We start from the raw sequence: 71496 nt of genomic DNA, 5'->3' as shown, positions 1-71496 counted from the left end.
CGTTGGCTCCCGATAAGACTAAGGGTCCGGCCACAGAGATGCGTTTTTTGGGGATAGTGATTGATACCGTGAGGATGGAGTGCCGTTTGCCTTTGGACAAACTGGAGGGTCTGCAGTTGGAGGTTGCTGGGGCGGTGAGGGTGAAGAAAATGGAGCTGCGGGATTTGCAATCACTTCTCGGGAAGTTGAATTTTGCTTGCCGCATCATGCCAATGGGGCGTGTTTTTTGCAGGCACTTGGCGGCGGCCACGGCCGGTGTTAAGGCGCCGCATCATTTTGTTCGGTTGGGGCGGGAGCATAGGGCAGATTTGAGGGTGTGGGACTCCTTCCTTGCGACTTATAATGGCCGCTCTCTCTGGTTGGGGCAGGTGGTGTCGAATTTTGATATGGAATTGTTCACCGATGCGGCCGGTTCGTGCGGCTTTGGGGCTTTTTATCAGGGTCGGTGGAGTACGGGTGAGTGGCCGGAGGCTTGGAGGTGGACGGTTTGACTCGCAACTTGGCGGTGTTGGAATTGTTTCCCATCGTGCTGGCGGTTGAGCTGTGGGGCGAGGAGTTCCGGGACCGCCGCGTGCGTTTTCATTGTGACAATATGGGGGTGGTGCAGGCCATCAATAATAACACGGCCTCTTCCCCTCCGGTGGTGCGCTTGTTGCGACACTTGGTTCTAAGGTGTTTATGCATTAATTGTTTTGTGACTGCTGTGCATGTTCCAGGGGTTGATAGTTCAGTGGCTGATGCGTTGTCTCGTTTCCAGTGGGACAGATTTCGTCAACTGGCTCCGGAGGTGGAGGTGAGCGGGATTCCTTGCCCGGATTGGTTATGGGACATCGTGTTGCCACAGCCCAGATGTTGATTCGCAGATCGGTTTCCGAGGCTACTTGGAGAGCGTACAGCAAGGTTTGGCTGGAATGGGGTGCCCTGATGCGGGAAGTGGGGGATTGTGCTCTAGATGAGGACAGGGTTCATGTGCTGCTATATTTTGTGGGTAGGAATTTCGAAAGTGGGGTGTCGGCATCCCATATGTCCAAAAAATTGGCCGCTTTGGCCTTCATGTTCCAGTTGGCGGGTCAGCGGGATGCTACTAAGGCGTTCATGGTCCGGCGCGCCATGCGTGGCTATCGCTCGGGTCGCACGGCAGCTGACAGGAGGCGCCCGGTTTCTTTTCGGATTTTAGGGGATGTGGTGGCGCAGTTGGGGGTCGTTTGTTTTTCGCAGTTTGAGAGGATTTTGTTTCAGGCCGTCTTTGTACTGGCCTTTTTCGGGGCCTTTGGGGTGGGCGAGCTGGTAAGTAGGAGCAAGAAGGGGGAAGGTGGTCTGGATGCGGGGGACGTGTTGGTGCGTGACGATACGCTGAGGGTGTTCTTGAGGAGGTCAAAGACCGATCAATTAGGCAAGGGGGCCTGGGTGGAGCTGAGGTCGATTCCGGGTTCTCCCTTGTGTCCTGTGGCGGCTGTGGGGGAATTTTGTCGGCTCAGGCCTCCGGTAGGGGGGGTTTTCTTCCAGCACGGGGATGGCTCCGCCGTGTCCCACTTTCAGTTTTAAGCGGTGTTCAAGAAATGCTTGGTGGCTGCGGGCTTGCCGGCCGCGAATTACTCTTCTCATTCGTTCCGTATCGGGGCGGCTACAGAGGCGGTTCGGTGGGATCTGGATGACAGGGTGGTTCAGAGAATCGGTCGCTGGGAGTCAGCGCAGTTTAAACTATATGTACGCCCCCATTTGTTGTGAAATCTTACGTACAGTCGGGCACGGGGGTAGGAGGTTCTTACCAGTTGTGCATTTTCACCTGTTTTTCCTTCTTTTGTCTCTTCCTTTCCTGTTTCTGTTGTAGCGGGGTGGGAGCTGCCGCGTGACCCCCCCCCCCCCCCCCCATCCTATTTCTGTGTTTCTTTTTTCTTGCAGATTCAGACTCCTGCCTGGTTTGGATCATGGGACACTCTTACGTCTATTGGGGTGCCAGGAGGGCAGATGTCAGAAGAGATGGCAGGCTGTTGGGTTTGTCCAGGGAGGAGGGCACGGTGCGCTGGTTGGGAGTCCCGGGTATGTTGTGGTCCAAGGTGGTGCCCGAAATGCACCGGTACGCCCGGTTGGACCATCCCCCCTGATGTGGTCCTTTTGCATGTTGGGGGTAATGATCTGGGTTTGCGCTGCGCGCGGGAGTTGGTGCGGGACATCAAATTTGATCTCTTACGGCTACAATCTTCTTTTCCAGACACTATTTTTATATGGTCTGACATTGCGGCCAGGACAGCTTGGCGCTTGGCTCGCTCTGTTGCGGGCCTGAACAGAGCTAGGGTTAAGGTGAACAAAGCGGTGGCCAAGTTCTTTGTGCGGAACTGGGGTTTGGCGGTTCGTCACTGGGATTTGGAGGAGGAGACTTGGCGTTTTTTGCGTACAGATGGTGTACACCTGAATGCCATCGGGATTGATCTTTGGCAGCTGGGTTTGCAGGATGGCATTCAGCAGGCGTTTAGGATGTGGAGGGCGACACGCACGTAAGGTTTCACGTGCGCGTGCTGTGGCATTAGGTCTATGGGGTCTTTGAAGGTGGTGCTAAAAAATAATGGAGGTCTAGGGGAGTTGGGCTCATATGGAGATATGGGTTTCCATTCCCTTAAATGGTAAAGATGGTGCAGAAGGTTGTATCTGGAAGGAAGTTGATGTTTTTTTGTCCCCGAGCTTTCGTAATACGCGGCGGGGGGCCTGTTCATGGGTGTACCGATACAACTAGTTGGTTGGAAATTATAATTTACCTTCAAAGACCTCTAGATCAAAAAATGTGTAATACTGAGTTATTTATATATTTGGTTTATAATGTTTTTGTTGTAAAATGTATTTATATGCATTAAGTTATGTTTTTCTATAAGATTTTTGTATTTTCATATGTTGATAATAATAAAAAGAAGGCTGCTATGGCCATTCGACTCCAAAGAAGAGAATGTGTCGTCTGGTCAATTTATAAGCTATTTACGATAAGAGGGGGTATTGTGTTGTTTTGGGGAGCCTCACGAAATAGGTCTCTCCCTTAGTCAAGGAACGACCCGGACACAGGCACTAGGGGGAGGGCCCGGCATGACGAGGGGAGGCGGACGTGAGGCGGCGGAAGCAAGTTGAGTAGGCAGTGACGCGGCGACGTGTGTCGAGGTGGGCGGAGCTTGCGCGCACGCCCGAGCAGTCTGCGCCATCTTAGTGGATGAGAAGGAGCTTGGATTTCCCACCCTCCCTCCCCTTATTGCGGTTATGGGTACTGGTGGATTTGGTCTTGGGGCATTTTTTGTTTCCATTGGGAGGTCTTTTTCCTGACGGTGGTGGGCATGTTAAATGGTTGCTTTATTTTGTCGTAGCAGCATTAGGTCTATGGGGTCTTTGAAGGTGGTGCTAAAAAATTAATGGAGGTCTAGGGGAGTTGGGCTCATATGGAGATATGGGTGTCCATTCCCTTAAATGGTAAAGATGGTGCAGAAGGTTGTATCTGGAAGGAAGTTGATGGTTTTTTGTCCCTGAGCTTTCGCAATACGCGGCGGGGGGCCTGTTCATGGGTGTACCGATACAACTAGTTGGTTGGAAATGATAATTTACCTTCAAAGACCTCTAGATCAAAAAATGTGTAATACTGAGTTATTTATATATTTGGTTTATAATGTTTTTGTTGTAAAATGTATTTATATGCATTAAGTTATGTTTTTCTATAAGATTTTAGTATTTTCATATGTTGATAATAATAAAAAGAAGGCTGCTATGGCCATTCGACTCCAAAGAAGAGAATGTGTCGTCTGGTCAATTTATAAGCTATTTACGATAAGAGGGGGTATTGTGTTGTTTTGCGGAGCCATACGAAATAGGCATCTCCTGCTTGTGAGTCTAAAGTGTGACCTGGAGATTGGTTCCAATTTGGTAGTGTATGTAAATCTGCTAGTACATCTAATACCCCCTCCCCTCAGACCAACAATGCTTCTGTCCTAAGATGTGCCCCCTGTGCTCCTTCATCCAGAGTGGGGGCAATCTAGTACAGGAGGTGTATTACTGGCCAGATTACCAAGGGGAAAAGCCTTCGGTCCCTTTCACACGGGCGGACCACTCAGGTCCTCCTGTCAGTTTTTTAGGGGGACCTGAACAGAGGATCCATACAGGTCTATGGAGGGTCGGATGGCAGCGGTGACATGTCCACCGACATCCGACCCGCTAAAGTCAGACGGATGGAAACCCTATTTTCCATCCGTCTGGCGGATCAGATGAAGACGAACTCTACAGTCTATCTTCATCCCATCCCCCATAGGGAAGAGCGGAGCTCTGATAGGTCTGTCCTGCACAGTGTACAGAGATGGAGCTGTCATCCACCTGCTGAGCGGGGATCAACGGAGCGATCCCTACTGAGCAAAGCAGAGTCCGTACATGGACACGTCTATGTGAAAGAGCCCTTAAAAAAGAAAACGAATACAGCCACCACATCTACTGATCGTTAAGCTGCAATAGATGACATCCAATCAAGTGGCTGGCTGAACGTGTCGCCATACTTCTGTTTTTAGCGGATCGGACAGCAGGCGGGTGTTGGGGGACACATCTCTGCTGACATCCGTCTCCCCATAGGAGTCAATGGGGGGCCCGCTCAGATCCACCTGAAAAATGCCCAGATCAGAGCGCGCTGATCGTGTGGGAGGGGCCTAAATGTTTGTGTGCTTCCCGAGTTCCTTTATTTACTCTTCAGGTACATTTCATGTTATATTCCAATGGAGAAGACGATTGAAGTGGGAAATAACGGTGACATATGTAAGGAGATGTCAGGAACACTTAGGGCTGCTTCACTCCGCAAAAACGCCTTCCGCATGTGTTTTGCATGAATGTGTTTAATGCGTTTTTGGTGCGTTCCGGTGTGTGTTTGATGCACTTCCAGATGCTTTTTTCTTCTTTTTTTTCAGTTTTTCACTGTACTGGGGTCCGGTGCATTTTTGATGCATTCCAGTGCAGTTTTCTATGCGTTTTATTGCCTTCCAGTGTAGCAAAAATTCAGTTTTTTTTTCTGGAACTAGAAAGCCCCGGGGCACTGAACTGGGGGGACCTATGTCATTGGAAATCATATAACCTACTTTCCAATGCGTTTGGGGGAAAAATGCACTGGACTGAATGTGGTGTGAGTTACGGTTTTTTTAATATATATATTTCGGACATTAACCACTTCAGGTCCGGAAGATTTACCCCACCCCCCCTTAATGACCGAGCCATTTCTTGCGATATGGCACTGCGTTATTTTAACTAACAATTGCACGGTCGTGCGACTCTGTACCCAAATAAAATGTCCTTTCCCCCCCCCCCCCACAAATACAGCTTTCTTTTGGTGGTATTTGATCACCTCTGCTTTTTGTTTTTTTGCTCTAGAAACAAGATAGATAGAAAAAAAAAATACAATTTTGGAACAAATAAATATTTTTTGCTTTGTGCTATAAGGGCCGATTCACACTGGTTCGCTGTGTGAGATCGCATGTGATTTGCACCGCACTGCAGTGCAATTCACATGCAATGTCCATGCGATGCGATTTCAGCCATACAGATAGTCGCATTCGGACCAAACTCGCACAGGAAACTATTTTTGGTCTGCTGGTCTGCACAAGAATTGAATCGCAGGGGTGTTCACACCTATGCGATCCGATTCATGGCCGAACTGACAGTTCGCAGTGCGGTATGCGAGCTGAAATGGGGGCGTCATTAACATTATATTGACACTCAGAGTGGTTCGTATATGGCAATGTGAAGTGCTGTGCGAGTCGGGTGCGATGCGGGAACTCACAGGGTTTCTGCATCGCACTGGTGTGAACCCAGCCTTAAACACATCCGATAAAAAATGTAAAAAAAAAAATCACATTTCATTATCAGTTTAGGCCAATATGTATTCTGCTACATATTTTTGGTACAAAATCCCAATAAGCGAATATTGATTGGTTTGCAAAAAAGTTATTGTGTTTACAGACTATGGGATATATTTATGGAATTTTTTTTATTTCTTTTTTTTTTACTAGTAATGGCGGTGATCAGGGACTCATATCGGGACTGGGAGATTGCAGCTTTAAAACTGGACACCTTACAAGCACATTTTTGTGAACCAGTGACACCAATACAGTGATCAGTGCTAAAAATATCCACTGTCACTGTACTAATGACACTGGCAGGGAAGGGTTTACCATCTTGGGCGATCAAAGGGTTAAACGTGTGATGAACATGTGGTACTGTGTGTGCTCTGTGCTGTTTTCTACTTCCTGCTTTGCAGGGAGAAACAAACCGCACATTGCTGCTGTCAGAAGAGATTACATGGGGCTCTCTCTCAGTACATATTGTTAGCACTGATCGCTGTATTAGTGTCACTGGTTCCCACAAAGTGTCACTAATGCCGCGTACACACGAGTGGAATGTCCGACAGAAAAAGTCAGACGGAATCTTTTCATCGGATATTCCCATCGAGTGTGGGCCTCATCTGACTTTTTTTTTTTTTTTCGAAAATTCTGACGGACCTAGAAATAGAAAATAGTTTTAAATATTTCCGGCGGAACCAATTCCTATCGGGAAAACCCTCGTCTGTATGCTGTTCCAAAAACGACGCATGCTCTGAAGCAAGTACGAGACGGCAGCTATTGGCTGCTGGCTATTGAACTTCCCTTTTCTAGTCCCGTCGTACGTGATGCACGTCACCGCGTTCTAGGCGGTCGGACTTTGGTGAGATTGTGTAGGCAAGACACACGATTTTCCGTCAGAAAAATATTCGGAGTTTATTCTGACGGGAAAACCAGTCGTGTGTAAGTGGCATTAGTGTACGATTTGTCCACCGCAATATCGCAGTCCCGCTATGAGTCACTGATTGCTGCCATTATTAGTAAAAAATAAATAAATAAATATGTTCCCGTTATTATGGCGTCCTTCACCCGTATTTCATTTTAAAAATCTGGTCGCCTTTTTTTAGGGTGAAATATGTAACCTGTTTCCAGTGCTGTAGCTGCCCTACAAAGTCCACACCTCATCAGTGCCACCTATCGGTGCCCATCAGTACTGCATATTAGTGTCACTGTCACATGACATAAAAAAAAAAGTATCAGCAATCGGTATCAGCAAGAATTTTATAAAAAAATGATCAGTATTTGTACTCCGTCTTAAAGTGGTATTGGGGCAACCCTATTTAAAAATGGAAGTATAGGTAAAACGTTTTATTTTTGGATAGAGCAAGAGAGGGTTATAACCCCTGCCAGATTTTTTTTTATTATTATTAGTAGTATTTGTTTTCACCATCTGTGTCCCATTTTGGAGATTTTCCCTCACTTCCTGTCTCATAGCCAAACAGGATGTGAGAGGAAGCATACAGTGCCAGACCGTCAGAGCCCATGCCAAAAATGGCGGCTCCTATGCTCATGGGCGGGAGTGACATCATAGCGCCCCAGGCCACTCATGTACCCGGAGGCCCTGAACCCGGGAGGCCGGATGAAGATGGAAGTCCTGTCAGCAGTGAAAGTGCGCCATTGCATGGCTTTGTTTTAAGGTAAGTCTTGTTAATGTGCTAGTATGCGATACATACTAGCACATTATGACATTGCCTTACAGGGGGAAGTTTTTTTGTTTTGTTTTTACTGCAGTTTACTATCGCTTTAAGGGAATCCCTTGGGGAACCCCAAGTGACCAGAACTGGTGTCCCCATTGGAAGATTTCCTCTCAATTACTTTTCTGGGGACACCCCAAAATGTGGGATTTTCTTTACGTTCAATGATAATGGTAATATATATACCTTATATACATATATATTTTGTTATAAAATGTTGACAACTGGAAATTTTTCTCCTTCATTGATGTACAAATGATAAAACTGCTTTGATGAGAACTGATAAGGTGGCACTGAAGGGCATTGATAGGTGGCACTGGTGGGCATTGAGAAGGGGTACTAATAGGTGGCACTGATGTGTGGTAGTGATGGGCACTGGTAGGTGGCACTGATTGGCATCACTAGTGGGCATTGATAGATGGCACTGATTTGTGATTCGTGCCACTGTGGGCACTGGCAGGTGGCACAGATGAGATGGCTGTGCATCTTCCTCTCTGGGACTGATGTCCTTTGCACAGCAGCCAGTGATTGGCTATTTTTTCTCCTCGCGCTCCTCTCATTGACTCGGTGATCACAGTGCAGGGGGGGGGGGGACGTCTATTGATGGCCTCCTGGCAATGTAGGTCCACACTGTAGCCGTCATTCGGCTATAATGCGGATCTGAAGGGGTTAATATTACAAAGTACTTTAATTCTGTATTTTGCTTGGGGATCTATTCAGGTTAAATATCTGGGGCAGCACTAAAGCCATATTATTTCTAGATTTTGTATATTCTTTATTACATCAGGAGATTCATTTTTTATTTTTTTTCAATGAAAACAAATGGACGTCCAGATGTATTTCTAGCCCCCCCCCCCCTTGCTTTTTTTAATAGTTTTTTTTAAAGGACTAACGTTTATATTGCAACTCTTGGTTCAAACACCCCCCCCCCCCCCCCATGACCCCAGTAGTATTTTCAACTTTTATTAATCTTTATTTTCTTGCTCTTAATTTTTTTCCCCCACTGCTTGTGTGTGAAAAATTACATTTTTTTCCCATTTATTTACAGTATTTATCTCAATTTGCTGATATTGACTCCATTATAATATATTTGTTTTAAAAAAAATAAAACATTAAAACACAATTATGGTTTTGTTAATGTGTATTTTTTAAATGTATTTTTAATTCAGTCCAGCAGACATTGTGTGTGGTATTTGCAAGGCTGTTTAAATGGTCTTTTTCATGCATCCTCTGCAGCATTAAAAGGGTATACTGCAGGCCACATATTAACGAGGTGCATTGGCTCCATCAGATTCAGGGTGAAAGTGTATTCCGCTAACGCCAAGCCAGGGTGTGGTATGAGCAGGGAAAAGTGTACCAGAGGTATGTGGCCTGAGCGGTGTGTGTGCGAAGAGATCCACTCAGAGTATGGGGTAAGGTCAGGCACGTCTTTAAGGTGGGGCAAAAGGGGAAGCTGCCCCGGGCCCAGTTATTTTTGTGGGGACCAAAGCAGCTGCCCCTGGAGCCCAGGGGTTGCTCATAGCTACAGGGGCCCATGCTGCCTCCCTATTATATCAGTCTAACTGAGTGCTCTCCCCTCACACCGCTGTACAGGCATTACAGGTCTCGGGTCTGCTGTGCTATCACAGGGAAAAGGCGCAGCTGCAGGTTGTCTGTGTGCTTGCAACCTCCTGCCCCCCCGTCAGCAGCCAGCTCTGTCTAATCACTGCTTGCTTGCTCTTCCCCCTCCCCCCAGCTAAGAAGAATGAGCTGCCAATCAGAAGAGACTTGAGGGGCATGAATGGGACATGTAGTCTCAAGGAATGGCCTATTCACCAAAGTCCATGGGGCCTGAACTCAACCCTGCTTTTTGTAAAGGAAGCAAGATTTGCCCAGGCAAAAATTCACCAGGATGGCACAGTGTTATGGGAGAGTTGCTGAGCGGTACAGCAGTACAGTTACAGTCCCCCCCGTGAGAGACTGAGCTGCTGAAAAAACACCAAGCGAATACTATGTGGGGGAGACTGGAAGAGTGAGAAGACGTGTTGCTGAGCCACTGCCAGGATATAGACCTTGCTGCAGTGCCTACTGGAGATGTCACAGGCAACCAAGCAGTGAGCTTTAATGATGTGCTGTTATCTCTAGCAACCATTAAGTGGTAATGATGCACAGTAACCAATAGCAGGGGTCTTCAAACTACGGCCCTCCAGTTGTTCAGAAACTACAATTCCCATCATGCCTAGTCATGTCTGTGAAAGTCAGAGTTTTACAATGCCTCATGGGATGCATAGCTCCAACAGCTGGAGGGCCGTAGTTTGAGGATCCCTGACCTATAGCAACCGATCAGTGAGCCGTAATGTGCAGTAACTATTAGCAACAAAGCAGCCATAATGTGTGCTGTTTGCTCTAGCAACCAGTTATTGAGTGGTAATGATGTGCTGTATTTTCTGGCAACCAATCTCAATTGCTGCCTCATCTGCTGTAGTAAGCTGATTTTGAGTCTAGCTGCTCTCCTAGCAGTTGGAGAGCAAAATTGCATGGCACCAGCGGCGGTGTGTTCATAAAGGGCACAGGAGCTACGCCGACCCCCCCCCCCCCCCCCCCGTCTCCTGGCACCGCTCTAATCCCCACCGTCGGCTCTAATAGGCGCCCAAAAACTCAGCTGAATGTTAGCAAAACAAAGGGATTCATTTTGCTAACATTGAACCCCCTATCAGCCAATCAGGTGTGCAGGGTTTGTGTTACCTGTCACCTGATTTCTTGAAACGACAGGCTCTGTGATTGGATATGTGATAGGTGTCCAATCATAGCAGAGGAGGAGCAGGCTGGAGAAGACATCAGGGTCAGGGAAGAAATGGGGGACACCGGACATCACCGTCACCCGCTGCCCACCCGAGACAAGGCAAGTGCTGGGGAGATGGGCGGCACAGTGGCAGCTTTTTCAGGCTTGTCGGTGATTACACACCAAGGATCGAAGAACCTCAATGGATATAGGCGTGGAAACAGTTTATTTAAAACATTTTGCTTGTCTTGCAAAATGCTCTCAAACCAAGGTTTTACTGTATATGTAAAGTGCTGTGTAAATTGATGGCGCTATAACAGTATCTCATGGACAGAGGACAGAGTAGGGGGTTGTAGTCAGTGGGGGGGGTTGTAGTCAGTGACGCCTCCTTCGCTGGCCCCGGCTACCTGGAGACGCGCTCAAAATGAGCGGACTTTTCTCCGGGCGGGAAAAGTCCGTTCATTTCAAAAGTACGGCGGACTGGCACACGCACGGTCGGATTGTCCGCCGAAATGCGAGTCCGACGGAAAGATTGGAGTGCAAAACTACTTTCTAAGCCCGCCGTACTTTTGGGTAAAAAAAAGTTCGCCTGAGGCTACACACGGGGGGATTGTTTGATCGTGTGTACGCGGCATAAGAGTACCTGAACTTCCTTTCCAACCCTCTGATCTGTCGTCAGTCTCTCAAGTTACTGGGCCATCTACCACGGGACACCCCGTGGCCCAATCTAACCAGCAGCTCCTTCGGGGGTTAGTGATACATTTGTATATACAGTTAGGGCCATAAATATTTGGACAGTGACACAATTTTCGCAAGTTGGGCTCTGCATGCCACCGCATTGGATTTGAAATGAAACCTCTACAACAGAATTCAAGTGCAGATTGTAACATTTAATTTGAAGGGTTGAACAAAAATACCTGATAGAAAATGTAGGAATTGTACACATTTCTTTACAAACACTCCACATTTTAGGAGCTCAAAAGTAATTGGACAAATAAACATAACCCAAACAAAATATTTATTTATTCAATATTTTGTTGCAAATCCATTGGAGGCAATCACTGCCTTAAGTCTGGAACCCATGGACATCACCAAACGCTGGGTTTCCTCCTTCTTAATGCTTTGCCAGGCCTTTCCAGCCGCAGCCTTCAGGTCTTGCTTGTTTGTGGGTCTTTCCGTCTTAAGTCTGGATTTGAGCAAGTGAAATGCATGCTCAATTGGGTTAAGATCTGGTGATTGACTTGGCCATTGCAGAATGTTCCACTTTTTTGCACTCATGAACTCCTGGGTAGCTTTGGCTGTATGCTTGAGGTCATTGTCCATCTGTACTATGAAGCGCCGTCCGATCAACTTTGCACCATTTGGCTGAATCTGGGCTGAAAGTATATCCCGGTACACTTCAGAATTCATCCGGCTACTCTTGTCTGCTGTTATGTCATCAATAAACACAAGTGACCCAGTGCCATTGAAAGCCATGCATGCCCATGCCATCACGTTGCCTCCACCATGTTTTACAGAGGATGTGGTGTGCCTTGGATCATGTGCCATTCCCTTTCTTCTCCAAACTTTTTTCTTCCCATCATTCTGGTACAGGTTGATCTTTGTCTCATCTGTCCATAGAATACTTTTCCAGAACTGAGCTGGCTTCTTGAGGTGTTTTTGGGCAAATTTAACTCTGGCCTGTCTATTTTTGGAATTGATGAATGGTTTGCATCTACATGTGAACCCTTTGTATTTACTTTTATGGAGTCTTCTCTTTACTGTTGACTTAGAGACAGATACACCTACTTCCCTGAGAGTGTTCTGGACTTCAGTTGATGTTGTGAACGGGTTCTTCTTCACCAAAGAAAGTATGCGGCGATCATCCACCACTGTTGTCTTCCGTGGACGCCCAGCCCTTTTTGAGTTCCCAAGCTCACCAGTCAATTCCTTTTTTCTCAGAATGTACCCGACTGTTGATTTTGCTACTCCAAGCATGTCTGCTATCTCTCTGATGGATTTTTTCTTTTTTTTCAGCCTCAGGATGTTCTGCTTCACCTCAATTGAGAGTTCCTTTGACCGCATGTTGTCTGGTCACAGCAACAGCTTCCAAATGCAAAACCACACACCTGGAATCAACCCCAGACCTTTTAACTACTTCATTGATTACAGGTTAACGAGGGAGACGCCTTCAGAGTTAATTGCAGCCCTTAGAGTCCATTGTCCAATTACTTTTGGTCCCTTGAAAAAGAGGAGGCTATGCATTACAGAGCTATGATTCCTAAACCCTTTCTCCGATTTGGATGTGGAAACTCTCATATTGCAGCTGGGAGTGTGCACTTTCAGCCCATATTATATATATATATAATTGTATTTCTGAACATGTTTTTGTAAACAGCTAAAATAACAAAACTTGTGTCACTGTCCAAATATTTATGGCCCTAACTGTATCTCTTTGGGATGTGGTGCCCTTGATCCCCTGACACCTGGCAGGTTCAATACAACTTATTTTGGTGGTATTTCATGACAACTTTGTTTTTTTTAATATATAAAAGTCCCGACCCCAACCCGATAGAACACCTTGGGGATGATTTAGAGCAGAGACTGTGAGCCAGGACTTCTCGTCCACATCAGTGCCTGACCTCACCAATGTTCTTCTGCAAGAATGGTCAAACATTCCCATAGACACACTCCAAAACCTTGTGGACAACCTCCCCAGAAGAGTTGAAGCTGTTATAGCTGCAAAGGGTGGACCAACTCAATATTGAACCCTACGGACTAAGACTGGTATGCCATTAAATTTCATGTAAAGGCAGGTGTAATATAGTGTGTGTATACACAGACGTTTAGAAATAAATGTAAACAAACATATTAAAACATGAAATCATGGATGGTGTCAATAGGGCAGTGGCCAGTGTCAGTAAAACAGGGGAATATGTGCCGCACCTGGTGATTAGGATGTGTCCAGGCTCACCCTGTGGGCATACCATTGGGAATGCCACAACCCTGGTATCCTCTTCAACAGCGGGCGGTCCTCTTTCAGATAAAAGTGGTCTCTGCGGTGGATTTGTCGCAAGATCACTTTTATCGTCGGAGGGAGAAGGGCCCCCTCCCCCCGCCGTGCAGCGGTCATCTCCACCGCTTACCAGAGCCGTCTGTAGTGGCAGAGACGATCGCGCCCTCTTCCCTGTGAGGCTGGATGCCACGTGAGGGAAAGATGCCCCCACTCTGCTCCATAGCATTGGATGGCGGAAGAGACTTCAAAGGTCACTTCCCCCTAATGGTCTTAAAAGGGGATATTTTTTTTGTAAATAAAAAAAGACATTTAAGTGTAAATGTGATATCTGAGGTCTGCTTGACCCCCAGAACTCACATTTAGGAGGTCCTGTCATGCTTTTTTTCTATCACATTTTTTTTTTTTTAAAAGGACAGAGTACAAGTAAAATAAGAAAATTATTTTTTTAAGTGCCCCGCCGAGCTCGCAAGCTGAAGAGAACACATACGTTAGTTGTGCCCGCATATGAAAACTGTGTTAAAATTCCAAGCCCTCTCTACTCCTCACACACCCCCCTCTCTACTCCTCACACACTCCCCTCTCTACTCCTCACACACTCCCCCTCTACTCCTCACACACTCCCCTCTCTACTCCTCACACACACCCCCTCTACTCCTCACACACTCCCCTCTCTACTCCTCACACACACCCCCTCTACTCCTCACACACTCCCCTCTCTACTCCTCACACACTCCCCTCTCTACTCCTCACACACCCCCCTCTCTACCCCTCACACACTCCCCTCTCTATTCCTCACACACCCCCCTCTCTACTCCTCACACACTCCCCTCTCTACCCCTCACACACTCCCCTCTCTACCCCTCACACACCCCCCTATCTACCCCTCACACACACCCCTCTCTACTCCTCACACACTCCCCTCTAATCCTCACACACTCCCCTCTCTACTCCTCACACACACCCCCCTCTACTCCTCACACACTCCCCTCTCTACCCCTCACACATCACACACTCCCCTCTACTCCTCACACACTCCCCTCTACTCCTCACACACTCCCCTCTACTCCTCACACACACCCCTCTCTACTCCTCACACACCCCCCTCTCTACTCCTCACAAACTCCCCTCTCTACCCCTCACACATCACACACTCCCCCTCTACTCCTCACACACTCCCCCTCCTCACACATCCCCCTACTCCTCACACCCACACCTAGGGTTGCCACCTGAACACATGAATTACACAGGTTCTGAGGCTAATTTAATTCAGATAAGGCACCAAGTGAGTTTACCACCTTAATCAGCCACAGGACCAACTGCTGGATGGAGAGGCACAGACATGACAGGATCCAGGGGGATGCTGATTTACACCCAGATTTCAGTTGTGCCCTCCCTTTGATGTGATGTCTGATTGGCCACTGATCTCCCCCCACCATCGCCCGCACTCAGAGCTGGGAAAAGGCAATGGCATCCTGCAGCAGTGAGAGGAGAAGTGGCAGAGTGGAGAGATGGCATCGGACTGTATACACACACACTTTGATTACCGCCCCCCTATCTCCTCCAAGGGCTGCTCATCTACTGGTGTTCTGTTGAGAAGTGTCCCCCATTGAATAGTGCCCGGTATGTACTGCGCATTCCCCATACGGAACAGCACAACAGCTGATTTTCCGATCAGATGGGCTGACGTAACCAGAGCGCATGCGCACACTGTAGGAGGTATCTCTTGATGGGGGATACCATTTCACAGGTACAATTTAAATCTATACAAACAGCGGGGGAGACCGTAGTTCTCACATTGTGCATCGCTGCTGCTGGAGGGCTTCTACTGTGTGTTGAAGAGCTGGTTTTGTCTGTGTTACAAACCGACCTTTCCCACAGGCAAAACCGGCTATTCAACACAGCAAACCCGCCTGCAACACAGACAAAACTGCACCATCAGCGCACTGTAAAGCTGCCCGCAACAGCGAGGCACAATGTGAGAACTACGGTCTCCCCCCGCTGTTTGTATAGGTTTCAATTGTGGCCCTGAAATGGTATCTCCCATCGAGAGATGCCACCTACAACGCCCTGGTCACGTCACTCCAGCTGATCGGCAAATCAGCTGAAGTGCGGCTCTGTCCTGCGCATGCGCTGGCACTATTCGATGGGGGGCACTTCTAGACAGAACACCGGCAGCAGGAAATGTGGATGGGGGGCAGTAATCACACTGTGTGTGTGTACAGCCCAATGTCATCTAAGAGCAATCCTGTCTCATGTGCTGGAGGAGCGCTGTAGTGGCAGGAGAGGATGAGGTGGGGAAGGTCACAGGGAAATTGTACACAATGGAGGAGGGGGGGGGGGTAAAAGTTTGTGCTTTGGATGTTTGTGGAGAAGGGGGATGGGCATTTATCTGTGCTGTGAGATGTAATCAGGATGGGGGGTGTATTTGATAGAAGGAGAAATAGGGGGGATATGTGCTAGGGCAGTTTTGGGGGATTTGAGCCGGACGGGGAATGTTTGCCCTAAGGGTGTGGGAATTTCTGCTAAGAGGGGGAAATTTCTTCTGGGGGGAGATTTGGGTAGGGAGGAAGAATGTGTGCTAGGAAAAGGGTAATTTGGAAGGGGTTGTGGATTTGTGGGGGGATTTGCTCTAGGAGGAGGGAGTGGGGGATTTTTTTTGCTAGGGGGAAGGATTTGTGTTAGGAGTGAGGGCTGGGGGAGGAGTGAGGGCTGGGAGTGGGGGATGGGGGATTTGTGCTGGGAGTGGGGGTTGGGGAGGATTAGTGATTTGGGGGATTTGTTCTAGGAGGAAGGATTTGTGCTAGGAGAGGGAATTGGGGGGTAGATTTCTGCTAGGAGGGGGGGGATAGGGGTGGGATGCGAGTTGGTGGGGGGGCATAATAACTGTGTAGTGGATACTCCCACTTTGAATTAGATATAATGATGAAAAGTGACCCGCTGCCGCAGGCACCCGATATCTTATGGGTATGTAATGTGATTGGTATATATATGGAATGGAGGGGCTGCTGTAGTGATTGCCAAAAGAATTGATGCAGCAAAGCTGACATGACATCGGTGTACAAGGATGTAATTAATGGCGATTCCAATAATGTGACAATAATGAGCAAATAAATATCCAACACGTGAGAATTCATATAATACAATCCAGAGCACTTTAGGTGCTGATAACAGTAATAAATATATGAAAAGAAGGTGGAGATGAATGTATAAAATACGGAGGATTCATCTGTCAATGTGCAGCGATTGCTATGAAGACAGCAGAATATTAATAGTGATTTATAAACAGACGACTCCGAAGTAAAGGGGGAGATGAGAAATCTGAGGCGACTTTCACACTAAAAATAGCGGCAATTTACCGCCGATAGCCCCATCCCCCCCCCCCAGTGTGAAAGAGCCCTAAATTGTTCTCTCTTGTAATCCTTTAATGTAATGGGGTGTCCCTTTCCAGTGTTCTAGGAGGGATTGGGGGAATTTGCGCTGGGAGGAGGGGGGCCCCTGTCATGGAGGAAGTCGGGGGGGCCCCTGTCATGGAGGGTGTTGTGGGGGCCCCCTGTCATGGAGGAATTCGGGGGGGCCCCTGTCAAGGAGGAATTCGGGGGGGCCCTGTCACGGAGGAAGTCGTGGGCCCCTGTCGTGGAGGGTGTCGGGGGGGCCCTGTCACGGAGGGTGTCGGGGGGGCCCTGTCACGGAGGGTGTCGTGGGCCCCTGTCGCGGAGGGTGTCGGGGGGGCCCTGTCACGGAGGGTTCGGGGGGGCCCTGTCACGGAGGGTGTCGGGGGGGCCCTGTCACGGAGGGTGTCGGGGGCGCCCTGTCACGGAGGGTGTCGGGGGCCCCTGTCACGGAGGAAGTCGGGGGCCCCTGTCACGGAGGCAGTCGGGGGGCCCCTGTCACAGAGGCAGTCGGGGGGCCCCTGTCACAGAGGCAGTCGGGGGGCCCCTGTCACAGAGGCAGTCTGGGGCCCCTGTCACAGAGGCAGTCTGGGGCCCCTGTCACAGAGGCAGTCTGGGGCCCCTGTCACGGAGGAAGTCAGGGGCCCCTGTCAGGTAGGAAGTCGGGGGGCCCCAGTATGGAGGGTGTCGGGGCCCCTGTCATGGAGGAAGACGGGGGCCCCTGTGTCGGGGAGGCCCTTATCATGGAGGAAGTTTGGGGCCCCTGTCATGGAGGGTGTCAGGGGCTCCTGTCATGGAGGAAATCGGGGGCCCCTGTCAAGTAGGAAGTCGGGGGACCCCTGTCATGGAGGGTGTCAGGGGCACATCATGGAGGAAGTTGGGGGGCCCTGTCATGGAGGGTGTCGGGGGACCCTTATCATGGAGGAAATTGGGGCCCATGTCATGGAGGAAATCGGGGGCCCCTGTATGGAGCAAGTCGGGGGGCCCTGTCATAAAGGAAGTTGGTGGGCCCGTCATAAAGGGAGTCGGGGGCCCCTGTCATGGAGGGAGTCGGGGGGGCCATCATAAAGGAAGTTGGGGGGCCTGTCACGGAGGGTGTCGGGGGCTCCTGTCATGGAGGGTGTCGGAGGGCCCCTGTCACGGAGGGTGTCAGGAGCCCAAGTCACGGAGGGAGTCGGGGGGCCCTGTCACGGTTGGTGTCGGGGGGCCCCTGTCACGGTGGGTGTCGGGGGGGCACGGGCGTCGGGGGCCCCTGTCGCGGAGGGTGTCAGCGGCCCTTGTCACAGAGGGTGTCGGGGCCCCTGTCACGGAGGATGTGGATGGGCCCCTGTCATGGTGGGTGTCGGGGGGCCCTGTCAAGGAGGGTGTCAGGGGAGCGCTGTCACGGAGGGTGTCCCCTGTCACGGAGGGTGTCGGGGGCCCCTGTCACGGAGGGTGTGGGTGGGCCCGTCACAGATGGTGTGGGTGGGCCCGTCACAGAGGGTGTGGGGGCCCCTGTCACGGTGGGTGTGGGGGGGCCCCTGTCACGGTGGGTGTGGGGGGGCCCCTGTCATGGAGGGTGTGGGGGGGGGCCCTGTCACGGAGGGTGTCGGGGGCCACATCACGCAGGGTGTGGGGGGCCCCTGTCACAGAGGGTATTGTGGGCCCCTGTCACAGAGGGTGTGGGGGCCCCTGTCACGGAGGGTGTTGGGGGGCCCCTGTCATGGAGGGAGTCGGGGGCCCATCATAAAGGAAGTTGAGGGGCCTGTCACGGAGGGTGTCTGGGGCTCCTGTCATGGAGGGTGTCAGGAGCCCAAGTCACGGAGGGAGTCGGGGGGCCCTGTCACGGTTGGTGTCGGGGGGCCCCTGTCACGGTGGGTGTTGGGGGGGCACGGGCGTCGGGGGCCCCTGTCGCGGAGGGTGTCAGCGGCCCTTGTCACGGAGGGTGTCGGGGCCCCTGTCACGGAGGATGTGGATGGGCCCCTGTCATGGTGGGTGTCGGGGGGCCCTGTCAAGGAGGGTGTCAGGGGAGCGCTGTCACGGAGGGTGTCCCCTGTCACGGAGGGTGTCGGGGGCCCCTGTCACGGAGGGTGTGGGTGGGCCCGTCACAGATGGTGTGGGTGGGCCCGTCACAGAGGGTGTGGGGGCCCCTGTCACGGTGGGTGTGGGGGGGCCCCTGTCACGGTGGGTGTGGGGGGGCCCCTGTCATGGAGGGTGTGGGGGGGGGCCCTGTCACGGAGGGTGTCGGGGGCCACATCACGCAGGGTGTGGGGGGCCCCTGTCACAGAGGGTATTGTGGGCCCCTGTCACAGAGGGTGTGGGGGCCCCTGTCACGGAGGGTGTTGGGGGGCCCCTGTCATGGAGGGAGTCGGGGGCCCATCATAAAGGAAGTTGAGGGGCCTGTCACGGAGGGTGTCTGGGGCTCCTGTCATGGAGGGTGTCGGAGGGCCCCTGTCACGGAGGGTGTCAGGAGCCCAAGTCACGGAGGGAGTCGGGGGGCCCTGTCACGGTTGGTGTCGGGGGGCCCCTGTCACGGTGGGTGTTGGGGGGGCACGGGTGTCGGGGGCCCCTGTCGCGGAGGGTGTCAGCGGCCCTTGTCACGGAGGGTGTCGGGGCCCCTGTCACGGAGGATGTGGATGGGCCCCTGTCATGGTGGATGTCGGGGGGCCCTGTCAAGGAGGGTGTCAGGGGAGCGCTGTCACGGAGGGTGTCCCCTGTCACGGAGGGTGTCGGGGGCCCCTGTCACGGAGGGTGTGGGTGGGCCCGTCACGGAGGGTGTGGGTGGGCCCGTCACAGAGGGTGTGGGGGCCCCTGTCACGGTGGGTGTGGGGGGGCCCCTGTCACGGAGGGTGTGGGGGGGCCCCTGTCACGGAGGGTGTCGGGGGCCACATCACGCAGGGTGTGGGGGGCCCCTGTCACAGAGGGTATTGTGGGCCCCTGTCACAGAGGGTGTGGGGGCCCCTGTCACGGAGGGTGTTGGGGGGCCCCTGTCATGGAGGGTATCGGGGGCCACATCGTGCAGGGTGTGGGGGGCCCCTATCATGGACGGTGTGGGAGGCCCCTGTCACGGAGGGTGTGGGGGGGGCCACATCATGGAGGGTGTCGGGGCCCCTGTCACGAAGGGTGTTGGGGGGGCTCTGTCACGGAGGGTGTCGGGGGCCACATCACGCAGGGTGTGGGGGCCCCTGTCACGGAGGGCGTGGGAGGCCCCTGTCACGGAGGGTGTGGGGGCCCCTGTCACGGAGGGTGTGGGGGCCCCTGTCACGGAGGGTGTGGGGGGCCCCTGTCATGGAGGGTGTGGGGTGCCCCTGTCTGGGAGGGTGTTGGGGGGGCCCCTGTCACGGAGGGTGTCAGGGGCACATCACGCAGGGTGTGGGGGGGGCCCTGTCAGGGAGGGTGTTGGGGGGGGCCCCTGTCACCAGGGTGTTGGTAGCCACATCACACAGGGTGTGGGGGGGCCCTGTCACGGAGGGTATTGTGGGCCCCTGTCATGGTGGGTGTCGGGGGCCCTGTCAAGGAGCGTGTCAGGGGAGCACTGTCATGGAGGGTGTCCCCTGTCACAGAGGGTGTCGGGGGCCCCTGTCATGGAGGGTGTGGGGGGCCCCTGTCACGGAGGGTGTGGGGGGCCCCTGTCACGGAGGGTTCGGGGGCCACATCACGCAGGGTGTGGGGGGCCCCTGTCACAGAGGGTATTGTGGGCCCCTGTCACAGAGGGTGTGGGGGCCCCTGTCACTGAGGGTGTTGGGGGGGCCCCTGTCATGGAGGGTGTCGGGGGCCACATCGCGCAGGGTGTGGGGGTCCCCTATCATGGACGGTGTGGAGGGCCACTGTCACGGAGGGTGTCGGGGGGGCCACATCACGGAGGGTGTCGGGGCCCCTGTCACGAAGGATGTTGGGGGGGCCCTGTCACAGAGGGTGTCGGGGGCCACATCACGCAGGGTGTGGGAGGCCCCTGTCACGGAGGGTGTAGGGGGCCCCTGTCACGGAGGGTGTGGGGTGCCCCTGTCAGGGAGGGTGTTGGGGGGGCCCTGTCACCAGGGTGTTGGGGGCCACATCACACAGGGTGTGGGGGGGCCCTGTCACGGAGGGTATTGTGGGCCCCTGTCACGGAGGGTGTGGGGGGCCCCCTGTCATGGAGGGTGTGGGGGGCCCCTGTCACGGAGGGTGTCGGGGCCCCTGTCAGGGAGGGTGTTGGGGGGACCCTGTCACGGAGGGTGTGGGGGCCCCTGTCACGGAAGGTATGGTGGGTCACTACCTGGCATTTCTCTTCCCTCAGACCAGAAAGGAGGAGAGAAAACAATGACGGCTCATTACACCAGCCCGCCCCCATCCCGACACTGGACCCGCCCCCCCGTCAGGTGACATCGGTCATATGACACTTACTTTCTCTCCAATAGATGTGCTATGAAGAAGGGGGGGTGTAGTCTCCGGTTTGTCCTCTGTAGGGCGCTGTGTCCTCTCAAAACAGTCTCCGAAATGCACACTCCCTCTTTCTGACACACCAACAGCAACAAAATGGCGCCGCTCGGCCAGATAATTCGTTATGCTATCTTCATCTGATTGGCGGAGGTGAGCGTGCACATAATCTCCATGACAACGGGGGACACAGGCTGGTTGCATGTCACAGGGGTAGGCAAGTCTGGATGTCACACGGGGGCCAAGTCTGTCGGGGGGGGGGGGGCAGTCTAGATGTCCCACGGGGCAAGTCTGTCACCTGGTAGGGGCAAGTCTGTATGTCACATATGGGGGGGTGGCAAGTCTGGATGTCTTTTGGGGGCAAGTCTGGATTTCACCTGGGAGGGGGCAAGTCTGGATGTCACCCAGGGCAAGTCTGTCACCGTAGGGAGGGCAAGTCTGGATGTCACCGGGGGGCCAGTCTGGATGCCACAAGGGGGGGGCAGTCTGGGTGTCACAGGGGGTCAAGTCTGGATGTCACCTAGGGCAAGTCTGCCACAGGGGGGGGCAGTCTGGATGTCACACGGTGCAAGTCTGGATGCAACCGGGGGGCAGTCTGGATGTCACAGGGGGGGCAGTCTGGATGTCACATATGTTGGGGCAAGTCTGTATGTCATATATGGGGTGGGCAAATCTGTATGTCACATAGGGGGGGCAGTCTGGGTGTCACACGGGGCAAGTCTGTCACAGGGGGTCAAGTCTGGATGTCACCAGGGGGGTCAAGTCTGGATGTCACCCAGGGCAAGTCTGGCACGGGGGGGGCAGTCTGGATGTCACAGGGGGGGCAGTCTGGATGTCACGGGGGGGGGCAGTCTGGATGTCACGGGGGGGCAGTCTGGATGTCACATATGTTGGGGCAAGTCTGTATGTCACATATGGGGGGGGGCAAATCTGTATGTCACATAGGGGGGGCAAATCTGTATGTCACATGGGGGGGCAAATCTGTATGTCACATAGGGGGGCAAGTGCAAGTTTGGATGTCACACGGGGGGGGCAAGTCTGGATGTCACACAGGGGGGGCAAATCTGTATGTCACACAGGGGGGGGCAAATCTGTATGTCACACAGGGGGGGCAAATCTGTATGTCACACAGGGGGGGCAAATCTGTATGTCACACAGGGGGGGCAAATCTGTATGTCACTAGAGGGGGCAAGTCTGGATGTCACATGAGGGGGGGCAAGTCTGGATGTCACATGAGGGGGGCAAGTCTGAATGTCACATGAGGGGGGGCAAGTCTGGATGTCATATGAGGGGGGGCAAGTCTGGATGTCACATGAGGGGGGGCAAGTCTGGATGTCACATAGGGGGGAAGTCTGGATGTCACATTAGGGGGGGCAATCTGGATGTCACATTAGGGGGGGCAATCTGGATGTCACATATGGGGGGGCAAGTCTGGATGTCACATAGGGGGGGCAAGTCTGGATGTCACATGGGGGGGCAATCTGGATGTCACATATGGGGGGCAAGTCTGGATGTCACATATGGGGGGGCAAGTCTGGATGTCACATATGGGGGGGCAAGTCTGGATGTCACATATGGGGAGGCAATCTGGATGTCACATGGGGGGGAGCAAGTCTGGATGTCACATGGGGGGAGCAAGTCTGGATGTCACAGTGGGGGGGGCAAGTCTGGATGTCACAGTGGGGGGGAAGTCTGGATGTTGCAAGGGGGAGGCAAGTCTGGATGTCACCCAGGGCAAGTCTGTCACAGGGAGGGCAGTCTAGATGTCTCACGGGCAAGTCTGTCACGGGGGGGCAAGTCTGGATGTCACCCAGGGGTGTCAGTCTTAATTTCACAGGGGGCAAGTCTGGATGTCACATAGGGGAGAGGGGGGCAAGTCTGGATGTCACAGCGAGGGGGGGGCAAGTCTGGATGTCACAGCGAGGGGGGGCAAGTCTGGATGTCACAGCGAGGGGGGGGGCAAGTCTGGATGTCACAGCGAGGGGGAGGCAAGTCTGGATGTCACCCAGGGCAAGTCTGTCACAGGGAGGGCAGTCTGGATGTCTCTCGGTCAAGTCTGTCACGGGGGGGCAAGTCTTGATGTCACAGGGGGCAAGTCTGGATGTCACACGGGGCAAGTCTGTCACCTGGTGGGGGGCAAGCCTGGATGTCACATGGGGGGGCAAGTCTGGATGTCACAAAGGGGAGGGGGGGCAAGTCTGGATGTCACATAGGGGAGGAGGGGCAAGTCTGGATGTCACCAGGGGGATCAAGTCTGGATGTCACCCAGGGCAAGTCTGCCACAGGGGGGGGCAGTCTGGATGTCACACGGTGCAAGTCTGGATGCAACCGGGGGGGCAGTCTGGATGTCACAGGGGGGGCAGTCTGGATGTCACGGGGGGGGGCAGTCTGGATGTCACATATGTTGGGGCAAGTCTGGATGTCATATATGGGGTGGGCAAATCTGTATGTCACATAGGGTGGGCAAATCTGTATGTCACATAGGGGGGGCAGTCTGGGTGTCACACGGGGCAAGTCTGTCACAGGGGGTCAAGTCTGGATGTCACCAGGGGGGTCAAGTCTGGATGTCACCCAGGGCAAGTCTGCCACAGGGGGGGGCAGTCTGGATGTCACACGGTGCAAGTCTGGATGTCACAGGGGGGGGCAGTCTGGATGTCACAGGGGGGGGCAGTCTGGATGTCACAGGGGGGGCAGTCTGGATGTCACAGGGGGGGCAGTCTGGATGTCACAGGGGGGGGCAGTCTGGATGTCACATATGGGGGGGGCAAATCTGTATGTCACATAGGGGGGCAAATCTGTATGTCACATTAGGGGGGGCAAGTCTGTATGTCACATTAGGGGGGCAAGTCTGGATGTCACATTAGGGGGGGCAAGTCTGGATGTCACATAGGGGGGGCAAGTCTGGATGTCACATAGGGGGGGGCAAGTCTGGATGTCACATAGGGGGGCAAGTCTGGATGTCACATAGGAGGGGGCAAGTCTGGATGTCACATGGGGGGGGCAAGTCTGGATGTCACATGGGGGGCAAGTCTGGATGTCACATGGGGGGGCAAGTCTGGATGTCACATATGGGGGGGCAAGTCTGGATGTCACATATGGGGGGCAAGTCTGGATGTCACATATGGGGGGGCAAGTCTGGATGTCACATATGGGGGGGGCAAGTCTGGATGTCACATATGGGGAGGCAATCTGGATGTCACATGGGGGGGAGCAAGTCTGGATGTCACATGGGGGAGCAAGTCTGGATGTCACAGCGGGGGGGTCAAGTCTGGATGTCACAGTGTGGGGGCAAGTCTGGATGTTGCAAGGGGGAGGCAAGTCTGGATGTCACCCAGGGCAAGTCTGTCACAGGGAGGGCAGTCTGGATGTCTCACGGGCAAGTCTGTCACGGGGGGGCAAGTCTGGATGTCACCCGGGGGTGTCAGTCTTAATTTCACAGGGGGCAAGTCTGGATGTCACATGGGGGGGCAAGTCTGGATGTCACATGGGGGGCAAGTCTGGATGTCACATGGGGGGGCAAGTCTGGATGTCACATGGGGGGGCAAGTCTGGATGTCACATAGGGGGTGCAAGTCTGGATGTCACATAGGGGGTGCAAGTCTGGATGTCACATAGGGGGTGCAAGTCTGGATGTCACAGCGAGGGGGGGGCAAGTCTGGATGTCACAGCGAGGGGGGGGCAAGTCTGGATGTCACAGCGAGGGGGGGGCAAGTCTGGATGTCACAGCGAGGGGGGGGGCAAGTCTGGATGTCACAGCGAGGGGGGGGCAAGTCTGGATGTTACAAGGGGGAGGCAAGTCTGGATGTTGCAAGGGGGAGGCAAGTCTGGTTGTCACCCAGGGCAAGTTTGTCACAGGGAGGGCAAGTCTGGATGTCTCACGGGCAAGTCTGTCACGGGGGGCAGGTCTGGATGTCACCCGGGGGTGTCAGTCTTAATTTCACAGGGGGCAAGTCTGGATGTCACATAGGGGAGAGGGGGGCAAGTCTGGATGTCACATGGGGGGAGGGGGGGCAAGTCTGGATGTCACATGGGGGGGCAAGTCTGGATGTCACATGGGGGGGCAAGTCTGGATGTCACATAGGGGGGGCAAGTCTGGATGTCACAGCGAGGGGGGGCAAGTCTGGATGTCACAGCGAGGGGGGGGCAAGTCTGGATGTCACAGCGAGGGGGGGCAAGTCTGGATGTCACAGCGAGGGGGGGCACGTCTGGATTTCACAGCGAGGGGGGGCAAGTCTGGATGTCACAGCGAGGGGGGGGGCAAGTCTGGATGTTACAAGGGGGAGGCAAGTCTGGATGTCACCCAGGGCAAGTCTGTCACAGGGAGGGCAGTCTGGATGTCTCTCGGTCAAGTCTGTCACGGGGAGGGCAAGTCTTGATGTCACAGGGGGCAAGTCTGGATGTCACACGGGGCAAGTCTGTCACCTGGTGGGGGGCAAGTCTGGATGTCACATGGGGGGCAAGTCTGGATGTCACATGGGGGGCAAGTCTGGATGTCACATAGGGGGCAAGTCTGGATGTCACATAGGGGAGAGGGGGGGCAAGTCTGGATGTCACATAGGGGAGGGGGGGGGGCAAGTCTGCATGTCACATAGGGGAGGGGGGGCAAGTCTGCATGTCACATAGGGGAGGGGGGGCAAGTCGGCATGTCACATAGGGGAGGGGGGCAAGTCTGAATGTCACATAGGGGAGGGGGGGCAAGTCTGGATGTCACATATGGGGGGGCAAGTCTGGATGTCACATATGGGGGGCAAGTCTGGATGTCACATATGGGGGGGGCAAGTCTGGATGTCACATATGGGGGGGCAAGTCTGGATGTCACATATGGGGGGGGGCAAGTCTGGATGTCACATATGGGGGGGCAAGTCTGGATGTCACATATGGGGGGGCAAGTCTGGATGTCACATAGGAGGGGGCAAGTCTGGATGTCACATAGGAGGGGGCAAGTCTGGATGTCACATGGGGGGGCAAGTCTGGATGTCACATATGGGGGGGCAAGTCTGGATGTCACATATGGGGGGCAAGTCTGGATGTCACATATGGGGGGGCAAGTCTGGATGTCACATATGGGGGGGGGCAAGTATGGATGTCACATGGGGGGGGGCAAGTATGGATGTCACATGGGGGGAGCAAGTCTGGATGTCACATGGGGGGAGCAAGTCTGGATGTCACAGTGGGGGGGAGCAAGTCTGGATGTCACAGTGGGGGGGGCAAGTCTGGATGTCACAGTGTGGGGGAAGTCTGGATGTTGCAAGGGGGAGGCAAGTCTGGATGTCACCCAGGGCAAGTCTGTCACAGGGAGGGCAGTCTAGATGTCTCATGGGCAAGTCTGTCATGGGGGGCAAGTCTGGATGTCATCCGGGGGTGTCAGTCTTAATTTCACTGGGGGCAAGTCTGGATGTCACAGCGAGGGGGGGGCAAGTCTGGATGTCACAGCAAGGGGGGGCAAGTCTGGATTTCACAGCGGGGGGGGGGGGGGGGCAAGTCTGGATGTTACAAGGGGGAGGCAAGTCTGGATGTCACCCAGGGCAAGTCTGTCACAGGGAGGGCAGTCTGGATGTCTCTCGGTCAAGTCTGTCACGGGGGGGCAAGTCTTGATGTCACAGGGGGCAAGTCTGGATGTCACACGGGGCAAGTCTGTCACCTGGTGGGGGGCAAGTCTGGATGTCACATGGGGGGGCAAGTCTGGATGTCACATAGGGGAGGGGGGGCAAGTCTGGATGTCACATAGGGGAGGGGGGGGGCAAGTCTGGATGTCACCAGGGGGGTCAAGTCTGGATGTCACCCAGGGCAAGTCTGCCACAGGGGGGGCAGTCTGGATGTCACACGGTGCAAGTCTGGATGCAACCGGGGGGGCAGTCTGGATGTCACAGGGGGGGCAGTCTGGATGTCACAGGGGGGGCAGTCTGGATGTCACAGGGGGGGCAGTCTGGATGTCACATATGTTGGGGCAAGTCTGGATGTCATATATGGGGTGGGCAAATCTGTATGTCACATAGGGTGGGCAAATCTGTATGTCACATGGGGGGGGGCAAGTCTGGATGTCACATGGGGGGCCATCTGGATGTCACATATGGGGGGCAAGTCTGTCACAGGGGGTCAAGTCTGGATGTCACCAGGGGGGTCAAGTCTGGATGTCACCCAGGGCAAGTCTGCCACAGGGGGGGCAGTCTGGATGTCACACGGTGTAAGTCTGGATGTCACAGGGGGGGCAGTCTGGATGTCACAGGGGGGGGGGGCAGTCTGGATGTCACAGGGGGGGGCAGTCTGGATGTCACAGGGGGGGGCAGTCTGGATGTCACAGGGGGGGGCAGTCTGGATGTCACAGGGGTGGCAGTCTGGATGTCACATATGTTGGGGCAAGTCTGGATGTCACATATGTTGGGGCAAGTCAGTATGTCACATATGGGGGGGCAAATCTGTATGTCACATATGGGGGGGCAAATCTGTATGTCACATAGGGGGGGCAAATCTGTATGTCACATAGGGGGGGCAAGTGCAAGTTTGGATGTCACATAGGGGGGGCAAGTCTGGATGTCACATAGGGGGGGCAAATCTGTATGTCACACAGGGGGGGCAAATCTGTATGTCACACAGGGGGGCAAATCTGTATGTCACACAGGGGGGGGCAAGTCAGGATGTCACATGAGGGGGGGCAAGTCTGGATGTCACATAGGGGGGGAAGTCTGGATGTCACATTAGGGGGGCAATCTGGATGTCACATTAGGGGGGGCAATCTGGATGTCACATTTCATAGTTTCATAGTTAGTAAGGTTGAATAAAGACACCAGTCCATCCAGTTCAACCTGAGTGAGTGTCTACAACTGTCCCCATCCCTGTACACTGCACACTCACACCAGTCCCTACCCTCAAGGAGCCCACAATCCTAGGCCCCTATTCATATACTAGGGCCAATTTTGGACAGAAGCCAATTAACCTACCTGCATGTCTTTGGATTGTGGGAGGAAACCGGAGTACCCGGAGGAAACCTACGCAGGCACAGGGAGAACATGCAAACTCCAGGCAGGTAGTGTCGTGGTTGGGATTTGAACCAGCGACCCTTCTTACTGCTAGGTGAGAGTGCTAACCACTACACCACTGTGCTGCCCACATTAGGGGGGGCAAATCTGGATGTCACATAGGGGGGGCAAGTCTGGATGTCACATGGGGGGGGAAGTCTGGATGTCACATAGGGGGGGCAAGTCTGGATGTCACATAGGGGGAGGCAATCTGGATGTCACATATGGGGGGCAAGTCTGGATGTCACATATGGGGGGCAAATCTGGATGTCACATATGGGGAGGCAATCTGGATGTCACATGGGGGGCAAGTCTGGATGTCACATGGGGGGCAAGTCTGGATGTCACATGGGGGGGGGCAAGTCTGGATGTCACATGGGGGGGCCATCTGGATGTCACATATGGGGGGCAAGTCTGGATGTCACATATGGGGGGCAAGTCTGGATGTCACATATGGGGGGCAAGTCTGGATGTCACATATGGGGGGCAAGTCTGGATGTCACATATGGGGGGGAAATCTGGATGTCACATATGGGGAGGCAATCTGGATGTCACATATGGGGAGGCAATCTGGATGTCACATATGGGGGGCAAGTCTGGATGTCACATATGGGGGGCAAGTCTGGATGTCACATATGGGGAGGCAATCTGGATGTCACATATGGGGAGGCAATCTGGATGTCACATATGGGGAGGCAATCTGGATGTCACATGGGGGGAGCAAGTCTGGATGTCACATGGGGGAGCAAGTCTGGATGTCAGTGTGGGGGCAAGTCTGGATGTTGCAAGGGGGAGGCAAGTCTTGATGTCACCCGGGGGTGTCAGTCTTAATTTCACAGGGGGCAAGTCTGGATGTCACATAGGGGAGGGGGGGCAAGTCTGGATGTCACATGGGGGGGCAAGTCTGGATGTCACAGCGAGGGGGGGCAAGTCTGGATGTCACAGCGAGGGGGGGCAAGTCTGGATGTCACAGCAAGGGGGGGCAAGTCTGGATGTCACAGCAAGGGGGGGCAAGTCTGGATGTCACAGCAAGGGGGGGCAAGTCTGGATGTCACAGCGAGGGGGGGTAAGTTTGGATGTTACAAGGGGGAGGCAAGTCTGGATGTCACCCAGGGCAAGTCTGTCACAGGGAGGGCAGTCTGGATGTCTCATGGCAACTCTGTCACAGGGGGCAAGTCTGGATGTCACACGGGGAAAATCTGTCACCTGGTGGGGGCAAGTCTGGATGTCACATGGGGGGGCAAGTCTGGATGCCACATGGGGGGGCAAGTCTGGATGTCACATAGGGGAGGGCAAGTCTGCCTGTCACATAGTGGAGGGGGGGCAAGTCTGGATGTCACATAGGGGAGAGGGGCAAGTTTGGATGTCACACGGGGCAAGTCTGTTACTAAGTGGCCAGTCTGGATGTCACACGGTGGCCATTCTGGATGTCACACGGTGGCCAGTCTGGATGTCACATGGTGGCAAGTCTGGATGTCACAGCGGGGGGGGGGGCAAGTCTGGATGTCACAGCGGGGGGGGGGCAAGTCTGGATGTCACAGAGAGGGGGCAAGTCTGGATGTTACAAGGGGGAGGCAAGTCTGGATGTCACCCAGGGCAAGTCTGTCACAGGGAGGGCAGTCTGGATGTCTCACGAGCAAGTCTGTCACGGGGGGGGACAAGTCTGGATGTCACCCGGGGGTGGCAGTCTTGATGTCACGGGGGGGCAAGTCTGGATGTCACACGGGGCAAGTCTGTCACCTGGTGGGGGGCAAGTCTGGATGTCACATGGGGGGCAAGTCTGGATGTCACATAGGGGAGGGGGGCAAGTCTGGATGTCACATAGGGGAGGGGGGGCAAGTCTGATTGTCACATAGGGGGGGCAAGTCTGGATGTCACATAGGGGGGGCAAGTCTGGATGTCACAGCGAGGGGGGGGGTCAAGTTTGGATGTCACAGCGAGGGGGGGGGGGGCAAGTCTGGATGTCACAGCAAGGGGGGGGCAAGTCTGGATGTCACAGCGAGGGGGGGCAAGTCTGGATGTCACAGCGAGGGGGGGGGCAAGTCTGGATGTCACAGCGAGGGGGGGCAAGTCTGGATGTTACAAGGGGGAGGCAAGTCTGGATGTCACCCAGGGCAAGTCTGTCACAGGGAGGGCAGTCTGGATGTCTCACGGGCAAGTCTGTCACAGGGGGCAAGTCTGTATGTCACCCAGGGCAAGTCTGTCACAGGGACGGCAGTCTGGATGTCTCATGGGCAAGTCTGTCACAGGGGGCAAGTCTGGATGTCACCTGGTAGGGGGCAAGTCTGGATGTCACCTGGTAGGGGGCAAGTCTGGATGTCACCTGGTAGGGGGCAAGTCTGGATGTCACCTGGTAGGGGGCAAGTCTGGATGTCACCTGGTAGGGGGCAAGTCTGGATGTCACCTGGTGGGGGGGCAAGTCTGGATGTCACCTGGTGGGGGGGCAAGTCTGGATGTCACCTGGTGGGGGGGCAAGTCTGGATGTCACCTGGTGGGGGGGCAAGTCTGGATGTCACCTGGTGGGGGGGCAAGTCTGCATGTCACCTGGTGGGGGGGCAAGTCTGGATGTCACCTGGTGGGGAGCAAGTCTGGATGTCACCTGGTGGGGAGCAAGTCTGGATGTCACCTGGGGGGCAAGTCTGCATGTCACATAGCGGAGGGGGGGCAAGTCTGGATGTCACATAGCGGAGGGGGGGCAAGTCTGGATGTCACATAGGGGAGGGGGGGAAGTCTGGATGTCACCAGGGGGGTCAAGTCTGGATGTCACCCAGGGCAAGTCTGCCACAGGGGGGGCAGTCTGGATGTCACACGGTGCAAGTCTGGATGCAACCGGGGGAGCAGTCTGGATGTCACAGGGGGGGCAGTCTGGATGTCACATATGTTGGGGCAAGTCTGTATGTCACATATGGGGTGGGCAAATCTGTATGTCACATGGGGTGGGCAAATCTGTATGTCACATAGGGTGGGCAAATCTGTATGTCACATAGGGTGGGCAAATCTGTATGTCACATAGGGGGGGCAAATCTGTATGTCACATAGGGGAGGGCAAGTCTGGATGTCACATAGGGGGGGGGGCAATCTGGATGTCACATATGGGGGGGGGGGCAATCTGGATGTCACAGTAGGGGGGACAATCTGGATGTCACAGTAGGGGGGCAATCTGGATGTCACAGTAGGGGGGGCAATCTGGATGTCACATTAGGGGGGGCAATCTGGATGTCACATTAGGGGGGGCAATCTGGATGTCACATTAGGGGGGGCAATCTGGATGTCACATTAGGGGGGGCAATCTGGATGTCACATTTGGGGGGGCAATCTGGATGTCACATTTGGGGGGGCAATCTGGATGTCACATATGGGGGGGAGCAAGTCTGGATGTCACAGTGGGAGGGGGGCAAGTCTGGATGTCACAATAGGGGAGGCAATCTGGATGTCACATTAGGGGGGGCAATCTGGATGTCACATTAAGGGGGGCAATCTGGATGTCACATTAGGTGGGTAATCTGGATGTCACATAGGGGGGGCAAGTCTGGATGTCACATGGGGGGGGCAAGTCTGGATGTCACATATGGGGGGGGGGCAATCTGGATGTCACATATGGGGGGGAACAAGTCTGGATGTCACAGTGGGGGGGGCAAGTCTGGATGTCACATAGGGGGGGCAAGTCTGGATGTCACATAGGGGGGGCAAGTCTGGATGTCACATAGGGGGGGGCAATCTGGATGTCACAGTAGGGGGGCAATCTGGATGTCACAGTAGGGGGGCAATCTGGATGTCACAGTAGGGGGGGGGGCAATCTGGATGTCACAGTAGGGGGGGCAATCTGGATGTCACATTAGGGGGGGGCAATCTGGATGTCACATTAGGGGGGGCAATCTGGATGTCACATTAGGGGGGGCAATCTGGATGTCACATTAGGGGGGCAATCTGGATGTCACATTTGGGGGGGCAATCTGGATGTCACATTTGGGGGGGCAATCTGGATGTCACATTTGGGGGGGCAATCTGGATGTCACATATGGGGGGGAGCAAGTCTGGATGTCACAGTGGGAGGGGGGCAAGTCTGGATGTCACAATAGGGGGGGGCAATCTGGATGTCACATTAGGGGGGGCAATCTGGATGTCACATTAAGGGGGGCAAGTCTGGATGTCACATAGGAGGGGGCAAGTCTGAATGTCACATAGGAGGGGGCAAGTCTGGATGTCACATAGGAGGGGGCAAGTCTGGATGTCACATAGGAGGGGGCAAGTCTGGATGTCACATAGGAGGGGGCAAGTCTAGATGTCACATAGGAGGGGGCAAGTCTGGATGTCACATAGGGGGGGCAAGTCTGGATGTCACACATGGGGGGGGCAAGTATGGATGTCACAGTTGGGGGGGGGGCAAGTCTGGATGTCACAGTGGGGGGGGGCAAGTCTGGATGTCACAGTGGAGGGGGGCAGTCTGGATTTGACAGCGGGGGGGCAAGTCTGGATGTCACAGTGGGGGGGCAAGTCTGGATGTCACAGTGGGGGGGCAAGTCTGGATGTTGCAAGGGGGAGGCAAGTCTGGATGTCACCCAGGGCAAGTCTGTCACGGGGGGCAAGTCTGGATGTCACCCGGGGGTGTCAGTCTTAATTTCACAGGGGGCAAGTCTGGATGTCACACAGGGGAGAGGGGGGCAAGTCTGGATGTCACATAGGGGAGGGGGGCAAGTCTGGATGTCACACGGGGCAAGTCTGGATGTCACAGCGAGGGGGGGGGGCAATCTGGATGTCACATTGGGGGGGCAATCTGGATGTCACATTGGGGGGGCAATCTAGATGTCACATTGGGGGAGGCAATCTGGATGTCACATATGGGGGAGCAAGTCTGGATGTCACAGTGGGGGGGGCAAGTCTGGATGTCACAGCGGGGGGGGGGCAAGTCTGTATCTCACATGGGGGAGCAAGTCTGGATGTCACAGCGGGGGGGGGGCAAGTCTGGATGTTACAAGGGGGAGACAAGTCTGGATGTCACCCAGGGGAAGTCTGTCACAGGCAGGGCAGTCTGGATGTCTCACGGGCAAGTCTGTCACGGGGGGGGGCAAGTCTGGATGTCACCCGGGGGTGGCAGTCTTGATTTCACAGGGGGCAAGTCTGGATGTCACATAGGGGAGAGGGGGGCAACTCTGGATGTCACATAGGGGGGGCAAGTCTGGATGTCACATAGGGGAGGGGAGGAGGGCAAGTCTGGATGTCACATAGGGGAGGGGGGGCAAGTCTGGATGTCACATAGGGGGGCAAGTCTGGATGTCACAGCGAGGGGGGTCAAGTCTGGATGTCACAGCGAGGGGGGGGGGTCAAGTCTGGAGGTCACAGCGAGGGGGGGCAAGTCTAGATGTCACAGCGAGGGGGGGCAAGTCTGGATGTTACAAGGGGGAGGCAAGTCTGGATGTCACCCAGGGCAAGTCTGTCACAGGGAGGGAAGTCTGGATGTCACATAGGGGAGGGGGGGAGGGCAAGTCTGGATGTCACATAGGGGAGGGGGGGCAAGTCTGGATTTCACATGGGGGGGCAAGTCTGGATGTCACATGGGGGGGCAAGTCTGGATGTCACATAGGGGGGGCAAGTCTGGATGTCACATAGGGGGGGCAAGTCTGGATGTCACATAAGGGGGTCAAGTCTGGATGTCACAGCGAGGAGGGGGTCAAGTCTGGATGTCACAGCGAGGGGGGGGGCAAGTCTGGATGTCATAGCGAGGGGGGGCAAGACTGGATGTCACAGCGAGGGGGGGGCAAGTCTGGATGTTACAAGGGGGAGGCAAGTCTGGATGTCACCCAGGGCAAGTCTATCACAGGGAGGGCAGTCTGGATGTCTCACGGGCAAGTCTGTCACGGGGGGGCAAGTCTGTATGTTACCCAGGGCAAGTCTGTCACAGGGACGGCAGTCTGCATGTCTCACGGGCAAGTCTGTCACAGGGGGGCAAGTCTGGATGTCACACGGGGCAAATCTGTCACCTGGTGGGGGGCAAGTCTGGATGTCACATGGGGGGGCAAGTCTGGATGTCACAGCGGGGGGGGCAAGTCTGGATGTCACAGCGGGGGGGCAAGTCTGGATGTTACAAGGGGGTGGCAAGTCTGGATGTCACCCAGGGCAAGTCTGTCACGGGGGGACAAGTCTGGATGTCACCCGGGGTGGCAGTCTTGCTGTCACACGGGGCAAGTCTGTCACCTGGTGGGGGGCAAGTCTGGATGTCACATGGGGGGCAAGTCTGGATGTCACATAGGGGAGGGGGGAAAGTCTGGATGTCACATAGGGGAGGGGGGGGCAAGTCTGGATGTCACATAGGGGGGGGCAAGTCTGGATGTCACAGCGAGGGGGGGTCAAGTCTGGATGTCACAGCGAGGGGGGGGCAAGTCTGGATGTCACAGCGAGGGGGGGCAAGTCTGGATGTCACAGTGAGGGGGGGCAAGTCTGGATGTCACAGTGGGGGGGGCAAGTCTGGATGTCACAGCGAGGGGGGGCGAGTCTGGATGTCACAGCGAGGGGGGGCGAGTCTGGATGTCACAGCGAGGGGGGGCAAGTCTGGATGTCACAGCGAGGGGGGGCAAGTCTGGATGTTACAAGGGGGAGGCAAGTCTGGATGTCACCCAGGGCAAGTCTGTCACAGGGAGGGCAGTCTGGATGTCTCACGGGCAAGTCTGTCACAGGGGGCAAGTCTGTATGTCACCCAGGGCAAGTCTGTCACAGGGACGGCAGTCTGGATGTCTCACGGGCAAGTCTGTCACAGGGGGCAAGTCTGGATGTCACACGGGGCAAGTCTGGATGTCACCTGGTGGGGGGCAAGTCTGGATGTCACCTGGTGGGGGGCAAGTCTGGATGTCACCTGGTGGGGGGCAAGTCTGGATGTCATCTGGTGGGGGGGCAAGTCTGGATGTCACAGCGAGGGGGGGCAAGTCTGGATGTCACAGCGAGGGGGGGCAAGTCTGGATGTCACAGCGAGGGGGGGGGCAAGTCTGGATGTCACAGCGGGGGGGGCAAGTCTGGATGTCACAGCGGGGGGGCAAGTCTGGATGTTACAAGGGGGTGGCAAGTCTGGATGTCACCCAGGGCAAGTCTGTCACGGGGGGGACAAGTCTGGATGTCACCCGGGGTGGCAGTCTTGCTGTCACACGGGGCAAGTCTGTCACCTGGTGGGGGGCAAGTCTGGATGTCACATGGGGGGCAAGTCTGGATGTCACATAGGGGAGGGGGGAAAGTCTGGATGTCACATAGGGGAGGGGGGGGGCAAGTCTGGATGTCACATAGGGGGGGGCAAGTCTGGATGTCACAGCGAGGGGGGGGTCAAGTCTGGATGTCACAGCGAGGGGGGGGCAAGTCTGGATGTCACAGCGAGGGGGGGCAAGTCTGGATGTCACAGTGAGGGGGGGCAAGTCTGGATGTCACAGTGGGGGGGGCAAGTCTGGATGTCACAGCGAGGGGGGGCGAGTCTGGATGTCACAGCGAGGGGGGGCGAGTCTGGATGTCACAGCGAGGGGGGGCAAGTCTGGATGTCACAGCGAGGGGGGGCAAGTCTGGATGTTACAAGGGGGAAGCAAGTCTGGATGTCACCCAGGGCAAGTCTGTCACAGGGAGGGCAGTCTGGATGTCTCACGGGCAAGTCTGTCACAGGGGGCAAGTCTGTATGTCACCCAGGGCAAGTCTGTCACAGGGACGGCAGTCTGGATGTCTCACGGGCAAGTCTGTCACAGGGGGCAAGTCTGGATGTCACACGGGGCAAGTCTGGATGTCACCTGGTGGGGGGCAAGTCTGGATGTCACCTGGTGGGGGGCAAGTCTGGATGTCACCTGGTGGGGGGCAAGTCTGGATGTCATCTGGTGGGGGGGCAAGTCTGGATGTCACAGCGAGGGGGGGCAAGTCTGGATGTCACAGCGAGGGGGGGCAAGTCTGGATGTCACAGCGGGGGGGGCAAGTCTGGATGTCACAGCGGGGGGGCAAGTCTGGATGTTACAAGGGGGTGGCAAGTCTGGATGTCACCCAGGGCAAGTCTGTCACGGGGGGGACAAGTCTGGATGTCACCCGGGGTGGCAGTCTTGCTGTCACACGGGGCAAGTCTGTCACCTGGTGGGGGGCAAGTCTGGATGTCACATGGGGGGCAAGTCTGGATGTCACATAGGGGAGGGGGGAAAGTCTGGATGTCACATAGGGGAGGGGGGGGCAAGTCTGGATGTCACATAGGGGGGGGCAAGTCTGGATGTCACAGCGAGGGGGGGGTCAAGTCTGGATGTCACAGCGAGGGGGGGGCAAGTCTGGATGTCACAGCGAGGGGGGGCAAGTCTGGATGTCACAGTGAGGGGGGCAAGTCTGGATGTCACAGTGGGGAGGGCAAGTCTGGATGTCACAGCGAGGGGGGGCGAGTCTGGATGTCACAGCGAGGGGGGGCGAGTCTGGATGTCACAGCGAGGGGGGGCAAGTCTGGATGTCACAGCGAGGGGGGGCAAGTCTGGATGTTACAAGGGGGAAGCAAGTCTGGATGTCACCCAGGGCAAGTCTGTCACAGGGAGGGCAGTCTGGATGTCTCACGGGCAAGTCTGTCACAGGGGGCAAGTCTGTATGTCACCCAGGGCAAGTCTGTCACAGGGACGGCAGTCTGGATGTCTCACGGGCAAGTCTGTCACAGGGGGCAAGTCTGGATGTCACACGGGGCAAGTCTGGATGTCACCTGGTGGGGGGCAAGTCTGGATGTCACCTGGTGGGGGGCAAGTCTGGATGTCACCTGGTGGGGGGCAAGTCTGGATGTCATCTGGTGGGGGGGCAAGTCTGGATGTCACAGCGAGGGGGGGCAAGTCTGGATGTCACAGCGAGGGGGGGCAAGTCTGGATGTCACAGCGAGGGGGGGGGCAAGTCTGGATGTCACAGCGAGGGGGGGCAAGTCTGGATGTCACAGCGAGGGGGGGGGCAAGTCTGGATGTCACAGCGAGGGGGGGGCAAGTCTGGATGTCACAGCGAGGGGGGGCAAGTCTGGATGTCACAGCGAGGGGGGGGGGCAAGTCTGGATGTTACAAGGGGGAGGCAAGTCTGGATGTCACCCAGGGCAAGTCTATCACAGGGAGGGCAGTCTGGATGTCTCACGGGCAAGTCTGTCACGGGGGGGCAAGTCTGTATGTTACCCAGGGCAAGTCTGTCACAGGGACGGCAGTCTGCATGTCTCACGGGCAAGTCTGTCACAGGGGGGCAAGTCTGGATGTCACACGGGGCAAATCTGTCACCTGGTGGGGGGCAAGTCTGGATGTCACATGGGGGGGCAAGTCTGGATGTCACAGCGGGGGGGGCAAGTCTGGATGTCACAGAGAGGGGGCAAGTCTGGATGTTACAAGGGGGTGGCAAGTCTGGATGTCACCCAGGGCAAGTCTGTCACGGGGGGGACAAGTCTGGATGTCACCCGGGGTGGCAGTCTTGCTGTCACACGGGGCAAGTCTGTCACCTGGTGGGGGGCAAGTCTGGATGTCACATGGGGGCAAGTCTGGATGTCACATAGGGGAGGGGGGCAAGTCTGGATGTCACATAGGGGAAGGGGGGGCAAGTCTGGATGTCACATAGGGGGGGGCAAGTCTGGATGTCACAGCGAGGGGGGGGTCAAGTCTGGATGTCACAGCGAGGGGGGCAAGTCTGGATGTCACAGCGAGGGGGGGGCAAGTCTGGATGTCACAGTGAGGGGGGGCAAGTCTGGATGTCACAGTGGGGGGGGCAAGTCTGGATGTCACAGCGAGGGGGGGCGAGTCTGGATGTCACAGCGAGGGGGGGTGAGTCTGGATGTCACAGCGAGGGGGGGCAAGTCTGGATGTCACAGCGAGGGGGGGCAAGTCTGGATGTTACAAGGGGGAGGCAAGTCTGGATGTCACCCAGGGCAAGTCTGTCACAGGGAGGGCAGTCTGGATGTCTCACGGGCAAGTCTGTCACAGGGGGCAAGTCTGTATGTCACCCAGGGCAAGTCTGTCACAGGGACGGCAGTCTGGATGTCTCATGGGCAAGTCTGTCACAGGGGGCAAGTCTGGATGTCACACGGGGCAAGTCTGGATGTCACCTGGTGGGGGGCAAGTCTGGATGTCACCTGGTGGGGGGCAAGTCTGGATGTCACCTGGTGGGGGGCAAGTCTGGATGTCATCTGGTGGGGTGGGCAAGTCTGGATGTCATCTGGTTGGGGGGCAAGTCTGGATGTCACCTGGTGGGGGGCAAGTCTGGATGTCACCTGGTAGGGGGCAAGTCTGGATGTCACCTGGTGGGGGGCAAGTCTGGATGTCACATGGGGGGGCAAGTCTGGATGTCACACCGGGGGGGCAAGTCTGGATGTCACAGCGGGGGGCAAGTCTGGATGTTACAAGGGGGTGGCAAGTCTGGATGTCACCCAGGGCAAGTCTGTCACGGGGGGACAAGTCTGGATGTCACCCGGGGTGGCAGTCTTGCTGTCACACGGGGCAAGTCTGTCACCTGGTGGGGGGCAAGTCTGGATGTCACATGGGGGGCAAGTCTGGATGTCACATAGGGGAGGGGGGCAAGTCTGGATGTCACATAGGGGAGGGGGGGGCAAGTCTGGATGTCACATAGGGGGGGGCAAGTCTGGATGTCACAGCGAGGGGGGGGTCAAGTCTGGATGTCACAGCGAGGGGGGGGCAAGTCTGGATGTCACAGCGAGGGGGGGGCAAGTCTGGATGTCACAGTGAGGGGGGGCAAGTCTGGATGTCACAGTGGGGGGGCAAGTCTGGATGTCACAGCGAGGGGGGGCGAGTCTGGATGTCACAGCGAGGGGGGGCGAGTCTGGATGTCACAGCGAGGGGGGGCAAGTCTGGATGTCACAGCGAGGGGGGGCAAGTCTGGATGTTACAAGGGGGAGGCAAGTCTGGATGTCACCCAGGGCAAGTCTGTCACAGGGAGGGCAGTCTGGATGTCTCACGGGCAAGTCTGTCACAGGGGGCAAGTCTGTATGTCACCCAGGGCAAGTCTGTCACAGGGACGGCAGTCTGGATGTCTCACGGGCAAGTCTGTCACAGGGGGCAAGTCTGGATGTCACACGGGGCAAGTCTGGATGTCACCTGGTGGGGGGCAAGTCTGGATGTCACCTGGTGGGGGGCAAGTCTGGATGTCACCTGGTGGGGGGCAAGTCTGGATGTCATCTGGTGGGGGGGCAAGTCTGGATGTCACAGCGAGGGGGGGCAAGTCTGGATGTCACAGCGAGGGGGGGGCAAGTCTGGATGTCACAGCGAGGGGGGGGGGCAAGTCTGGATGTCACAGCGAGGGGGGGGGCAAGTCTGGATGTCACAGCGAGGGGGGGCAAGTCTGGATGTCACAGCGAGGGGGGGGGCAAGTCTGGATGTCACAGCGAGGGGGGGGCAAGTCTGGATGTCACAGCGAGGGGGGGGCAAGTCTGGATGTCACAGCGAGGGGGGGGGGCAAGTCTGGATGTTACAAGGGGGAGGCAAGTCTGGATGTCACCCAGGGCAAGTCTATCACAGGGAGGGCAGTCTGGATGTCTCACGGGCAAGTCTGTCACGGGGGGGCAAGTCTGTATGTTACCCAGGGCAAGTCTGTCACAGGGACGGCAGTCTGCATGTCTCACGGGCAAGTCTGTCACAGGGGGGCAAGTCTGGATGTCACACGGGGCAAATCTGTCACCTGGTGGGGGGCAAGTCTGGATGTCACATGGGGGGGCAAGTCTGGATGTCACAGCGGGGGGGGCAAGTCTGGATGTCACAGAGAGGGGGCAAGTCTGGATGTTACAAGGGGGTGGCAAGTCTGGATGTCACCCAGGGCAAGTCTGTCACGGGGGGGACAAGTCTGGATGTCACCCGGGGTGGCAGTCTTGCTGTCACACGGGGCAAGTCTGTCACCTGGTGGGGGGCAAGTCTGGATGTCACATGGGGGGCAAGTCTGGATGTCACATAGGGGAGGGGGGCAAGTCTGGATGTCACATAGGGGAAGGGGGGGCAAGTCTGGATGTCACATAGGGGGGGGCAAGTCTGGATGTCACAGCGAGGGGGGGGTCAAGTCTGGATGTCACAGCGAGGGGGGGGCAAGTCTGGATGTCACAGCGAGGGGGGGGCAAGTCTGGATGTCACAGTGAGGGGGGGCAAGTCTGGATGTCACAGTGGGGGGGGCAAGTCTGGATGTCACAGCGAGGGGGGGCGAGTCTGGATGTCACAGCGAGGGGGGGCGAGTCTGGATGTCACAGCGAGGGGGGGCAAGTCTGGATGTCACAGCGAGGGGGGGCAAGTCTGGATGTTACAAGGGGGAGGCAAGTCTGGATGTCACCCAGGGCAAGTCTGTCACAGGGAGGGCAGTCTGGATGTCTCACGGGCAAGTCTGTCACAGGGGGCAAGTCTGTATGTCACCCAGGGCAAGTCTGTCACAGGGACGGCAGTCTGGATGTCTCATGGGCAAGTCTGTCACAGGGGGCAAGTCTGGATGTCACACGGGGCAAGTCTGGATGTCACCTGGTGGGGGGCAAGTCTGGATGTCACCTGGTGGGGGGCAAGTCTGGATGTCACCTGGTGGGGGGGGCAAGTCTGGATGTCATCTGGTGGGGGGGGGCAAGTCTGGATGTCATCTGGTTGGGGGGCAAGTCTGGATGTCACCTGGTGGGGGGCAAGTCTGGATGTCACCTGGTAGGGGGCAAGTCTGGATGTCACCTGGTGGGGGGCAAGTCTGGATGTCACCTGGTGGGGGGCAAGTCTGGATGTCACCTGGTGGGGGGCAAGTCTGGATGTCACCTGGGGGGGCAAGTCTGGATGTCACCTGGGGGGGGGGGCAAGTCTGGATGTCACCTGGGGGGGGGGCAAGTATGGATGTCACCTGGGGGGGGGCAAGTCTGGATGTCACCTGGGGGGGGCAAGTCTGGATGTCACCTGGTGGGGGGCAAGTCTGGATGTCACCTGGTGGGGGGCAAGTCTGGATGTCACCTGGTGGGGGGCAAGTCTGGATGTCACCTGGTGGGGGGCAAGTCTGGATGTCACCTGGGGGGGCAAGTCTGGATGTCACCTGGGGGGGCAAGTCTGGATGTCACATGGGGGGGCAAGTCTGGATTTCACATGGGGGGGCAAGTCTGGATATCACATGGGGGGCAAGTCTGGATGTCACATGGGGGGGCAAGTCTGGATTTCACATGGGGGGGCAAGTCTGGATTTCACATGGGGGGGGGGCAAGTCTGGATGTTACAAGGGGGAGGCAAGTCTGGATGTCACCCAGGGCAAGTCTGTCACAGGGAGGGCAGTCTGGATGTCTCACGGGCAAGTCTGTCACAGGGGGCAAGTCTGTATGTCACCCAGGGCAAGTCTGTCACAGGGACGGCAGTCTGGATGTCTCACGGGCAAGTCTGTCACAGGGGGCAAGTCTGTATGTCACCCAGGGCAAGTCTGTCACAGGGACGGCAGTCTGGATGTCTCACGGGCAAGTCTGTCACAGGGGGCAAGTCTGGATGTCACACGGGGCAAGTCTGGATGTCACCTGGTGGGGGGCAAGTCTGGATGTCACCTGGTGGGGGGCAAGTCTGGATGTCATCTGGTGGGGGGGCAAGTCTGGATGTCATCTGGTTGGGGGGCAAGTCTGGATGTCACCTGGTGGGGGGCAAGTCTGGATGTCACCTGGTAGGGGGCAAGTCTGGATGTCACCTGGTGGGGGGCAAGTCTGGATGTCACCTGGTGGGGGGCAAGTCTGGATGTCACCTGGTGGGGGGCAAGTCTGGATGTCACCTGGTGGGGGGCAAGTCTGGATGTCACCTGGGGGGGGCAAGTCTGGATGTCACCTGGGGGGGGGCAAGTCTGGATGTCACCTGGGGGGGGGCAAGTCTGGATGTCACCTGGTGGGGGGCAAGTCTGGATGTCACCTGGTGGGGGGCAAGTCTGGATGTCACCTGGTGGGGGGCAAGTCTGGATGTCACCTGGTGGGGGGCAAGTCTGGATGTCACCTGGTGGGGGGCAAGTCTGGATGTCACCTGGGGGGGCAAGTCTGGATGTCACATGGGGGGGCAAGTCTGGATTTCACATGGGGGGGCAAGTCTGGATATCACATGGGGGGGCAAGTCTGGATGTCACATGGGGGGCAAGTCTGGATTTCGCATGGGGGGGCAAGTCTGGATTTCACATGGGGGGGGGGCAAGTCTGGATTTCACATGGGGGGCAAGTCTGGATGTCACCTGGGGGGGCAAGTCTGGATGTCACCTGGGGGGGGCAAGTCTGGATGTCACCTGGTGGGGGGCAAGTCTGGATGTCACCTGGTGGGGGGCAAGTCTGGATGTCACATAGGGGGGGAAGTCTGGATGTCACATAGGGGAGGGGGGGCAAGTCTGCATGTCACATAGGGGAGGGGGGGCAAGTCTGGATGTCACATGGTGGCAAGTCTGGATGTCACATGGTGGCAAGTCTGGATGTCACAGCGGGGGGGGGCAAGTCTGGATGTCACAGCGGGGGGGCAAGTCTGGATGTCACAGTGGGGGGGCAAGTCTGGATGTTACAAGGGGGAGGCAAGTCTGGATGTCACCCAGAGCAAGTCTGTCACAGGGAGGGCAGTCTGGATGTCTCACGGGCAAGTCTGTCACGGGGGACAAGTCTGGATGTCACATGGGGGGGCAAGTCTGGATGTCACATAGGGAAGGGGGGCAAGTCTGGATGTCACATAGGGGAGGGGGGCTAAGACTGCATGTCACATAGGGGAGGGGGGGCAAGACTGGATGTCACATAGGGGAGGGGGGGCGACTGGATGTCACATAGGGGAGGGGGGGCAAGTCTGGATGTCACATAGGGGAGGGGGGGGCAAGTCTGGATGTCACATAGGGGAGGGGGGGCAAGTCTGGATGTCACATAGGGGAGGGGGGGCAAGACTGGATGTCACATAGGGGAGGGGGGGGACTGGATGTCACATAGGGGAGGGGGGGCAAGTCTGGATGTCACAGTGGGGGGGCAAGTCTGGATGTTACAAGGGGGAGGCAAGTCTGGATGTCACCCAGAGCAAGTCTGTCACAGGGAGGGCAGTCTGGATGTCTCACGGGCAAGTCTGTCACGGGGGACAAGTCTGGATGTCACATGGGGGGGCAAGTCTGGATGTCACATAGGGAAGGGGGGCAAGTCTGGATGTCACATAGGGGAGGGGGGGCAAGACTGGATGTCACATAGGGGAGGGGGGGCAAGACTGGATGTCACATAGGGGAGGGGGGGCGACTGGATGTCACATAGGGGAGGGGGGGCAAGTCTGGATGTCACATAGGGGAGGGGGGGGCAAGTCTGGATGTCACATAGGGGAGGGGGGGCAAGTCTGGATGTCACATAGGGGAGGGGGGCAAGACTGGATGTCACATAGGGGAGGGGGGGCGACTGGATGTCACATAGGGGAGGGGGGGCAAGTCTGGATGTCACATAGGGGAGGGGGGGGCAAGTCTGGATGTCACATAGGGGAGGGGGGCAAGTCTGGATGTCACATAGGGGAGGGGGGGCAAGTCTGGATGTCACATAGGGGAGGGGGGGCAAGTCTGGATGTCACATAGGGGAGGGGGGGGCAAGTCTGGATGTCACATAGGGGAGGGGGGCAAGTCTGGATGTCACACGGGGCAAGTCTGTTCCATGGTGGCCAGACTGGATGTTACATGGTGGCCAGTCTGGATGTCACATTAGGGGGGGCAATCTGGATGTCACTTGTTAGGGGCAACTTTTAAATAAGTTGCTCTTAGGTTTATATTGCTATGTCAAATTAATGCTTCTATAAGAATCATAACACGGAGTCTGATGTCTGTGTTACAGTCCGGAGCATATGAAGGACCGCGCCCTTTATTTCTTTCAAATGCCTTTTATAGACAGCAATAATCTTATCGATATTACCAAATGAGGTTAAGGTACAAAGAGTTTCTCATCAGTAAGCACGTAATGATTAGGGCAATCTGGATGTCACATATGGGGGGAGCAAGTCTGGATGTCACAGCGGGAGGTAGCAAGTCTGGATGTCACAGCGGGGGGGAGCAAGTCTGGATGTCACAGCGGGGGGGCAAGTCTGGATGTTACAAGGGGGAGGCAAGTCTGGATGTCACCCAGGCCAAGTCTGTCACAGGGAGGGCGGTCTGGATGGCTCACGGGCAAGTCTGTCACGGGGGGGCAAGTCTGGATGTCACATAGGGGAGAGGGTGGCAAGTCTGGATGTCACATAGGGGAGGGGGAGGGCAATTCTGGATGTCACATAGGGGAGGGGGGGGCAAGTCTGGATGTCACATAGGGGAGGGGGGGGCAAGTCTGGATGTCACATAGGGGAGGGGGGGCAAGTCTGGATGTCACATAGGGGAGGAGGGGCAAGTCTGGATGTCACACGGGGCAAGTCTGGATGTCACAGCGAGGGGGGGGCAAGTCTGGATGTCACAGCGAGGGGGGGCAAGTCTGGATGTCACAGCGAGGGGGGGCAAGTCTAGATGTCACAGCGAGGGGGGGGCAAGTCTGGATGTCACAGCGAGGGGGGGCAAGTCTGGATGTCACAGCGAGGGGCGGGGGGCAAGTCTTGATGTCACAGCGAGGGGCGGGGGGCAAGTCTGGATGTCACAGCGAGGGGGGGGGCAAGTCTGGATGTCACAGCGAGGGGGGGCAAGTCTGGATGTCACAGCGAGGGGGGGCAAGTCTGGATGTCACAGCGAGGGGGGGCAAGTCTGGATGTCACAGCGAGGGGGGGCAAATCTGGATGTCACAGCGAGGGGCGGGGGGCAAGTCTGGATGTCACAGCGAGGGGGGGGGCAAGTCTGGATGTCACAGCGAGGGGGGGGGCAAGTCTGGATGTCACAGCGAGGGGGGGGGCAAGTCTGGATGTCACAGCGAGGGGGGGGCAAGTCTGGATGTCACAGCGAGGGGGGGGGCAAGTCTGGATGTCACAGCGAGGGGGGGGGCAAGTCTGGATGTCACAGCGAGGGGGGGGCAAGTCTGGATGTCACAGCGAGGGGGGGGCAAGTCTGGATGTCACAGCGAGGGGGGGGGGCAAGTCTGGATGTTACAAGGGGGAGGCAAGTCTGGATGTCACCCAGGGCAAGTCTATCACAGGGAGGGCAGTCTGGATGTCTCACGGGCAAGTCTGTCACGGGGGGGCAAGTCTGTATGTTACCCAGGGCAAGTCTGTCACAGGGACGGCAGTCTGGATGTCTCACGGGCAAGTCTGTCACAGGGGGCAAGTCTGGATGTCACATAGGGGAGGGGGGGGCAAGTCTGGATGTCACATAGGGGAGGGGGGCAAGTCTGGATGTCACATAGGGGAGGGGGGGGCAAGTCTGGATGTCACATAGGGGAGGGGGGGCAAGTCTGGATGTCACATAGGGGAGGGGGGGGCAAGACTGGATGTCACATAGGGGAGGGGGGGCGACTGGATGTCACATAGGGGAGGGGGGGGCAAGTCTGGATGTCACATAGGGGAGGGGGGGCAAGTCTGGATGTCACATAGGGGAGGGGGGGGCAAGTCTGGATGTCACATAGGGGAGGGGGGCAAGTCTGGATGTCACACGGGGCAAGTCTGTTCCATGGTGGCCAGACTGGATGTTACATGGTGGCCAGTCTGGATGTCACATTAGGGGGGGCAATCTGGATGTCACTTGTTAGGGGCAACTTTTAAATAAGCAAGGGGGGGGGGCAAGTCTGGATGTCACAGCGAGGGGGGGGGCAAGTCTGGATGTCACAGCGAGGGGGGGGCAAGTCTGGATGTCACAGCGAGGGGGGGGCAAGTCTGGATGTCACAGCGAGGGGGGGGGGCAAGTCTGGATGTTACAAGGGGGAGGCAAGTCTGGATGTCACCCAGGGCAAGTCTATCACAGGGAGGGCAGTCTGGATGTCTCACGGGAAAGTCTGTCACGGGGGGGCAAGTCTGTATGTTATCCAGGGCAAGTCTGTCACAGGGACGGCAGTCTGGATGTCTCACGGGCAAGTCTGTCACAGGGGGCAAGTCTGGATGTCACACGGGGCAAATCTGTCACCTGGTGGGGGGCAAGTCTGGATGTCACATGGGGGGGCAAGTCTGGATGTCACAGCGGGGGGGGCAAGTCTGGATGTCACAGAGAGGGGGCAAGTCTGGATGTTACAAGGGGGTGGCAAGTCTGGATGTCACCCAGGGCAAGTCTGTCACGGGGGGGACAAGTCTGGATGTCACCCGGGGGTGGCAGTCTTGCTGTCACACGGGGCAAGTCTGTCACCTGGTGGGGGGCAAGTCTGGATGTCACATGGGGGGCAAGTCTGGATGTCACATAGGGGAGGGGGGCAAGTCTGGATGTCACATAGGGGAGGGGGGGCAAGTCTGGATGTCACATAGGGGGGGCAAGTCTGGATGTCACAGCGAGGGGGGGTCAAGTCTGGATGTCACAGCGAGGGGGGGGCAAGTCTGGATGTCACAGCGAGGGGGGGGCAAGTATGGATGTCACAGTGAGGGGGGGCAAGTCTGGATGTCACAGTGGGGGGGGCAAGTCTGGATGTCACAGCGAGGGGGGGCAAGTCTGGATGTCACAGCGAGGGGGGGGCAAGTCTGGATGTCACAGCGAGGGGGGGCAAGTCTGGATGTCACAGCGAGGGGGGGGCAAGTCTGGATGTTACAAGGGGAAGGCAAGTCTGGATGTCACCCAGGGCAAGTCTGTCACAGGGAGGGCAGTCTGGATGTCTCACGGGCAAGTCTGTCACGGGGGGGGCAAGTCTGTATGTCACCCAGGGCAAGTCTGTCACAGGGACGGCAGTCTGGATGTCTCACGGGCAAGTCTGTCACAGGGGGAAAGTCTGGATGTCACACGGGGCAAGTCTGTCACCTGGTGGGGGGCAAGTCTGGATGTCACCTGGTGGGGGGCAAGTCTGGATGTCATCTGGTGGGGGGGCAAGTCTGGATGTCACCTGGTGGGGGGCAAGTCTGGATGTCACCTGGGGGGGCAAGTCTGGATGTCACCTGTGGGGGCAAGTCTGGATGTCACATGGGGGGCAAGTCTGGATTTCACATGGGGGGCAAGTCTGGATGTCACATGGGGGGGCAAGTCTGGATGTCACATGGGGGGGCAAGTCTGGATTTCACATGGGGGGGGCAAGTCTGGATTTCACATGGGGGGCAAGTCTGGATTTCACATGGGGGGGCAAGTCTGGATTTCACATGGGGGGACAAGTCTGGATTTCACATGGGGGGGCAAGTCTGGATGTCACATGGGGGGCAAGTCTGGATTTCACATGGGGGGGCAAGTCTGGATGTCACATGGGGGGGGCAAGTCTGGATGTCACATAGGGGAGGGGGGCAAGTCTGGATGTTACACGGTGGCCAGTCTGGATGTCACACGGTGGCCAGTCTGGATGTCACACGATGGCCAGTCTGGATGTCACAGCGGGGGGGCGGCTAGTCTGGATGTCACAGCGGGGGTGGCAAGTCTGGATGTCACAGAGAGGGGGCAAGTCTGGATGTTACAAGGGGGAGGCAAGTCTGGATGTCACCCAGGGCAAGTCTGTCACAGGGAGGACAGTCTGGATGTCTCACGGGCAAGTCTGTCACGGGGGGGGACAAGTCTGGATGTCACCCGGGGGTGGCAGCCTTGATGTCACAGGGGGCAAGTCTGGATGTCACACGGGGCAAGTCTGTCACCTGGTGGGGGGCAAGTCTGGATGTCACATAGGGGAGGGGGGCAAGTCTGGATGTCACATAGGGGAGGGGGGGCAAGTCTGGATGTCACATGGGGGGGGCAAGTCTGGATGTCACATGGGGGGGCAAGTCTGGATGTCACATAGGGGGGGCAAGTCTGGATGTCACAGCGAGAGGGGGGGCAAGTCTGGATGTCACAGCGAGGGGGGGCAAGTCTGGATGTCACAGCGAGGGGGGGGCAAGTCTGGATGTCACAGCGAGGGGGGGGGCAAGTCTGGATGTCACAGCGAGGGGGGGGGCAAGTCTGGATGTCACAGCGAGGGGGGCGGGCAAGTCTGGATGTCACAGCGAGGGGGGCGGGCAAGTCTGGATGTCACAGCGAGGGGGGCGGGCAAGTCTGGATGTCACAGCGAGGGGGGGCAAGTCTGGATGTCACAGCGAGGAGGGGCAAGTCTGGATGTTACAAGGGGGAGGCAAGTCTGGATGTCACCCAAGGCAAGTCTGTCACACGGAGGGCAGTCTGGATGTCTCACGGGCAAGTTTGTCACGGGGGGCAAGTCTTGATGTCACAGGGGGCAAGTCTGGATGTCACACGGGGCAAGTCTGTCACCTGGTGGGGGGCAAGTCTGGATGTCACATAGGGGGGGGCAAGTCTGGATGTCACATAGGGGAGGGGGGGCAAGTCTGCATGTCACATAGGGGAGGGGGGGCAAGTCTGGATGTCACATGGTGGCAAGTCTGGATGTAACATGGTGGCAAGTCTGGATGTCACAGCGGGGGGGGCAAGTCTGGATGTCACAGCGGGGGGGGGCAAGTCTGGATGTCACAGTGGGGGGGCAAGTCTGGATGTTACATAGGGGGAGGCAAGTCTGGATGTCACCCAGAGCAAGTCTGTCACAGGGAGGGCAGTCTGGATGTCTCACGGGCAAGTCTGTCACGGGGGACAAGTCTGGATGTCACAGGGGGGGGCAAGTCTGGATGTCACATAGGGAAGGGGGGCAAGTCTGGATGTCACATAGGGGAGGGGGGGCAAGACTGGATGTCACATAGGGGAGGGGGGGCAAGTCTGGATGTCACATAGGGGAGGGGGGGGCAAGTCTGGATGTCACATAGGGGAGGGGGGGCAAGTCTGGATGTCACATAGGGGAGGGGGGGCAAGACTGGATGTCACATAGGGGAGGGGGGGCGACTGGATGTCACATAGGGGAGGGGGGGCAAGTCTGGATGTCACATAGGGGAGGGGGGGGCAAGTCTGGATGTCACATAGGGGAGGGGGGCAAGTCTGGATGTCACATAGGGGAGGGGGGGGCAAGTCTGGATGTCACATAGGGGAGGGGGGGCAAGTCTGGATGTCACATAGGGGAGGGGGGCAAGACTGGATGTCACATAGGGGAGGGGGGGCGACTGGATGTCACATAGGGGAGGGGGGGGCAAGTCTGGATGTCACATAGGGGAGGGGGGGCAAGTCTGGATGTCACATAGGGGAGGGGGGGGCAAGTCTGGATGTCACATAGGGGAGGGGGGCAAGTCTGGATGTCACACGGGGCAAGTCTGTTCCATGGTGGCCAGACTGGATGTTACATGGTGGCCAGTCTGGATGTCACATTAGGGGGGGCAATCTGGATGTCACTTGTTAGGGGCAACTTTTAAATAAGCAAGGGGGGGGGCAAGTCTGGATGTCACAGCGAGGGGGGGGGCAAGTCTGGATGTCACAGCGAGGGGGGGGCAAGTCTGGATGTCACAGCGAGGGGGGGGCAAGTCTGGATGTCACAGCGAGGGGGGGGGGCAAGTCTGGATGTTACAAGGGGGAGGCAAGTCTGGATGTCACCCAGGGCAAGTCTATCACAGGGAGGGCAGTCTGGATGTCTCACGGGCAAGTCTGTCACGGGGGGGCAAGTCTGTATGTTACCCAGGGCAAGTCTGTCACAGGGACGGCAGTCTGGATGTCTCACGGGCAAGTCTGTCACAGGGGGCAAGTCTGGATGTCACACGGGGCAAATCTGTCACCTGGTGGGGGGCAAGTCTGGATGTCACATGGGGGGGCAAGTCTGGATGTCACAGCGGGGGGGGGCAAGTCTGGATGTCACAGAGAGGGGGCAAGTCTGGATGTTACAAGGGAGTGGCAAGTCTGGATGTCACCCAGGGCAAGTCTGTCACGGGGGGGACAAGTCTGGATGTCACCCGGGGGTGGCAGTCTTGCTGTCACACGGGGCAAGTCTGTCACCTGGTGGGGGGCAAGTCTGGATGTCACATGGGGGGCAAGTCTGGATGTCACATAGGGGAGGGGGGCAAGTCTGGATGTCACATAGGGGAGGGGGGGGCAAGTCTGGATGTCACATAGGGGGGGCAAGTCTGGATGTCACAGCGAGGGGGGGTCAAGTCTGGATGTCACAGCGAGGGGGGGGCAAGTATGGATGTCACAGTGAGGGGGGGCAAGTCTGGATGTCACAGTGGGGGGGCAAGTCTGGATGTCACAGCGAGGGGGGGCAAGTCTGGATGTCACAGCGAGGGGGGGGCAAGTCTGGATGTCACAGCGAGGGGGGGCAAGTCTGGATGTCACAGCGAGGGGGGGGCAAGTCTGGATGTTACAAGGGGAAGGCAAGTCTGGATGTCACCCAGGGCAAGTCTGTCACAGGGAGGGCAGTCTGGATGTCTCACGGGCAAGTCTGTCACGGGGGGGGGGCAAGTCTGTATGTCACCCAGGGCAAGTCTGTCACAGGGACGGCAGTCTGGATGTCTCACGGGCAAGTCTGTCACAGGGGGAAAGTCTGGATGTCACACGGGGCAAGTCTGTCACCTGGTGGGGGGCAAGTCTGGATGTCATCTGGTGGGGGGGCAAGTCTGGATGTCATCTGGTGGGGGGGCAAGTCTGGATGTCATCTGGTTGGGGGGCAAGTCTGGATGTCACCTGGTGGGGGGCAAGTCTGGATGTCACCTGGTGGGGGGCAAGTCTGGATGTCACCTGGTGGGGGGCAAGTCTGGATGTCACCTGGTGGGGGGCAAGTCTGGATGTCACCTGGGGGGGGCAAGTCTGGATGTCACCTGGGGGGGCAAGTCTGGATGTCACCTGGTGGGGGGCAAGTCTGGATGTCACCTGGTGGGGGGCAAGTCTGGATGTCACCTGGTGGGGGGCAAGTCTGGATGTCACCTGGGGGGGCAAGTCTGGATGTCACCTGGGGGGGGCAAGTCTGGATGTCACCTGGTGGGGGGCAAGTCTGGATGTCACCTGGTGGGGGGCAAGTCTGGATGTCACCTGGTGGGGGGCAAGTCTGGATGTCACCTGGGGGGGCAAGTCTGGATGTCACCTGTGGGGGCAAGTCTGGATGTCACATGGGGGGGCAAGTCTGGATTTCACATGGGGGGCAAGTCTGGATGTCACATGGGGGGGCAAGTCTGGATGTCACATGGGGGGGCAAGTCTGGATTTCACATGGGGGGGGCAAGTCTGGATTTCACATGGGGGGCAAGTCTGGATTTCACATGGGGGGGCAAGTCTGGATTTCACATGGGGGGGGCAAGTCTGGATTTCACATGGGGGGGCAAGTCTGGATGTCACATGGGGGGCAAGTCTGGATTTCACATGGGGGGGCAAGTCTGGATGTCACATGGGGGGGGCAAGTCTGGATGTCACATAGGGGAGGGGGGCAAGTCTGGATGTTACACGGTGGCCAGTCTGGATGTCACACAGTGGCCAGTCTGGATGTCACACGATGGCCAGTCTGGATGTCACAGCGGGGGGGCGGCTAGTCTGGATGTCACAGCGGGGGTGGCAAGTCTGGATGTCACAGAGAGGGGGCAAGTCTGGATGTTACAAGGGGGAGGCAAGTCTGGATGTCACCCAGGGCAAGTCTGTCACAGGGAGGACAGTCTGGATGTCTCACGGGCAAGTCTGTCACGGGGGGGGACAAGTCTGGATGTCACCCGGGGGTGGCAGCCTTGATGTCACAGGGGGCAAGTCTGGATGTCACACGGGGCAAGTCTGTCACCTGGTGGGGGGCAAGTCTGGATGTCACATAGGGGAGGGGGGCAAGTCTGGATGTCACATAGGGGAGGGGGGGCAAGTCTGGATGTCACATGGGGGGGCAAGTCTGGATGTCACATAGGGGGGGCAAGTCTGGATGTCACATAGGGGGGGCAAGTCTGGATGTCACAGCAAGAGGGGGGGCAAGTCTGGATGTCACAGCGAGGGGGGCAAGTCTGGATGTCACAGCGAGGGGGGGGCAAGTCTGGATGTCACAGCGAGGGGGGGGGCAAGTCTGGATGTCACAGCGAGGGGGGGGGCAAGTCTGGATGTCACAGCGAGGGGGGCGGGCAAGTCTGGATGTCACAGCGAGGGGGGCGGGCAAGTCTGGATGTCACAGCGAGGGGGGGCAAGTCTGGATGTCACAGCGAGGAGGGGCAAGTCTGGATGTTACAAGGGGGAGGCAAGTCTGGATGTCACCCAAGGCAAGTCTGTCACACGGAGGGCAGTCTGGATGTCTCACGGGCAAGTTTGTCACGGGGGGCAAGTCTTGATGTCACAGGGGGCAAGTCTGGATGTCACACGGGGCAAGTCTGTCACCTGGTGGGGGGCAAGTCTGGATGTCACATAGGGGGGGGGCAAGTCTGGATGTCACATAGGGGAGGGGGGGCAAGTCTGCATGTCACATAGGGGAGGGGGGGGGCAAGTCTGGATGTCACATGGTGGCAAGTCTGGATGTAACATGGTGGCAAGTCTGGATGTCACAGCGGGGGGGGCAAGTCTGGATGTCACAGCGGGGGGGGCAAGTCTGGATGTCACAGTGGGGGGGCAAGTCTGGATGTTACATAGGGGGAGGCAAGTCTGGATGTCACCCAGAGCAAGTCTGTCACAGGGAGGGCAGTCTGGATGTCTCACGGGCAAGTCTGTCACGGGGGACAAGTCTGGATGTCACATGGGGACATGGGGGGGCAAGTCTGGATGTCACATAGGGAAGGGGGGCAAGTCTGGATGTCACATAGGGGAGGGGGGGCAAGACTGGATGTCACATAGGGGAGGGGGGGCAAGACTGGATGTCACATAGGGGAGGGGGGGCAAGACTGGATGTCACATAGGGGAGGGGGGGCAAGACTGGATGTCACATAGGGGAGGGGGGGCGACTGGATGTCACATAGGGGAGGGGGGGCAAGTCTGGATGTCACATAGGGGAGGGGGGGGCAAGTCTGGATGTCACAGCGGGGGGTAGCAAGTCTGGATGTCACAGCGGGGGGGGAGCAAGTCTGTATGTCACAGCGGGGGGGCAAGTCTGGATGTTACAAGGGGGAGGCAAGTCTGGATGTCACCCAGGCCAAGTCTGTCACAGGGAGGGCGGTCTGGATGTCTCACGGGCAAGTCTGTCACGGGGGGGCAAGTCTGGATGTCACATAGGGGAGAGGGTGGCAAGTCTGGATGTCACATAGGGGAGGGGGGAGGGCAATTCTGGATGTCACATAGGGGAGGGGGGGGCAAGTCTGGATGTCACATAGGGGAGGGGGGGGCAAGTCTGGATGTCACATAGGGGAGGGGGGGGCAAGTCTGGATGTCACATAGGGGAGGGGGGGCAAGTCTGGATGTCACATAGGGGAGGAGGGGCAAGTCTGGATGTCACACGGGGCAAGTCTGGATGTCACAGCGAGGGGGGGGGCAAGTCTGGATGTCACAGCAAGGGGGGGCAAGTCTGGATGTCACAGCGAGGGGGGGGGCAAGTCTGGATGTCACAGCGAGGGGGGGCAAGTCTGGATGTCACAGCGAGGGGGGCAAGTCTGGATGTCACAACGAGGGGGGCAAGTCTGGATGTCACAGCGAGGGGGGGGCAAATCTGGATGTCACAGCGAGGGGCGGGGGCAAGTCTGGATGTCACAGCGAGGGGGGGGGGCAAGTCTGGATGTCACAGCGAGGGGGGGCAAGTCTGGATGTCACAGCGAGGGGGGGCAAGTCTGGATGTCACAGCGAGGGGGGGGTCAAGTCTGGATGTCACAGCGAGGGGGGGCAAGTCTGGATGTCACAGCGAGGGGGGGCAAATCTGGATGTCACAGCGAGGGGCGGGGGGCAAGTCTGGATGTCACAGCGAGGGGCGGGGGGCAAGTCTGGATGTCACAGCGAGGGGGGGCAAGTCTGGATGTCACAGCGAGGGGGGGCAAGTCTGGATGTCACAGCGAGGGGGGGGCAAGTCTGGATGTCACAGCGAGGGGGGGCAAGTCTGGATGTCACAGCGAGGGGGGGGCAAATCTGGATGTCACAGCGAGGGGCGGGGGGCAAGTCTGGATGTCACAGCGAGGGGGGGGCAAGTCTGGATGTCACAGCGAGGGGGGGGCAAGTCTGGATGTCACAGCGAGGGGAGGGGCAAGTCTGGATGTCACAGCGAGGGGGGGCAAGTCTGGATGTCACAGCGAGGGGGGGGCAAGTCTGGATGTCACAGCGAGGGGGGCAAGTCTGGATGTCACAGCGAGGGAGGGGCAAGTCTGGATGTCACAGCGAGGGGAGGGGCAAGTCTGGATGTCACAGCGAGGGGGGGGCAAGTCTGGATGTCACAGCGAGGGGGGGCAAGTCTGGATGTCACAGCGAGGGGGGGGCAAGTCTGGATGTCACAGCGAGGGGGCAAGTCTGGATGTCACAGCGAGGGGGGGTCAAGTCTGGATGTCACAGCGAGGGGGGGTCAAGTCTGGATGTCACAGCGAGGGGGGGTCAAGTCTGGATGTCACCCAGGGCAAGTCTGTCACAGGGAGGGCAGTCTGGATGTCTCACGGGGCAAGTCTGTTAGCTGGTGGGGGCAAGCCTGGATGTCACATAGGGGGGGCAAGTCTGGATGTCACATAGGGGAGGTTGGGGCAAGTCTGCATGTCACATAGGGGAGGGGGGGCAAGTCTGGATGTCACACGGGGCAAGTCTGTTACATGGTGGCCAGTCTGGATGTCACTTGGTGGCCAGTCTGGATGTCACATGGTGGCAAGTCTGGATGTCACAACGGGGGGGGGGGGGGGGCGCGGCAAGTCTGGATGTCACAGCGGGGGGGGCAAGTCTGGATGTTACAGCGGGGGTGGGCAAGTCTGGATGTCACAGAGAGGGGGCAAGTCTGGATGTTACAAGGGGGAGGCAAGTCTGGATGTCACCCAGGGCAAGTCTGTCACAGGAGGGCAGTCTGGATGTCTCACGAGCAAGTCTGTCACGGGGGGGGATAAGTCTGGATGTCACCCGGGGGTGGCAGTCTTGATGTCACGGGGGGGCAAGTCTGGATGTCACACGGGGCAAGTCTGTCACCTGGTGGGAGGGCAAGGCTGGATGTCGCATGGGGGGCAAGTCTGGATGTTGCATAGGGGAGGCAAGTCTGGATGTTGCATAGGGGGGACAAGTCTGGATGTTGCATAGGGGGGGCAGGTCTGGATGTCGCATAGGGGGAGCAAGTCTGGATGTCGCATAGGGGGGGCAAGTCTGGATGTCGCATGGGTGGGCAAGTCTGGATGTGGCATAGGGGGGCAAATCTGGATGTGGCATAGGGGGGGCAAATCTGGATGTGGCATAGGGGGGGCAAATCTGGATGTGGCATAGGGGGGGCAAGTCTGGATGTGGCATAGGGGGGCAAGTCTGGATGTGGCATAGGGGGGCAAGTCTGGATGTCGCATGGGGGGGCAAGTCTGGATGTCGCATGGGGGGGCAAGTCTGGATGTCGCATAGGGGGGAGCAAGTCTGGCAGTCGCATAGGGGGGAGCAAGTCTGGCCGTCGCATAGGGGGGAGCAAGTCTGGCCGTCGCATAGGGGGAGCAAGTCTGGCCGTCGCATAGGGGGAGCAAGTCTGGCCGTCGCATAGGGGGGAGCAAGTCTGGGCCATCGCATAGGGGGGAGCAAGTCTGGCCGTCGCATAGGGGGGAGCAAGTCTGGCCGTCGCATAGGGTGGGGCAAGTCTGGCCGTCGCATAGGGTGGGGCAAGTCTGGCCGTCGCATAGGGTGGGGCAAGTCTGGCCGTCGCATAGGGTGGGGCAAGTCTGCCGTCGCATAGGGTGGGGCAAGTCTGGCCGTCGCATAGGGTGGGGCAAGTCTGGCCGTCGCATAGGGTGGGGCAAGTCTGGCCATCGCATCGGGGGACGGGGCAATCTGGATGTCGCATCGGGGGACGGGGCAATCTGGATGTCGCATCGGGGGACGGGGCAATCTGGATGTCGCATCGGGGGACGGGGCAATCTGGATGTCGCATCGGGGGGGCATCTGGATGTCGCATTGGGGGGGGCAATCTGGATGTCACATTGGGGGGGCAATCTGGATGTTGCATTGGGGGGGGCAATCTGGATGTCGCATTGGGGGGTGCAATCTGGATGTCGCATTGGGGGGGCAATCTGGATGTCGCATTGGGGGGACAATCTGGATGTCGCATTGGGGGGACAATCTGGATGTCACATTGGGGGGGCAATCTGGATGTCACATTGGGGGGGCAATCTGGATGTCGCATTGGGGGGGCAATCTGGATGTCGCATTGGGGGGGCAATCTGGATGTCGCATTGGGGGGGACAGTCTGGATGTCACAGGGGGGCCTCAGGCTGCACTGGCTGGGTGTCATGGGGGGCCACAGGCTGCATGCCACAGGAGGTACGCGATGGTTGGCACAGGCTGCCTGGATGTCAGAGGACAGCCCTGCATTATAAGGGGTGATACCTATTTTCACGGCCTGCATTACTTGGGGATACCTATTTTCAGGGATGCACCAAAATTTCGACCTCTGAAACATATCGGCTGAAAATGGCCCTTTTGGCAAAAAGCCGAAAGAGAATACCCGCCGATACTTGCACGGAAAATTGGGTGGGATGGGGCTCCACCTATCAGGGGGGCTTCCTAGATCATAGAAAAGAGGAGAGCCGCTGCCTGTTCTATTATAGCGCCGGGAACATCACAGCTTTCATTTCAATAGCTGTGTGTTCCCCCCGCTGTGCGCCGTCACATACAGCCCCTCTCCCTTGTCCGGGCACTTTGATAGACAGATCACCCATTTGATCTGTCTATCAAAGTGCCCGGACAAGGGAGAGGGGCTGTATGTGACGGCGCACAGCGGGGGGAACACACAGCTATTGAAATGAAACCTGTGATGTTCCCGGCGCTATAATGAAACAGGCGGCGGCTCTCCCTTCACTGGCTGCAATGGCGACACTGGCTGCACTACCGGGGACACTGGCTGGCTGCATCTGACGGGGACTGGTGAGGCTGCATTGATCTCTTGTATCGTGTCCCCAATCTCTGATCATCTTCTGTATAAAAATATTTTTAAAAACAGTCACTTTCGGTATCAGTGTTATTAGGTTTTCTGGATCAAGGAAGATTTATTTTCGGTATCGGTTTCGGCACCAAAAAACCCACTCGGTGCATCCTTACCTATTCTCACGGCCTGCATTACTAGAGGGGATACCTATTTTAAATGCTGTCATTACAACAAGAGGGATGCCTATTTTCACGGCCTGTAATATTATAAGAGGGGATACAGAATTTCACGACCTGCATTAGTACTATTGTGGGAGGACACAAACTTAACCCCCCAACTGTCATAGAGGGGGAAAAAAAGGAAAGCGGTAGCAGTTATTATTGTCATTAGTTGGGGGTGACGTGTATTAGTGACAGGGGCTCAGTCTGGTGTTTCAGTTGGACGGGGGTCAGTCTGAGGTGTCAGTAGTTTATTATGGGGGGTGTCAGTCTAGGGGGTGGTGATCTATCTGTGTAGCCAGCGGTTGGGGTAATTCCTAATTTTTTGTGGTTTGAAATAGGTATGTTTCCTCACTCCTCAGTGTACTTATTATATTTCAATTAAACTATTTTATACAAACTTTGTGACGGAGTTCACACTATTGCGAATTGGATGAGGGTTTCCACCGCATCCAATGCACATAGCAGGAGATTGTGACGACTCTCTATGGAGCCGCTTCACACATCTCTGCAGTCTCCAGTGTGAATTGCACAGGAGTCCTGCGCATCTTTTCATTCATTTCAGGTATGAATTCAGCCAACATTGGACCTGAAACATTGAATGGAGACGCACCGGACTCCTGCTGTGAGCCGCTGCATTCCCCATGTGAGCCCAGCCAGTTCTAAATGGAAATTTAAATCCCTGGCCCACCCATTTTTTAGTTAAAGCGGAGGTCCACCCTAAAATGGACCTTCCGCTCATCGGAATCCTCCCCCTCTCCGGCGCCACAATTGGCACCTTTCGGGGGGGAGGGGGGGTGCAGTTACCTGGATAATCCAGGTAACTGCACCCACTTCCGGGATAGCTCTCTGCGGAAAGGGGCGTAGATTACGATCCTTTCCGCAAGTGCCCGCCCCCTTCCGCAAGTGCCCCGCTGCCTGCTGGGAAACACACAGATCCCAGAGGCAGTAGGGGCCGAAAGGCTCCATTTCCTGATTCCCATACCTAAGATGGCGGCGGCAGCACCCGAGTGACGATCTAGAGATCGGCTTCGGGTGCCGACATCGCGGGCGCGCTGGACAGGTATGTGTCACTATTTTAAAAGTCAGCAGCTGCAGTATTTGTAGCTGCTGACTTTAAAAAAAAAAAAACGCGGAGTCCCGGCGGACTCCCGCTTTAACCAACGTTAGAGGTATGTTACCATGTATCTCTAAATTTGTCAGTTTCTGACTCTTCAATGTTTTTCTTTTTCAGCTTCCCCCATCTGTTTTGGCTGTCGCCATGCAGATCTGCAATTTTCTCATTCGCCCGTGATTGGCCGTGTACTTTTGAAGTGGAAACATATATTACAATTCTTTATACAGCTCACCTTTACATTTTTCCAATCTTGTATCGTCCATCAGCATGAATGGTTTCTACAATCAAGCTGACCTGGTCCACCCTTCCTTTCCTAATCCTAGCTTTTCTTTGTTAGGGGTATTGGGGCCCACTTTTTATTTTTATTTTTTTTGGTAAACGTGGTTAAATACTTAAATGGACTATTGTATACTGTGAGTCTTGCTGTGTGAGCTTGTGTCGGGTATTTATTTACTTATGTTTTTGTTTTCATGCCACATTTTTTGAATAAAATTCACTGTTTTTAAAAGTTTAAAAATAATATGCTTTTAACATCAATAAAATGGTCAGTGCCTTTTTTTTTGCTCATACTCTTGTCTTGTTGCTTATTTCCTTAACTTTTTGTCTTTTAGTTTTTGACCTCCAGAAGGTTTTACCCCCTTTATGACCATAATATTGTTTGCTATCCAGCACTGTGCTACTTTCACGCTGGGGGCATCGGCGGTAAAGTGCCACTTTACCGTTGTTTTAGCGGCGTTATTTGGCCACTAGCTGGGTGCTTTTAACCTCCGCCAGCAGCCAAAAAAATCACTTTGTCGGCGGTATGGAGAGGCTGCCCACTGATTTCCAATGGGTAGGGGCGCTGTAGGAGCGATGTGTACACCGCTCCTACAGCACCTCAAAGATGCGGCTAGCAGGACTTTTTTTTACCATTCTGCCAGCGCACCGCTACATGGGTTAGATTAGAAGAGATGGAGGCCCAGAGACATGTCCAGGGTACACAGAGGATACGTGGGATAGATTAGATGGGATGGATGTCCAGGGAAAACAGAGGAGGCCTCCATCCCTTCTAATCTCCCATGTATCCTCTGTTTACTCTGGACATGTCTCTGGGCCTCCATCCCTCTGCGAACCCCGATGTACAGGACAATGCTGCAGACCCTGATGTAAGTGGGAGAAGGGGGTCCCTGTCCCCAAGAGGTAGAAAAGGGATCCCCGTCCTCAGAGGTAGGGGGGAAGGGGGTCCCTGTCCCCAAGAGAGAAGGGTGTCCCTGTCCTCGGAGGGGTGGAAGGGTGTCCCTGTCCTCGGAGGGGTGGAAGGGTGTCCCTGTCCTCGGAGGGGTGGAAGGGTGTCCCTGTCCTCGGGGACGATGGAGTGGGATATGGGATGGTCTCACTTACCATGACATGCAGGTCCCTCATTTATGGTCGTCTGGGCTCCCTCGAGCAGCACGGATGGGTGATCAGCATATCCCCAGGGAGCACAGCTACGGCTTGACAATCTGGCAGCAATTGATGGGTACAGTGGCGGCAATTTATGGGCACAGTGGTTGCATTTGCTGGGCGCAGTGAGGCGGCGTTTGCTGGGCGCAGTGAGGCGGCGTTTGCTGGGGGTAGTGAAGTGTTTCCTGGATGCAGTGAGGCGGCATTTTTTGGGCACAGTGAGGCGGCTTTTTTGGGCACAGTGAGGCGGAATTTGCTGGGTGCAGTGAGGCGTTTGCTGGGCACAGGTTGCATTTTCTGGGCGCAGTGAGGTGTTGGCTGGGAACAGTGAGGTGGCGTTTTGGGCGCAGTGAGATGTTTGCTGGGCACAATGAGCCATTTTCTGGGTGCAGTGAGGCATTTGCTGGGCACAGTGGCAGCGTATTTATTGGCAGAACAATGTACTGTACGTGTAATCAGTGCTATGCATGGGGGCCAGCCCCCTCTCCAAGCTCCTCTCTATCTCCCCCCCTCCCACTAACTCTCCGCCTCCACCCGCCCCCTCGAGTCCATAATTTTTCTGGACCCTGGACATACATAAGATTCGCGCATGCGCTTATTTCTCAAACAGCTCCCGCGCATGCGCGATCAAGGGCTGTGAAATTGTGCATGCGCAGCAAAGCCCCACCATCAGCTTGTGTAGCGCGATTAGATCCCGCGCATGTGCTGTTAATAGTGAAGTGGCGCATGCACGGTAAAGCCCCGCCGTCAGCTGTTTCAGTGACGGAGCGGCACCGGAATTGACGGGGTTTGCTTTTTTTTCTTTTCTTTTACACACTACACCGGCCCCTACCCTCATTCTTGCCTAGGCCAGATTAACATGTTTTATTGCTGCAGCCTCTGCCTGCATAAGGCTGGATTCACATCTATGCATTTTTTGTGCTTTTTGCAGATTTGCACTACAGTCCAATTAACATGGTTTCCTATGGGATATGTTCTGTACTGCAAATCTGAAAAATGCAAAAAGCACTAAAACTACATAGGTGTGAATCCAGCCTTAGATATCCCGGGAGGCATCGGTGTTCATAGAGGAGCAAGAGGCAGCTGCAAGAACCACGAAGAAACAGCTGGCTGTCTGGTGTCAGAGGGGAAGAGGGTGGCACGGTACTCAGCATACAGACAATGGTGGATGGAAAAGTATGTTATAGAGGAACTGACATCTTAAAAAAAAAATGGCAACTACAAATACAGTAGCGGCTGACTTTTAAAGTGGTTGTAAACCCCCCCCCCCCCCCCCCCCCCCGAAAAAAAGAACCCTGCAAGACAAAGGCATAATGAGCGAGTATGCATTGCATACTCGCTCATTATGAAATTACTTACCTTAGATCAAAGCTGTTGCAGCGCTCCTCTTGCACCTCTGTGACCGGCGATATGTCTCCAGTAGGGATGAGCTCCGGCGTGTTCTCATATTCCACGCGCCGAGCCCGCCAGGAAGTCGGCACTGCGCTAATCACAGGCAGTGAGACATTTCCCAATCTCAGCAGCCGTGCGTCAGGAAATGTCTCACTGCCTGTGATTAGCGCAAAGCCGACTTCCTGGCGGGCTCTGCACATGGAGTGTGCGAACATGCCGGAGCTCATCCTTAGTCTCCAGGAGTTATTTCAGGGTTCACGGACTCAAGCGCTGTGATTAGCCGGAGCCGTGATAATGTCACGGCTGCTGAAGAAACAGCACAAGCGCCGATGATGTTGGCGGCATATATGCAGAGGCGGCTCTAGGCTTTGTGAGGCCTTAGGCAAAACTTAAACATGAGACCCCCCCTCATGCCCATAATAGGACAAATAATTCAAGCACTAAAAATTAACTGTATAAGGAGGGTACAGAGGGAGGGTAAGTGGATACAGTACAGAGGGCAGGAGGGAACAGTACAGGGGGGAGGGTAAGTGGACGAAGTACAGGGGGCAGGAGGGTACAGTACAGGGGGGAGGGTAAGTGGACAAAGTACAGGGGGCAGGAGGGTACAGTACAGGGGGAGGGTAAGTGGACACAGTACAGGGGGCAGGAGGGAACAGTACAGGGGGGAGGGTAAGTGGACAAAGTACAGGGGGCAGGAGGGTACAGTACAGGGGGAGGGTAAGTGGACACAGTACAGGCGGTAGGAGGGTACAGTACAGGGGGAGGGTAAGTGGACACAGTACAGGCGGTAGGAGGGTACAGTACAGGGGGAGGGTAAGTGGACACAGTACAGGGGGCAGGAGAGTACAGTGCAGGGGGAGGGTAAGTGGACAAAGTACAGGGGGAAGGTAAGTGGACAAAGTACAGGGGGCAGGGGGGTACAGTACAGGGGGAGGGTAAGTGGACACAGTACAGGGCGCAGTAGTGTACAGTACAGGGGGAGGGTAAGTGTACACGGTACAGGGGGAAGGGGGGTACAGTACAGGGGGAGGGTAAGTGGACACAGTACAGGCAGCAGGAGGGTACAGTAAAGGGGGGTGGGTAAGTTGACACAGTACAGGGGGCAGGAGAGTACAGTACAGGGGGAGGTTAAGTGGACACAGTACAGGCGGCAGGAAGGTACAGTACAGGGGGAGGGTAAATGGACACAGTACAGGGGGCAGGAGAGTACAGTACAGGGGGAGGCTAAGTGGACACAGTACAGGGGCAGGAAAGTACAGTACAGGGGGAGGGTAAGTGGATAAAGTACAGCGGGCAGGGGGGTACAGTACAGGGGGAGGGTAAGTGGGCACAATACAGGGGGCAGGAGGGTATAGTACAGGGGGAGGGTAATTGGACACAGTACAGGGGGTGGGGGTACAGTACAGGGAGAGGGTAAGTGGACACAGTACAGGCAGCAGGAGGGTACAGTACAGGGGGAGGGTAAGTGGGCACAGTACAGGGGGCAGGAGGGTACAGTACAGGGGAAGGGTAAGTGGGCACAGTACAGGGGGGAGGAGAGTATAGTACAGGGGGAGGGTAAGTGGACACAGTACAGGGGCAGGAGGGGGGTACAGTACAGGGGGAGGGGAAGTGGACACCGTACAGGGGCAGGAGGGTACAGTACAGGGGGAGGGCAAGTGGACACCCTACAGGGGGCAGGAGGGTACAGTACAGGGGGAGGGTAAGTGTACACAGTACAGGGGGCAGGAGAGTACAGTACAAGGGGAGGGCAAGGGGGCACAGTACAGGGGGCAGGAGAGTATGGTATAGGGACAGTAATGTATAATACAGAGCTGCTCTCACAGATCTTAGCTATTCTGACAAGCTGTCACTGGGGAAAGAAAGAAAAGAACATCCATCATAAAAGTGTGTACCACAGTAAAATGTTATATAGTGTGATAGAGATATCAAGAATAAGTAATATATGTACATTCCGAAGTGCTGGTACAATAAATAATAAGCATAAAACATACATGTCACACAAAAAAATCCAACAAAACTGTGCTGTGATAAACGTGTAAAGACCCACTGCAAACTATTTGCTCGGACTTCAGTGTACCATCACCAAAACAAAGCATATACCATTTGCTTACCAAAAAAATTAGACTCCTTAAACTTATTAGGTCACATGCACTTGTCATCAGCTGGATATTTACAACCACTTCACTCAAAAAACAGCACTGCAGGCATAGTATCTTGGTCCGGTACCAACCACAGGGAACCCCCGTAAATGCAAAGAATAAAGCAACACCAGGACAAGTAAACAATTTGTTGCTTTATCCCAGTAAATTTGCTGTAAGTACATTACTTTAATAAAGCAGATAATAAATGTCCTGATAATGCATACAATATGTTATTATTCTTTGCATACACGGGGTTGCTGTGGTTGGTACCTAACCAGGCAGAGTGGTGAAAGGACGCTCCTGGGAGAAAGTTATTATAACTGCCTTGTCACTTTTTGAGTGAAGTGGCTGTAAATATCCCGCAGATGACAAGTGCATGTAACTTCAAAAATTTAAGGAATCACATTTTTTGGTAAGCAAATGGTATGTGCTTTGTTTTGGTGATGGCACACCGAAGTCTGTGCAAACAGCTTGCAGTGGATATGCACAAGATTGTGACAGAACAATTGGAGTATGTGTGTGCGTCTGTATATATATAATTCTTGACATCTATCACATTGCACTTTAGGCACTTTCACATGAAGGATCCAATCGGGTCCACCTGTAATATTTTCAGGCAGACCTGATCGGACCCTCCATTCTCTTCTATGGAGCGGTGGATGTAAATGGACTTTTGCCACTTACACCCACCTACCTTCAATCTGACCCAACAAAAACAAACTGAAGGGGGATCCATTACCCTCTGTCTGGGCTGATCAGGATGAATGTCAGTTGGGTATAAACAGACAGTCTGACTGCACATAGAGCAGTATGGGCTGTGTGTGTGTCCGCTTGGCATAAGTGAAGCAAATACAGACCTGTTAACCTCTTGCTCTGCTCGGAGGGTAGTCAGCAGACAGACTCCCTGCTGAGCAAAGCAGAGTCTGTCCCACGTAAAAGGGGCCTCATTGATGTCTTGTTTTGTCCCATCACCTTTGCTCTGTCTGCCCCCATGTATTCTCTAACTGTCATCATCTCTCTTATTCCCATGCTCTGTCCTTATATCCCCTTCTCTGCCCAATCTATGCCTCCTCTATCTCTAGATGGTCCCTATTATGTACATGCAGCAGGCTGTGTAATCAGTACAGTCCGACATGATACAGCACCTTACCTCTACCCTCCTCTTAGGATCCATGCCATTCCTCCTACTGTGTCTGCTGGCCCCTCCCCCGGTCTCACTCGGCCCCTCCCCCCTCCTCTCACTTACTTCCAGTTCACCAACCAGTTTGCTGGAATGGAGGCAGTTCTGGTACCGCCCACGTGGGAGGAGATTCTCTTGGATAGAAGCAGCAACTGATCGATGTGCTGAAATGAAAGGCCATCATCTGCCTTTCATGTGGGAGGAGGAGGGGCCGCGGAAGCTCATGAAAGTTAGTGTGGAAGCTGAAGCTTGCAGTTCCCGGCGCTGCATGTTACCGGTCTGATGTCTGCTTTGCTGAGAAGGGCGCTGCCGGCATAAGCACTTGAAGGACCATCAGCTTCAGTGCCCCCCTCTCCTGCCGCCCTAAGGTGGCCTTATACTAACGCCAGCGGCCAGCCCTGCTGAGTGTCTCTCTCTGTGATCCGGAGCTGTAAGCCTCAGAGGTGGCTCTCTAATTAGACAGATCAGGCAGCCGCGAGGCCCCTCCCAGTGCGGGGCCTAAGGCGACCGTCTAATATGCCTAATTAGAGAGCCGCCTCTGCATATATGGTAAATATCTCCTAAACCTTGCAGGTTTAGGAGATATTTACAGTACCTACAGGTAAGACTTATTATAGGCTCACCTGTACAAGTGGTGTAACTGGGTTTGCAGCCACTTTAATATACATGCACTTACCAGGCCAGGAGTCTGTGTGCTGTTTTCACCTGGGCCGGTACTCCGCCAGTTTTTGGGCCCCCAGCACCACCATCTTGGCTGTACAAAACCAGTTATGACTTTCTTGACGGTTCACAGCAACCTCTCTACTGCGCATGCCCTGGACAAGCTGCACTTTAAGCCCCCGTACATACGGTCGGAGAATCCGTCGGAATGTGTCCTATCGGACCGTGTTGTCGGATAATCCGACTGTGTGTGGTATGCATCGGACTGTTTCCGTTGGAATATCCGTCGGACCAAATTTTCCAACTTGCTGGAAATATTTTCCGACAAACTGGTCCGATAGGACATACTCCGATCATGTGTAGAGATTTCCGATCGGACAAAGTGCCACGCATGCTCAGATCAAATTCCTACATCAAAGCTATTGGATACTAGCTTGAATGTAGTCCCATCGTAACGAAATTACGTCATCACGTTCTGAAAGATCGGATCTTTCGACAACTTTGTCTGACCGTGTGTATGCAACAGTTTCGGACAAGATCCGACGGACAAAATCCGACGGATTTGGTTGTCGGAATTTCCGACCGTGTGTACAAGGGCTAAGACTGGTCCTGCAGCCTCCTGGGACATGTGACGTGTTGAGGGTTGGGGGGATCTCAACTTCTGCATTTCTCATGTAGGAGAGGATTGTGGGAGTAGGAACCTGTCAGAAAATGGTACCCACTCCAAGAAAAAAAAGAAAATATTGATAAGAGAGTAGGAGGATGAGCGGAACTTTCACTTTTAAGTGAAATTCTGCTTTAATTGAGGACAATCAGCATGACAATAGGAGGATATTCAGATGAATGAGCTGGGGGTTGGTGACGCATTGCAATGTTATTAATGTTAGCGCCTCAGTGCCCATGCTTCAATGATCAATAGAGGGTTGCAGCAATCATTTTGTGACACATCTGATTTTGGGACATTTTAGTGTGTCAGAAGAACAATGATTTCGGTGGGCTGCCTTAATGCAATGCACATTAACCGCTTAAGGACCAGCCGCTGCAGTTATAGTGTGGCTGGTTGACTCCCCTGGGTGAGCCGTCATAGCTGTGCGTCGGCCACTTTAAGAGCACTAGGGTGCGCCCATGGCGCGATGACAGAGCCTATGCTCATGCCCGGCGGTCGCTCCTGAGAGAGACAAAACGGAGGTCTGTCTATGTAAACAGACAGATCTTTGTTCTGTCAGAGGCGAGGAGACCGATCTGTTCCTACTGCTTAGGAACAATGGTCGGTCCCCTCCCCCAGGCAGTCCCATCCCTCCACAGTTATAGACACTCCCTAGGACACACACTTAACCCCTTGATTGCCCCCTAGTGTTATCCCCTTCCCTACCAATGACATTTATACATTAAAGCGGAGTTCCACCCAAAAGTAGAACTTCTGCTCATTTGTCTCATCTCCCTCTCCGGTGTCACAATTGGCACCATTCGAGGGGGGGGGGCAAGTTACCTGTCTTTAACAGGTATCCTGTTCCCACTTCCAGGAATCCGGGCCGTGGGGCTCCCTCCTCCTCTCCCTGTAGCCAGGCCAGTAGGAGAGAGGAGCGGCGCCTCGCAAATGCACAGTAGGGTTCCCGGCGTGCAGCTATAAGGCAATGCTGCCAGGTACCCTTACCCGTAATTGTGGCGGCAGCACACGACAGCTGATGGAAACATCAGCTGCGGTGCCGACATTGCTGGACTCCAGGACAGGCAAGTGTCCTATTGTTAAAAGCCAGCAGCTGCAGTATGTGTAGCTGCTGGCTTCTAATTTTTTTTTGGGGTGGTGCGGAACACCGCTTTAATCAATGGCTATTTTTTGCTCTGATCGCTGTGTAAATGGCAATGCTCCCAAAAAAGTGTCCAGTGTCGCAGTCCCAGTAAAGATGGGAGATCGCATGCTAGTAGTGAATCCTACCATACTTATTATGGTCCTTCTGAAATGTTTTCTTTCCTTAGGACCAGAACTGGTTCTCTTGTTTGCCAATAGGATTGATATTCGCCAGGTTCTTCCTCATCGCTCGGAGTAAACGCTGATCCTCAACAACTTGAAAAACTTCATTACTTAGGATTTTAACCACCGCCATGAGCTGGTGTTCTGGTCAGATGTTACCCTGGACCGTATTATGAGCGTGAACTTGAATGGCAGCAATGTGCAAGAGGTGGTCTCTATTGGTTTGGAGAGTCCAGGTGTGTTTGGGTTAAGAACAACACAAATGAGTGTATTAGGATGATGCTGTATAGATTATACCTTGAGCTGTCAGTGCACTGAGGAACCAGAAAGCATTATATGCCTATTCTTAACCACTTCAATACCGGGTCATAGTCATAAGACGGCCACAGATGGGATCTCCCATCCTAGGTGGACGTCATATGATGGCCTCTGTATTTCGCCACTCCTGCGGGCCCGCAGGGGCCCGCAGCGTGGCGATTGTGGATGAGGTGTGTCCCTCGGACACAGCCCACCCCTGATCTGTGTGGTTTTCATCCCCATCCACACTCCCGATACATGTGACCGGCCGTATCCAATCACAGCCGGTCACATGTACTGTGCCGTTACAGCACTCGTGCATGCACCTAGGGCGCGTGCAGAGCGGCGATCGGGGAATGCGGCTTGTCACCCTGACACAGCCCAGCCCCGATCGCAGTAAAGAGCCAATTAAATTGGCTCTTTACCACGTGACCGGCTGTGTCCAATCACAGCCGGTCACAGAATGTACCCGAGTACCTGTCACAGTCCATCTGAGTACCCGAGTACCTGTCACAACCCATCTGAGTACCCATCACAGCCCATCTGAGTACCTGAGTAGCTGTCACAGTCCATCTGAGTACCTGAGTACCTGTCACAGTCCATCTGAGTATCCGAGTACCTGTCACAACCCATCTGAGTACCCGAGTACCTGAGTACCTGTCACAGTCCATCTGAGTACCCGAGTACCTGAGTACCTGTCACAGCCCATCTGAGTACCTGAGTACCTGTCACAGCCCACCTGAGTACCTGTCACAGCTCATCTGAGTACCTGTCACAGCTCATCTGAGTACCTGTCACAGTCTATCTGAGTACCTGTCACAGTTCATCTGAGTACCCGAATGCCTGTCACCAGCCCAACGGAGTACCCGAGTACCTATTACCAGCCCGTCGGAGTACCCGAATGCCTGTCATCAGCCCATCGGTGTACCTGAGTACCTGTCACCAGCCCATTGGAGTACCCAAGTACCTGTCACCAGCCCATCGGAGTACCAGAGTACCTGTCACCAGCCCGTCGGAGTACCGAGTACCTGTCACCAGCCCGTCGGAGTACCCGAGTAGCTATCACCAGCCCGTCGGAGTAATAGAGTACCTGTCACCAGCCCATCAGAGTACCCGAGGACCTATTTGCAGCCCATGCCTCATATAATACACATTTGGGTGTTAGCTTTCCAAAATGGGGTAATTTTGTGGGTAATTCCATTGTCCTGGTGCTCCAGGACCTTCAAAAGTGTGATAGGTAGGAACGAAATGAGATGTGTCATTTATGCTCCTAGAACGCCTGAAGGTACCACTTCCATGTTGGACCTCTGTATATGGCCAGGCTGTATAAAAGTCTCACACATGTGGTATCGCAATACTCAGGAGGAGTAGCAGAATGTGTTTTGGGGTGTAATTTTTGCTATGTACATGCTTTGAGTTAGAAATATCTTATAAACTGACCACTTTGTGTAAAAAAAAAAAAAAATTTTCATTTTCTTTCCACATTTTCCGAAGACTTGTGGAAAAAAATTAACTGTTCAAAAGACTCATTGTGCCTCATAGAATATTAGTTGGGGTGTCTGCTTTCCAAAATGGGGCCATTTTGTGGGTAATTCTACTGTCCTGGTGCTCCAGGGCCTTCACAAATGTAATAGGTCGTTAGGAAATTAGAGGTGTCATTTATGCTCCTAGAACCCCTTGCTGTGCTCCCTGCATGTTGGGCCTCTCTGTGTGGCCAGCCTGTGTAAAAGTCCCACGCATGTGGTATCGCCATACTCGGGAAGAGTTGCAGAATGTATTTTGGGGTTTAATTGGAAGTATGCATATGCTGTGTATGAGAAATAACTTGTTATTATGATAATTTTGTAAAAAAACAAAAAAAAACAAAAAAAAAAATTCTTCTTTTTCCCAAGAATTGTGGGAAAAAATTACGACTTCAAAAAACTCACCATGCCTCTTACTAAAAACCTTGGACTGTCTACTTTTCAAAAAGGGGTCATTTGGGGGATATTTGTACTTTCCTGACATTTCAGAGCCTCAAGAAATTAGATAGGCCGTCAGTACATCAGGTGTGATCAGATGTGATAAATTTTCAATGATTTGCACCATAGCTTGTAGACTCTATAACTTTCAAAGAGACTAAATAATATCCACTAATTTGGTTTATTTTTACCAAAGAAATGTAGCCGTGTAAATTTTGGCCCAAATTTATGAACAAAAATGACTTATTTGCAAAATTTTATCATAGAAATTAAAAACAAAAGTGTTTTTTTTCAACATTTTCGCTCTTTTTTCACTTATGTCGCAAAAAATAAAAAACCCAGTGATGATTAAATACCACCAAAAGAAAGCTCTATTTGTATGAAAAAAATGATAAAAATGTTGTTTGGGTACAGTGTTGCATGACTGAGTAACTGTCATTCAAAGTGTGAGAGCACTGAAAGCTAAAAATTGGTCTGGTAAGGAAGGTGTATAAATTCCCTGTATTGAAGTGTTTAAGGAGCACAGATAGTTGCTACTAGGGATGGCCGAACAGTTCGCCCGGCGGTCGTTTCGCGGCGAATTTCGGCTGTTCGCAGTCCGCCAGTTCGGCGGACTATTGGCGCCGTTCGCCCGGCGGACTTCCGTGTTTTTACTGTGTAAAGGAACTTTTACCTGATGACACATCCATCATGGGGTACAGGACAGCCAATTGAGACATGACAGCACATGGACACTTGGACATTCCCCCTAACTTATAAATACACCCGATCCGGCGGCCATTTTACATTCTTTCTTCTGTCACTATAGGGAAAGGTTGCTGTTTGGAGCAGGGAGAGATAAAACGCTAGCTATTTGGTACACAAAAGTTCTTTTCAGGACTGGTATAGGTGTTAGGTGTATATAGGTTTGCTGTGCTACTGATTGTTGCAGCAGCCTGAGTGTCTTTTGTCAGTTTAGAGAAAGGGACAGAGCGCTGTGTCTGCTGCTATTTTAGGGACAGCCAGATTAGTCACCATCATCATTATCATTAGCTGTTACTATCAGGTCCACAAAAGTGCTATTCGAGTAACTAGTTATTGTTCCAGTCTCCTCTGTTTTGCTAGTTTGTATAGGGACAGGAAGGAAGCAGTGTGTCAGGCAGTGAGGGTCAGTTTAAACAGTAGCTGTTACTATTAGTTCCACAAAGGTTCTTTTCAGGACTGGTATCAGTGGTATGGTAATAGGCTTGTACACGTATAATATTCTTTCTTCCAAATATAGAAAGAATATTATACTTGACTGCTGCCCTTCTGCTGCAGTCTGCTAATCATTCACAACTCACTTGTTCCACAAAGCTCTTTATCAGGACTGGTAACTTGGTCTGTCTAGGGTGCTACAGTACATAGGGTTGAGTGAGGTACAGTCTGCTGTTCTGTAAGGACCGGTATCGGTCCACAATAGATAGGGTTGAGGTGCACCACTGCTGACCGCTGCCCTATACTGCAGCAGTCCTTCAGCAGTATAGGGACTGACGTACAGTCTGCTAATCAGTCACACACAACCTACTTGGTCCACAAAGGTCCATATAAAGACTGGTAACTTGGTGTAGGGTGCTACAGTACATAGGGTTGAGTGAGGTACAGTCTGCTGTTCTGTAAGGACCGGTATCGGTCCACAATAAATAGGGTTGAGGTGCACCACTGCTGACCGCTGCCCTATACTGCAGCAGTCCTTCAGCAGTATAGGGACTGACGTACAGTCTGCTAATCAGTCACACACAACCTACTTGGTCCACAAAGGTCCTTATAAGGACTGGTAACTTGGTGTAGGGTTCTACAGTACATAGGGTTGAGTGAGGTACAGTCTGCTGTTCTGTAAGGACTGGTATCGGTCCACAATAGATAGGGTTGAGGTGCACCACTGCTGACCGCTGCCCTATACTGCAGCAGTCCTTCAGCAGTATAGGGACTGACGTACAGTCTGCTAATCAGTCACACACAACCTACTTGGTCCACAAAGGTCCTTATAAGGACTGGTAACTTGGTGTAGGGTTCTACAGTACATAGGGTTGAGTGAGGTACAGTCTGCTGTTCTGTAAGGACTGGTATCGGTCCACAATAGATAGGGTTGAGGTGCACCACTGCTGACCGCTGCCCTATACTGCAGCAGTCCTTCAGCAGTATAGGGACTGACGTACAGTCTGCTAATCAGTCACACACAACCTACTTGGTCCACAAAGGTCCTTATAAGGACTGGTAAGGTCCAGGGTGCTACAGTACATAGG

The 71496-nt window shown here is 55.2% G+C and overlaps 1 long non-coding RNA gene across 1 annotated transcript; it reads left to right on the top strand.

Annotated features, from left to right (window-relative positions):
- Positions 1 to 21118: 21118 nt before the first annotated feature.
- LOC143942094 (uncharacterized) lies at positions 21119 to 58721 on the top strand. The gene is made up of 2 exons (XR_013264678.1): positions 21119 to 21266; positions 58319 to 58721. It is a non-coding gene; the product is annotated as an uncharacterized LOC143942094 (long non-coding RNA).
- The last annotated feature ends 12775 nt before the right edge of the window (positions 58722 to 71496 follow it).

Source organism: Lithobates pipiens, unplaced genomic scaffold (genome assembly GCF_037356315.1).
Source record: "Lithobates pipiens isolate NorthernLeopardFrog02 unplaced genomic scaffold, aLitPip1_a1.2 Scaffold_10, whole genome shotgun sequence".
Classification (NCBI taxonomy): domain Eukaryota; kingdom Metazoa; phylum Chordata; class Amphibia; order Anura; family Ranidae; genus Lithobates; species Lithobates pipiens.
Note: the sequence above shows the minus strand (reverse complement) of the source record. Positions and strands in the feature narration are given on the sequence as shown.